General features: G+C 41.6%; 3 protein-coding genes across 3 annotated transcripts in view; all 3 read right to left on the bottom strand.

Annotated features, from left to right (window-relative positions):
* Positions 1 to 1,413: 1,413 nt before the first annotated feature.
* Positions 1,414 to 7,026, bottom strand: LOC106595399 (N-acetyllactosaminide beta-1,3-N-acetylglucosaminyltransferase 2-like). Its single transcript, XM_082956042.1, has one exon. The coding sequence runs from the start codon at positions 6,637 to 6,639 to the stop codon at positions 5,149 to 5,151; it is 1,491 nt and encodes a 496-aa protein (XP_082812168.1). The 5' UTR covers positions 6,640 to 7,026; the 3' UTR covers positions 1,414 to 5,148.
* Positions 7,027 to 21,883: 14,857 nt separating this feature from the next.
* LOC123744666 (N-acetyllactosaminide beta-1,3-N-acetylglucosaminyltransferase 2-like) lies at positions 21,884 to 27,492 on the bottom strand. Its single transcript, XM_082956041.1, has one exon. It carries the CDS (start codon positions 27,103 to 27,105, stop codon positions 25,615 to 25,617), a length of 1,491 nt encoding a protein of 496 aa, XP_082812167.1. The 5' UTR covers positions 27,106 to 27,492; the 3' UTR covers positions 21,884 to 25,614.
* A 26,139-nt stretch (positions 27,493 to 53,631) lies between these two features.
* The window catches only part of LOC106612118 (pro-neuregulin-2, membrane-bound isoform), a 91,444-nt gene continuing 84,127 nt past the window's right edge, over positions 53,632 to 60,948 (bottom strand). The window contains exon 12 of the mRNA XM_045724121.2: positions 53,632 to 56,273. Coding sequence (XP_045580077.1) covers positions 55,800 to 56,273 — 474 coding nt within the window. The 3' untranslated portion in view covers positions 53,632 to 55,799. The remainder of the gene's footprint in view (positions 56,274 to 60,948) is intronic.

Here is a 60,948-nt window from a genome sequence, read left to right as displayed (position 1 = left end):
CCCCCCTAAGGGATGTGATTTGACTTCTGACACACACACAGACACACACACACTGAGGAAGGCACGAGCTGAAAGCAGTGTGTGCAGGACATGTTGCCTGGAAAGGGGGACTCAGAGGATGACGAGAGCGATCTCGTCGTCAACACCAACCGCTGTAACATCCACTACAGTGAAAGTGGGGAAGACACTGAGGATGAGAAGAAGGAAGAGGAGGACAGAGTGTAGAGCAGCTTGTATTGTTGAGATGTTTATGACAATCCTTTGGACAGATGTTTACACCAATGTCCCCCTCAGAATACGCTGCTGCTGAAGAATATATTGTGGATTGTACTCTCCCACCCCATGAATCCAATCAAACATCCTGCTGTTTTAACACGTATTTGGGGGTTGGACTTAGCATCCCATGGACATAATGTAGGTTAGGTATATCATACAGTACTTATACCACCTGTCCTAGAGAGGAACATGTGCATGCTTTGCTAAGCTATGTTGAAAAAGAGGTGAATGGTGGAAATATTGAACTGGTCCATGACACCCTGACTGAGGGTGTGTCATAATATATGTACATAATGATTGTGAATTAAAATCATTATTGTGGTCTTTCATCAGAAAAATACTTACAATATAATTAACCCAATGAGCCCCATTGCAACACTGGACTTCTAACCCCTTTTAAACATGGTGTTTTTGAGCTACATTCTGGGTTGTATCGTTGGATTCGTCTATTTCTTTTGCATCCATAGATACCAACTGTGTAAATTATGGGGGCTGACCTAGAGCGGTGTTTGTCAGACAAGGGCGGATCCTGAATGGTTTGAGGTACAAACTATTGAAAGGTATCTATGAAAAGCTGAGAATTTCACTCTGATGTCCACAAGCCACACAAGTCGGAAGAAGGTAGGGGGTTCTTCTACATAGACGATCAGAGGAAATCCCAGGACATAGTGTCTATAATACTGTAATAAACTCACATACTTGCTGTCACAAACTCCAAACTCCACATAGTTATCACTGACTAGTTGGATATTCATTTCTCACTGAGCAAACCATTTCTATCCTTACAGCATTCATATACATTCCTTTTTATAAGGTTTTTGCTTTGGCAGACATTTTTTTATTGACATTTGTCAATAAAACTCATGTTTGTCAAATTGTTTTGTGTTCTTTTTGTAGCCCTGGTTATCCTGAAAAGAAAATGGTAAAACATATCACTGTGAGGTTAAATATAAGGGCTGGACATGCAGATAAATATGTGTCAGATAAATTAAAAGCAGATTTTTTGGGGGGTGTTCTCAGGACTGATAGGTTTAAGATTTTTTTGTCCAGATGTCTGATTCAAAATGAAATAATCAAATATTAAAATGGTTAATGTTCAGAGAAACACTGAAAAGTGCACAACATTTGTCAGAGAGGTTCATTTACACATTTATTTACTTACTCATCTTTTGGTTTCGGATAACCAAACCTCAGATCTAACTCTGCCATTATGCAGTGGCAGTGGTTAAATCTGCAAAATGTATTCATATAAACATGTTTGTTGCACCTCATGAGTCTGACTTTGCTCATAATTATCCTCCGAGCTCAAAAACTGAGCATGAGAATTCCTGCCCACAGCATGGGACCCAAACCGGTTCAACAGGAGGCAGTTGAGCAATGTAATGGCCTTCACAGTGACAGTCATCAAAGTTGACTGTGTACCAAGTAGGTCATTCTGTTTAATACTTCATCAAATACTTACATGCTGTCACAAACAAACATTTCTTCAACATCAGTAAAAACAAACAACATCCAGTATTTCTGTCAAACGTAGGTTCACGTTTATCACACTATGGGGCCTTATTACAGGGCAGTTGTCAGCTGAAAGCATACCTTTCTCCATCACCATCTATCATTTGAGTCAGTTTTAAAACAACCAGTCTTGTATTTCCTCAGGTTCCTCAAATCGTTGTGTTTTACAGGTTTACAGTAATAATAGGTTTACATGAATAAATCGGTACTGTTCCCCATTCTCATGTTCCTCTCCATTGTCAAGTGGCAGCACACCTTCTCTATAGACAATCACCATCATGTCAGTTTTACATAATAGGATAGCCAGTCAGTGAATACCTCACTATGAAGGCCTTGACTCTTCCCCATTTTCAAGTGGCAGCATAGCCGTCGGGTGCTAAGAGTGCTGCAGCACCTCCTGATAAATCATAATAAAAAAATTATTACTATAAACATTTCCTCAGAATTTCCAACATGCTTTCAATGAGAATGACAGCTCTACAGTGTATTCGGAAAGTATTCAGACCCTTTGACGTTTTCCACATTTTGTTACGTTACAGCCTTATTCTAAAATTGATTAAATTGTATTTTCCCGTCATCAATCTACACAAAATACCCCATAATCACAAAGCAAAAACAAAAATGATATCACATGTACAGGTTTCTCCCATTCTTCTCTGCAGATCCTCTCAAGCTCTGTCAGGTTGGACAGCTATTTTCAGGTCTCTCCAGAGATGTTTGATCGGGTTCAAGTCCGGGCACTGGTTGGGCTACTCAAGAACATTCAGAGACTTGTCCTGAAGCCACTCCAGCGTTGTCTTGGCTGTGTGCCAAGGTCATTGTCCTGTTGGAAGGTGAACCTTCGCCCCTGTCTGAGGTCCTGAGCGCTCTGGAGCAGGTTTTCATCAAGGATCTCTCTGTTCTTTGCTCTGTTCATCTTTGCCTCGATCCTGACTAGTCTCCCAGTCCCTGCCACTGAAAAAGATCCCCACAGCATGATGCTGCCAGCACCATGCTTCACCGTAGGGATGGTGCCAGTTTTCCTCCAGATGTGACGCTTGGCATTCAGGCCAAAGAGTTCAATCTTGGTTTCATCAGACCAGGGAATCTTGTTTCTCATGGTCTGAGGGTCCTTTAGGTGCCTTTTGGCAAACTCCAAGCGGGCTGTCATGTGCCTTTTACTGAGGACTGGCTTCCGTCTAGCCACTCTACCATAAAGGCCTGATTGGTGGAGTGCTGCAGAGATGGTTGTCCTTCTGGAAGGTTCTCCCCCCAAAAATAAAATCTTTAAAAAAAATACAAATATTTCACCTTTATTTAACCAGGTAGGCCAGTTGAGAACAAGTTCTCATTTACGACTGCAACCTGGACAAGATAAAGGAAAGCAGTGTGACACAAACAACAACACAGAGTTAAACATGGAATTAACAAACGTACAGTCAATAACACAATAGAAGAAAAAAATAATAATAATAATTATTGGTCACATATTTAGCAGATGTTATTGCGGGTGTAGCGAAATGCTTGTGTTCCTAGCTCCAACAGTGCAGTAGTATCTAACAATTCACAACAATACACAGAAATCTAAAAGTAAAAGAATGGAATTAAGGAATATATAAATATTAGGATGAGCAATGTCGGAATGGCATTGACTAAAATACAGTAGAATACAGTATATACATATGAAATGAGTAAAGAAGTATGTAAACATTATTAAAGTGACCAGTGATTCCATGTCTATGTATATAGGGCAGCAGCCTCTAAAGGTGCAGGGCTGAGTAACCGGGTGGTAGCCGGCTAGTCAGAAGCTGTTTTTCAGTCTCTCGGTCCCAGCCAGGGCACCTCACATCTCCACAGACGAACTCTGGAACTCTGTCAGAGTGACCAGGAGGTGGGGCCACAGTGTTTCCTGACCCCTCCTGTCTCAGCCTCCAGTATTTATGCTGCAGTAGTTTATGTGTCGCGGGGCTAGGGTCAGTCTGTCACATGTGGAGTATTTCTCTTGTCTATTCCGGTGTCCTGTGTGAATTTAAATATGCTCTCTCTAATTCTCTCTTTCTCTCTTTCTTTCTTTCTCTCTCTCGGAGGACCTGAGCCCTAGGACCATGCCTCAGGACTACCTGGCTTGATGACTCCTTGCTGTCCCCAGTTCACCTGGCCGTGCTGCTGCTCCAGTTCCAACTGTTCTGCCTGCAGCTATGGAACCCTGACCTGTTCACTGGACGTGCTACCTGTCCCAGACCTGCTGTCCCAGACCTGCTAGAACCCTGACCTATTCACCGGACGTGCTACCTGTCCCAGACCTGCTGTTTTCAACTCTCTAGACAGCAGGAGCGGTAGAGATACTCTCAAAGATCGGCTATGAAAAAGCCAACTGACACTTACTCTTGTGTTACTGACTTGTTGCACCCTCGACAACTACTATGATTATTATTATTTGACCATGCTGGTCATTTATGAACATTTGAACATCTAGGCCATGTGCTGTTATAATCTCCACCCGGCACAGCAAGAAGAGGACTGGCCACCCCTCATAGCCTGGTTCCTCTCTAGGTTTCTTCCTAGGTTTTGGCCTTTCTAGGGAGTTTTTCCTATCCACCGTGCTTCTACACCTGCATTGCTTGCTGTTTGGGGTTTTAGGCTGGGTTTCTGTACAGCACTTTGAGATATCAGCTGATGTAAGAAAGGCTATATAAATAAATTTGATTTGATTCTTGGTCACCTCCCTGACCTAGACCCTTCTCCCACCTGGCCAGCTCTAGGAAGAGTCTTGGTGGTTCCAAACTTCTTCCATTTTAAGAATGATGGAGGCCACTGTGTTCTTGGGGACCTTCAATGCTGCAGACATTTTTTGGTACCCTTCCCCAGATCTGTGCCTCGACACAATCCTGTATCGGAGCTCTACGGACAATTCCTTCGACCTCATGGCTTGGTTTTTGCTCTGACATGCACTGTCAACTGTGGGACCTTATATAGACAGGTGTGTGCCTTTCCAACTCATGTCCAATCAATTGAATTTACCACAGGTGGACTCCAATCAAGTTGTAGAAACATCTCAAGGATGATCAATGGAAACAGGATGCACCTGAGCTCAATTTCGAGTCTCATAGCAAAGGGTCTGAATACTTGCCAAAATGTCTAAAAACCTATTTTCACTTTGTCATTATTAGGTATTGTGTGTAGATTGATGAGGATTTTTTATTTATTTAATCCATTTTAGAATAAGGCTGTAACATAACAAAATGTGGAAAAAGGGAAGGGGTCTGAATACTTTCCAAAGGCACTGTATAGCTAACATTTCTATGTAAATTTGGTCGGGTTGCCCACAAAGTTGCATATTGCAGCTTTAAGTCAGTTTCATACCAGTCAGTGATTACCTCACTATAGAGCTGAATTTTCAGAACTACCCCATGGATCCGTCAGAAGTTCCTGTCCCTCGTTGTCTTTCACACTAAATGGATCTATCAGAAGTGTATTCTTGTTCTCCTTCTCAGTTCTCAGGATGGTGCTGTTACACTCTGTCTGGTTCCTCATTATCTCCGACCACAGCTTCATCACCTGAGCAGGGCTGCGTTTGTGTACCAGTAAGATAGTGTGGTACGCACACCGCTCTTCCCCCTCTTTCTTGGGGAAGTCGAAGGTGAGGAAGGCGGGGTGGTGGATGGGGTGGACCCCGAGCCTGTGGAGGCACATGCCCACGTAGACATCATCAATGGGGTACAGGTGAACTCTCCGGGAGATACGGTTGAGCCTCAGGGCCAGCTCCCCTGAGTACACCACCCCTCCCCCACCCCCGTACGGAGGGTACAGACCATTATAGAAACTAGCAGGAATAAAGTACTTGGTAGAGTTGACTCTGTTGGGGCTGGCTGCTTCTATCACATCCCCTACCATGAATCCCTTCATAACCTCTGACCCAGGCCCTCCTGATAGGATCGTCTGCTCCCGGAGGTAGTCTAAGAGAGCAGGGGTCCGCAACAGGACGTCGTCATCCCCTTTAAAGACAAAGCGTGCCATGGAGCAGCGGGTGGAGAGCCAATCCCACAGCAGCACATCCTTCAGGGTGAGGTTAAAGAAGGAGTCGTGGAAGTCCCACTGGAGGATGTCCCTGTACTGGCGGCTCTCCAGCTGCAGCAGCTTGCTGACCTCCACCCGGGGCTCTGCGTGGTTCTTCCCCAGGAGGAAGACCCTTCGCACCACACCACCGTTCCCTGTCGCCCCTGCCACCCACCCCGCCCGGCCCCAGGTCTGCCGGATGGCTTGACGGTTCTCAAAGTTCAGATCCTTGGTCTTGATGGCCAGCACTAGGAGAGGCCCCTGTCCCTTCCTTAGCCCACGCCCACACAGTTTAGCAGGCTCAATGAGGACAGGGTAGTCCCTGAAGTGCATGGAGCGCACAAACATCTGCATCTGCAGGGGCAGCTCCAGGAAATCCTCCATTTGAGACGTCAAGTTCCCAATCTCAGAGAACCCTGCACTCAAGGTGGGGAAGGAAAACCGCAAATAGTTTTTATTATTGGTATTATTGGTATCAAGATGGTAATTGTACTCTCTGCTGGGCATCAGGATGGGGTTGTATTGGCGGTCAATGTGTAGCTGGAGCAGGTTCCAGAGGGCTCCTCCGTGGGGCTTGGGGTCCCAGAAGGAGCTGGTGGGGTGGGGGGCCACGGTGCCATTACTGGTTAACCCAAGTGCAATGAAGCGCTCTGGTAGAGTTTGTGGGATAGGGGCAGCACCGCCTGGGCCTGTGGTGGTGGTAGTACCATAGCACACAGCCAGGGTGACGTACACACAGAGAGAGGCCACCAGGACACATGGAGTACAGCCCAGGCATAGGAGAACACGCCGCCACCGCCAATGGTAGCGTGCCATTTAACTACAGAAAGAGAAGGAGCGAGGGAGAGAAAGCAGGCAGTGGAGAGGTGGCAAGATACATTTGGAGAAGAGCGGGGAAGAAATGGGGAAGATATGTAAGGAGAGAGAGGGAGGAATGATAAGGGGAGTGAGAGAGGAGGGGAGGAGATTTTATTATTGCAATCTTTTGTCACTTAAATCAATACAGCTACATGACTAACTAAGAATAATGACTAGGGCCCTGTGTTTTGGACAATCATGTGATATGCCTGGATGTTTACCTTAATTTAAAGCTTTTTCATCAACTGTCCCCATTTGGTTTTATGCCAGATGGTCCAGCACCATCCTCAGACAATTGCTTTAATGTAAAATACCGGAAAATATTTAATTTAAAATATCGGATAAGATTACATCTTATTTTTTGTCATTTATTAGTGCTTGACTTGGTCAGATCGCCGAACAGGTGTTGTGCCGAAAATCTCCCCCCTGACGAAAATCTCCCCCTTGCCAGAATCCCCCCCCCCCCCCCCCCCCTAATTTGCTTAATTTTGTGACTAGAGTCAAATACTTTCTGTGACACACATCAGAGTCAAATACTTTCTATAGAACAAACTTCATGTCAGGATAGGCAACCGAAATTAATAATTAATGTACAGTTGAAGTCGGAAGTTTACATACACTTAGGTTGGAGTCATTAAAACTAGTTTTTCAACCACTCCACAAATTTCTTGTTAACAAACTATAGTTTTGGCAAGTCGGTTAGGACATCTACATTGTGCATGACACAAGTAATTCTTCCAACAATTGTTTACAGGCAGATTATTTCCCTTATAATTCACTGTATCACAATTCCAGTGGGTCAGAAGTTAACATACAATAAGATGACTGTGCCTTTAAACAGCTTGGAAAATTCCAGAAATTGATGTCATGGCTTTAGAAGCTTCTGATAGGCTAATTGACATAATTTAAGTCAATTGGAGGTGTACCTGTGCATGTATTTCAAGGCCTACCTTCAAACTCAGTGCCTCTTTGCTTGACATCATGGGAAAATCAAAAGAAATAAGCCAAGACCGCTGAAAAAAATATGGAGACCTCCACAAGTCTGCTTCATCCTTGGGAGCAATTTCCAAACGCCTGAAGGTACCACGTTAATCTGTACAAACAATAGTACGCAAGTATAAACACCATGGGACCAAGCAGCCGTCATTCCGCTCAGGAAGGACACGCGTTCTGTCTCCTAGACTTTGGTGCGAAAAGTACAAATAAATCCCAGAACAACAGCAAAGGACCCTGTGAAGATTCTGGAGGAAACAGGTACAAAAGTATCTATATCCACAGTAAAATCAGTCCTATATCGACAGAACCTGAAAGGCCACTCAGCAAGGAAGAAGCCACTGCTCCAAAACATCCATAAAAAAGCCAAACTACGGTTTGCAACTGCACATGGGGACAACAATCGTACTTTTTGGAGAAATGTCCTCTGGTCTGATGAAACAAATATAGAACTGTTTGGCCATAATGACCATCGTTAGGTTGGAGGAAAAAGGGGGAAGCTTGCAAGCCGAAGAACACCATCCCAACCGTGAAGCACGGGGGTGGCAGAATCATGTTGTGTGGGTGCTTTGCTGCAGGAGGGACTGGTGCACTTCACAAAATAGATGGCATCATGAGGTAGGAAAATGATGTGGATATATTGAAGCAACATCTCAAGACATCAGTCAGGAAGTTAAAGCTTGGTCACAAATGGGTCTTCCAAATGGACAATGACCCCAAGCATACTTCCAAAGTTGTGGCAAAATGGCCTAAGGACAACCAAGTCAAGGTATTGGCGTGGCCATCACAAAGCCCTGACCACAAAGCCCTGGCAGAACTGAAAAAGCATGTGCGAGCAAGGAGGCCTACAAACCTGACTCAGTTACACCAGCCCTGTCAGGAGGAATGGGCCAAAATTCACCCAACTTATTGTGGGAAGCTTGTGGAAGGCTACCCGAAACATTTGACCCAAGTTAAACAATGCAAAGGCAACGCTACCAAATACTAATTGAGTGTATGTAAACTTCTGACCCACTGGGAATGTGATGAAAGTAATAAAAGCTGAAATAAATAATTCTCTCAACTATTATTCTGACATTTTAGATTCTTAAAATAGTGGTGATCCTAACTGACCTAAGACAGGGATTAAATGTTAGGAATTGTGAAAAACTGAGTTTAAATGTATTTGGCTAAGATGTATGTAAACTTCCAACTTCAACTGTATGTGTGTTATATTAAACATAGAGGGGGGAGTAAAATGTAGGCAAGCAATAAACATTTCAGAACAACTATGGTTGAATTATTATCCTTACACTTTAAAAATTACTAGTCGAATAAGACATGGGAGAGATGACAAATTATGGCAAAGAGATTTATTTATAGACTAATGCAAAATCAGAAGCGGATTTAGTTATGGGCCACATGGGCAGCCGCCCAGTGCTGCATCTTGCCGGTGTTGTGCCGAAAAGCTCCCCTCTGCAAGAATCCCCCCCCCCCCCCCTTTGCGTGAATGCGCACGCACTCAATTCTTCATTGCTGCGACTTGCTTGAACGCGCATACACTCAAATATTTATTGCTGCGACTTGCTTGCAAGTTGATATTTCTGATCATGTTAGGCTGTGTTTCATTTATTTTTTATGTCGGTTTGATCACGGGGAGGCACTAATGTCTGCAGTTTTCGGTTTGGCTATTTGTTTCAAGTGTATTAGATATAAATACATCTCTTTGCCAAAATTCGTCACCTCTCCCATGTCTTATCCGACTAGTAGTTGTTCTGAAATGTTTATTGCTTGCCTACATTCTACTCCCTCCTCTATGTTTAATATAACACACATACATTCATTATTCATTTCAGTTGCCTATCCTGACATGAAGTTTGTTCTAAAGGAAGTATTTGACTCTGATGTGTGCCTCAGAAAGTATTTGACTCTAGCCACAAAATTAAGGAAATTACCTCCTCCCCCCCTTCTAATTTCCCGAATTTTGGCAAAGATATGTATTTATAGACTAATACACTTGAAACAAATAGCCAAACCGAAAACTGCAGACATTACTAGTGCCTCCCCCGCGATCAAACCGACATAAAAAATAAATGAAACGCAGCCGAACATGATCAGAAATGTCAATTTGCAAGCAAGTCGCAGCAATGAAGAATTGAGTGCGTGCGAGTTCACGCGAGACGGGGGGGATTCTGACAGGGGGGAGATTTTCGGCACAACACCGGCTCTAATCATTTTGGGGGAAATTGCGTACTGACTCCTCTATAAAATAAAGTAGTTTATCGCCGGCCCAAATTCACAAAGTTGATCCAAGCGGAATGAAGGTGGGATCTGCATTGAAGAGAAATGGAGAGTGGGCATTCATTTCCTGATTCCGTTTTGTTCAAGTTTATTTGGCGCTAGTCTGTGAATCTGCGTGACAGTAGACTGTTCGAGATTGCGCAGATTGAAAATCCGTTAGTTTGAATGCACATGATGTGCCGTTCCAAATTGTAAAATGAGGGTTTGTAAACTCATGAAAAGTAATAATGTTAGTTTCTTATTTTTTGTTAATGTAATTCATGAAGGCACACTTTTAAATATGATCAATCACTTAAAAATATACATATCAGCCATGATCAGAATGACACTTCTGTGAGTGTATGTTTGTGCTGCGTGTGTGTCACTGCGAGTGAGGAGAGTGACATTTCAGCAGGTATAAAATATTAAGAGACAACTGACTAACTAGATAGCCAATTTAAAACAATACATGTAGCAGTTATCTCGCTAGCTGCCTATATCTAAGAATTAATGTCGTCGTCGCCTTTCCACCGGCACTGCACCGTTGGAAAGCTGTGATTCACCTCTATTAAACAGTAGCCTTGTAGTTGTAACAACGTTAAAATATTTGAATAATATCCTAATTGACAAATAATTTGCTGTGCATAGTTACTTGTAATACATTGATAGCCCCTGAAACATTAATATATTTGCTTTATATACACTGAATATACCAAACATTAGGAACAAGTGTTTGGAACAAGTTGAGTCCAATACTTCCCACAGTTGAGACCAGTTGGCTGGATGTCCTTTGGGTGGTGGACCATTCTTTGATACACACAGCAAACTGTTGAGCGTGAAAAGCCCAGCAGAGTTGCAGTTCTCGACACAAACCGGGGCGCCTGGCACCTACTACCATATCCTGTTCAAAGGCACTTCATTTTTTGTCTAGCCCATTCACCCTCTGAATGGCACACATTACACAATCCATGTCTCAATTGTCTTAAGGCTTAAAAATCCTTCTTTAACCTGTCTCCTCCCCTTCATCTACACTGATTGAAGGGGATTTAACAAGTGGCATCAATACGGGATCATAGCTTTCACCTTGTTAGTCTGTGTCATGGAAAGAGCATGTTGTTAATGTTTTGTTTTCTCAGTCTAGTTAGATACCTTGCTTTGAAGTAGCCTACCTTATCCATTTGATCCCTGATTCATTGAATGAGGGAATCATTTTATAAAGACAAAGCTATTTGGTTGTAATATTACAATACTGTATATCAAGGGTGGCAATCATCCTCCAGGATAGCTACTGGGTGTGCAGGCTTTTGTTCAAGCCCTGGTCTAACCACATTGTAGCCTAAACATCAGCTGCTCAACAGGACCTTGATAAGCAGACTTGGGTGTTTCAGGGCTGGATTAAAAGCCAAGCCTGTACAAACAGGATCTCTCCAGATGGAGGGTTGACCACATGTTGATAACGTGTGACTAACAGTACAGTTCTACTTCCTGGGGGTTTAAGTTCCTTGATAAAGGGCACAATGGCAGGAGATGGTAGGCCTACATGGGATCAGACACAGCTTCCTTCCAGGGTCAATAATGATTACTTTTTCGTGTAGGCTATAATAATAGTCATGAAAATTTGGTTAAGTCATGGAAAATGTGTATGTACCCATAAGTGAATAATCAGAGGTTTCTATAGCATAATGTAATTTGTGAATTTTGGTGAACAGTCTAATGGACCGACTTGGAAAAAGACAGCCCCTGCACTTATTTAATCCCAAATCAAGCACTGCCATTTATGAGTATGTAACAAACGTGGCACAAAAATTGTGATGTGTATTGGGATATACAGTGGAAAATAAAGTAGGGCCATAGATTCCTTATCAATAAAGAAATATCTAAAAATGCTATGATATTCGAAATTCTAAAATGCATTGATAGTCTATTAGGCATATCTGAGTACTTCAAAATTAGTACATTTGACCACATCCTACCTTGATTTTCCCTTTTGAAACTGTTTTTCCATATGACTATTATAGGCTAATATAAGCGTTGACTTTCATTTGTATCCATCGTGTGTGCCAATTGACATAAAAATTAGGTCGCCAAAACGCAAATGATATAATCACATAATAGCCTATAAAACAAAGGTATGATCTTTTCTTTGGTCTTCTCAGACGATCCGGAGACCAAATGATCCCCTGAAGTGTTCTCCACCGTTACAAACTTCTGTGAAACAGCATAGCGGTAGAGCAAGAATTTACCTACAGTATACAGCAAAACCATTTGCAGGTATATACATGAAGGACACGCCCCTCTATTGTCAAAAATGAGAACAGAGATACCTTACCTGATCGATCACTCAGTTTCAATCAATCAACACCATACATTTGTTACTGTTGTTTAATTACTTTTAAGTCCCACTCCATTTTTGCGCATTTCCCGTTGAAAAACGATAATTCAAGTATACACACAGTAAAGTACAGTGAGCAACACCGTGTATTTCACAATTGCGAAATTCAAGGGTTTGGCTTTCTGATGGTGCACTTGCGGGAACAATAGAGTACCACAGTACGAGTCATAATACCCATAAAACCTAGCAACTTAACAGGCTCAAAACAAGGTAGCCATGACTAAATGCAGCTAAACAAACGCCCTTGTCAATTTAATGAGTAAGTTTCATGAAAACGTTTTTAATTGAAAACCAGCCCAGCCAACATTTCCATGTGGGGCCCATAAGGGTTAATGAAGGGCTGTTCCATGGGCCACATTAGGTAAACCCAAAAGGGACCTACACAGTTTTGTCCTCAGTATCCAAGCTGACCCCAAGTGTGGTTGCCATGTTGGGCATATTAAGGGACCCCAGCGGGCAACTGTGTGATAACCCACATGGGCTCCAGGTTTTATCCCAGGTGGGTTAAAGAATGGTTACCACTTGGACCCCCATCTAGGATAACCAGAAGGTTCTCATAAAGTTGTCCTCAGTATCCATGTTGGCCCCACATGTGGTTGCCATGTTGGGCTTTATGTGGGTTCATACCTTTTGAAGTCCAAGATGGCAACCACACCCATGTTGACAGTGAAGATGAGCAATGCTGCAGCAGCATCAGTTTCTACTTCTACTATTTCATCCTTTTCCAGATATGAAAGTAGACATCCCTCAGTTACACAAGATGGTTGTTATATTTGGTCAATCTGAGAGTTCTGTTGTGCCATTTGAGGAGAGCACTTTCACCTTGTCGTCATGACAAAAGTGCCCCCTTAAACCATATATAAAATGGTTATTTGGAATGCGTAAAATACTATTGTTTATGATACTGTAAACATACTGTACTTTAATGTTGTTGTATGGGTGAAATGAAAAGTATTGTGTCATCTCTGCTTTGCCTAGCCCCATTGAATAAAAAGTATTTCTTATAGCCTAACTTTTCTTTCTTTACAATTTAAACACATTTAGCATAGACAATGTAATTGTTGTGGTAGTCTTAGGCAAACCATCTTCATTATCACAGTGACACCTCCAAATGCCACTCAGACCTTCTTGGAGAAAAGTATCATGAACTTGGTGGTAGTAGTTGTGTGTATGATTTAAGATAAGGATCCCATCATCTCCTGATTCCACCTAGATTACAAGAGTTGGATTTGCTAATCATTTCATGTCAGCACAAGGCAGGTACAAAATTTACTATAATGACTAGCCTTATATCCTCTCTGGGCTAGGCGGGACGAAATCGTCCCACCTACGCAACAGCCAGTGTAATCCCGTGGCGCGATTTTCAAATACCTTAGAAATGCTATTAGTTCAATTTCTCAAACATATGACTATTTTACACCCTTTTAAAGACAAGACTCTCGTTAATCTAACCACACTGTCCGATTTCAAAAATGCTTTACAACGAAAGCAAAACATTAGATTATGTCAGCAGAGTACCCAGCCAGAAATAATCAGACACCCATTTTTCAAGCTAGCATATAATGTCACAAAAACACAGAAGACAGCTAAATGCAGCACTAACCTTTGATGATCTTCATCAGATGACACACCTAGGACATTATGTTATACAATACATGCATGTTTTGTTCAATCAAGTTCATATTTATATCAAAAACCAGCTTTTTACATTAGCATGTGACGTTCAGAACTAGCATACCCACCGAAAACTTCCGGTGAATTTACTAAATTACTCACGATAAACGTTGACAAAAAACATAATTATTTTAAGAATTATAGATACAGATCTCCTTTATGCAATCGCGGTGTCCGATTTTAAAATGGCTTTTAGGTGAAGGCACATTTTGCAATATTCTGAGTAGATAGCTAGCCGTGATGGCCAGGCTAATTTGACACCCACCAAGTTCGGCACTCACCAAACTCAGATTTACTATAAGAAAAATTGGATTACCTTTGCTGTTCTTCGTCAGAATGCACTCCCAGAACTTCTACTTCAACACCCAATGTTGTTTTGGTTCCAAATAATCCATAGTTATATCCAAATAGCTCCGTTTTGTTCGTGCGTTCAAGTCACTATCTGAAAGGAGACGCGCCGGCGCATTTCGTGACAAAAAAATTCGAAATATTCCATTACCATACTTCGAAGCATGTCAAACGCTGTTTAAAATCAATTTTTATGCGATTTTTCTCGTAAAATAGCGATAATATTCCAACCGGGAGACAAGGTATCCATTCAAACACTGAAAGAAGAAAATGGAGTCGTCACATGCATGCGCACGCCAGTGTCATTGTTCTCAGAAGTACCACTCTCCAAAACCCCTACTGTTTTTCGCCCAGAGACTGCAGAGTTATCATTCAACGTTCTGGCGCCTTCTGAGAGCCAATGAAAGCCTTAGAAAATGTCATGTTACAGCAGAGATCCTGTATTTTCGATAAAGAGGCTACAGAAGGCCAAGAAATGGTCAGACAGGGCACTTCCCATATAGAATCTTCTCAGGTTTTGGCCTGCCATATGTGTTCTGTTATACTCACAGACACCATTCAAACAGTTTTATAAACTTTAGGGTGTTTTCTATCCAAATCTACTAATTATATGCATATTCTTGTTTCTGGGCAGGAGTAATAACCAGATTAAATCGGGTACGTTTTTTATCCGGCCGTGAAAATACTGCCCCCTATCCCTAACAGATTATAAATATATTTGCTAGCTTCAACTCTTTGCTACAGGTCCCGTGTGGCTCAGTTGATAGAGCATGGTGTTTGCAACGCCAGGGTTGTGGGTTCGATTCCCACGGGGGACCAGTACAGAGAAAAACAATGTATGAAATGTATGCATTCACTACTGTAAGTCGCTCTGCATAAGAGCGTCTGCTAAATGACTAAAATGTAAAAATGGGTAAGAGCTGCCGAAAAGGAAAGAAAGCGCATACGTTTTTTTGTTTCTTAGCCGCTTTAAACACATTCAAGAAAAAAATATATTCTTCATAGTTCACATGCCATTCGACAATCAAGAATCTTTGACCTACAGTAAAGATACACATTTTTGCAGTTCAGATTTACAAGGTATGTGGGTGCTAACTTAATTTTGCTAAAGTTACCAAGGAATATCTTGAAATACATTGTTATATAATATCATATGGTCTAATCTTCTATAATTTCATAACATAAGAGCTAGAACAATTCTAACCATTTAGCTAGCTGTTTGTGTATGATACGGGCTTTTTTTGTTTACTTAGCCAACCAGCCAGCTAGTGTGGACAGCTTGCCACTTGGCCCAAAACAAACCTTGTTCATTTTATGGCATCACGTTGCTCAGGCTGATCTTTTTAATTTTTTTATTACTAGTTAGCCTGTTATTGGATATGTATGCCGCCTACAATGTTCTTATTATATTTTTGCTATCTGTTAACTCGGAGTACCACAGCATGAGTCATAATACCCAGTGGCGATTTTATCGTGTAAATCTTGGTGGGGCAAACTCAAATGTTTTTAGATGCATGCTGGCAAAGCAACAACGCAACACTTAACCCTACGTTAATTGCACTATAACATGCTGACCAAACCGGACGCGAGCGCGTTGATTTTGTTCACCCACACTAGAAGCAATCAGGACACGCAGGTTGAAATATCAAAACATACTCTGAACCAATTATATTAATTTGGGCAGATCGAAAACTATTAAACATTTATTGCAATTTAGCTAGCTAGCTTGCTGTTGTTAGCTAATTTGTCCTGGGATATAAACACTGGGTTGTTATTTTACTTGAAATGCACAAGGTCCTCTACACCGACAATTAATCCACAGATAGAATTGTAAACCAAATTAGTTTCACCTCATCTCTCCTCCTTCCTACAGGAGTCTTTTTCTTCTTTGGACTTTATATGGCGGTAGGCAACAAACTTTACGGTGCATTACTACATCAGACTGGAGTGTGGTCGGGACACTTGAGCGGTGTGGTCAGCATGTGATGGTGACTACAAACTGTTACATGCTGACCAGACCGCACTCGCACCATTGCGCACAAGTTGATTCTGTCCATCCACACCAGACGCGATCAGGACACGCACGTTAAAATATCAAAACAAACTGATGTCATGATTTTACCTATTCCCCCCCCCCCCCCCACACACACCGGATTATCAGACACAATCACTGTCACCATGCAATCCTTAGGCTATACATTTCTGTGGATATGTATTATGGTTAAAAGAAGGGTTTAAATTGAGGGGGTATGTGAGGATATAGGCCTAACCCTTGTTATTGCGACAAGCAAAAAGCATATGCTACCACTTGTTTGCTTAGCCATAAGAAAAACAAAGGTCCAGATTATATGAAGCGATCTAGGCTATAACATTGATTAACTCCACGATTATTTCTGCAGTCTACTAGCCTATCGGAGGTCTTGCTCAGCCTCAACATCACAGGAAAATGTGGTTGGTTTATTAAATGCTCTGCAATTTAGAGCTATGCCTAGCTCAAAATACCAAAATGTTAGAATCGCTATGGGTCTATACATAGACCAAACAGCTTAACAGATAAAAAACATTTATTATTCAGGAGAATCTCATTGGATCAGGCTATTCATTTCAGTGCAGTTGCGTTCTTACGCATAACCTTAGACTAAATGGAACCGAAAACACCCCAGCCTGTTTTGATCACAGATCATGATGAAGCCTGACCATTTCAGCTGTTTGTCATTGATTTAGCCCACAATAGCCTACAGATTTGATCCACATGAAGACCTAAACTCAACAAAAAAAGAAACGTCCTCACTGTCAACTGCGTTTATTTTCAGCAAACTTAACATGTAAATATGTGTATGAACATAAGATTCAACAACCTGAGACAGAAACTGAACAAGTTCCACAGACATGTGACTAACAGAAATGGAATAATGTGTCCCTGAACAAAGGGGGGGGGGGTCAAAATCAAAAGTAACAGTCAGTATCTGGTGTGGCCACCAGCTACATTAAGTACTGCAGTGCATCTCCTCCTCATGGACTGCAAGGATTTGCCAGTTCTTGCTGTGAGATGTTACCCCACTCTTCCACCAAGGCACCTGCTAGTTCCCAGACATTTCTGGGGGGAATGGCCCTAGCTCTCACCCTCCGATCCAACAGGTCCCAGACGTACTCAATGGGATTGAGATCCGGGCTCTTCGCTGGCCATGGCAGAACACTGACATTCCTGTCTTGCAGGAAATCACGCACAGAACGAGCAGTATGGCTGGTGGCATTGTCATGCTGGAGGGTCATGTCAGGATGAGCCTGCAGGAAGGGTACCATATAAGGGAGGAGGATGTCTTCCCTGTAACGCACAGCATTGAGATTGCCTGCAATGACAACAAGCTCAGTCCGATGACGCTGTGACACACCGTGACAAAACTGCGACTCGTCAGTGAAGAGCACTTTTTGCCAGTCCTGTCTGGTGTAGCGACGGTGGGTTTGTGCCCATAGGCGACGTTGTTGCCGGTGATGTCTGGTGAGGGCCTGTCTTACAACAGGCCTACAAGCCCTCAGTCCTGCCTCTCTCAGCCTATTGCGGACAGTCTGAGCACTGATGGAGGGATTGTGCGTTCCTGGTGTAACTCGGGCAGTTGTTGTTGCCATCCTGTACCTGTCTCGCAGGCGTGATGTTCGGATGTACCGAACCTGTGCAGGTGTTGTTACACGTGGTCTGCCACTGTGAGGATGATCAGCTGTCCGTCCTGTCTACCTGTAGCGCTGTCTTATATCCGTCTCACAGTATGGACATTGCAATTTATTGCCCTGGCCACATCTGCAGTCCTCATGCCTCCTTACAGCATGCCTAAGGCACGTTCACGCAGATGAGCAGGGACCATGGGCATCTTTCTTTTGGTGTTGTTCAGAGTCAGTAGAGAGGCCTCTTTAGTGTCCTAAGTTTTCATAACTGTGACCTTAATTGCCTACCGTCTGTAAGCTGTTAGTGTCTTAACGACCGTTCCACAGGTGCATGTTCATTAATTGTTTATGGTTCATTGAACAAGCATGGGAAACAGTGTTTAAACCCTTCACAATGAAGATCTGTGAAGTTATTTGGATTTATACAAATTATCTTTAAAAGAGGGTCCTGAAAAAGTAATGTTTCTTTTGTTGCTGAGTTTATATTTAATCTGGATTTGACAAACTAAAGCCTGACTAGGATCCTGACTTTCCCCCACGTCATATTTATTATCAATTAGGCTAAACGTATTCCTATTCATTTGCATAGGCTAATCATTGCGATTAATGTTATTTACCATCTTCTGCTTTTTATGAAAAAACTGGGTAAAAATATAATTGAAATGCCCCCCCCCCCCCCCCCCCCCCCCACACACACACACATTAATGTTATTTATTATAACATTTTATTTAACCTTTATTTAACTAGGCAAGTCAGTTAAGAACAAATTGTTATTTACAATGACGGCCTACCAAAAGGCAAAAGGTAAAATACAAATAAATTAAATAAAAATGTTACTTACCGTACAGATCACAAAGTCAGCTAATTTCCACTCCATTCATATGCAAATACCTTTGATTCATACACTGACTTGTCTGGCTGGCATGTTTTCATTTTAAACAGGCCTTCCTTTATCTACACTGAAATAATATTATTTCAGTAGTCCTCTATTATGATTTATTTTAATTTTTTATCATAGCTCATTAGTACATCCTTGTGGTTGAATATATCTATTGCATGTCTTATGATACAACAATTAGTCATGTTGAACTAACAAATACCATCAAGGGATGCGTTACAATTTACAATAATTAACAATTTATGAAACAGTTATGAAAACCAATATGCCAATATTTTGGGTTTAAATACATAAACATTGATATCATAACTTAAATATAGCCTACGTACTCCTCAATTGGATCAAGGACATCTTGGGAATTATTTTCATCGTCTCTAAGGAAACTATCTGGGGCAGACACTCGGAAATCCTTTCTGCCGCTTGTAAAATAACAAACAAATGAATGTCTGTGTCACCGCTGAGCTCTCAAATACCGTGCCCGTCTCTCATTCTATGAACAGTCACTGCTATCCGGATTCCTTGGGATGTCCTTACCCTGAACCCTAAACTAAGACTAAACTTAACCATTTTATATTTATACTTGATAGAGGTAGGGACATCCCAAGGATCCAAAATAGATCTAAATTGCAGTCAAAAAAATGAACACCATACCTGTTAGCAAAGGTGTCAGCTAGAGATGACGTTCTTCCCCAAAACGTTGCCACAAAGTTGGAAGTACAGAATCATCTTGAATGTCATTGTATGCTGTAGCATTAAGATTTCCCTTCACTGGAACTAAGGGGCCTTGCCCAAACCATGAAAAACACCCCCAGACCATTATTCCTCCACCAAACTTTACAGTTGACACTATTCATTCGGGCAGGTAGCGTTCTCCTGGCATCCGCCAAACCCAGATTTGTCCGTTGGACTGCCAGATGGTGAAATGTGATTCATCACTCCAGAGAACGTGTTTCCACTGCTCCAGAGTCCAATGACGGCGAACTTTACACCACACCAGCCGATGCTTTGCATTGCGCATGGTGATCTTAGGCTTGTGTGCCGCTGCTTGCCCATTTTTACGCACTTCAGCACTCGGAAGTCCCGTTCTGTGAGCTTGTGTGGCCTACCTCTTTGCGGCTGAGCTGTTGTTGCTCCTAGACATTTTCACTTCACAATAGCAGCACTTACAGTTGACCAGGGCAGCTCTAGCAGGGCAGAAATTTAACAAACTGACTCATTGGAAAGGTGGCATCCTATGACAGTACCACGTTGAGAGTCACTGAGCTCTTCAGTAAGGACATTCTACTGCCAATGTTTGTCTATGAAGATTGCATGGCTGTGTGCTCTATTTTATACACCTATCAGCAACGGGTGTGGCTGAAATAGCCGAATCCACTAACTGAAAGGGGTGTCCACATACTTTTGTACATATAGTGTAGCTTCACCTATAGAAGTAACATACCAGTAAACCCCATTTTTTCAGCACTTCCATTACCATGGTAACTGCAAGGCCACCACACTTGATAAATGATTGTTTGTCCTGCTGTTATTCAAATATAAAAACAATTGTTTCAAGTAATCCTAACCCCCCTAAGGGATGTGATTTGACTTCTGACACACACACAGACACACACACACTGAGGAAGGCACGAGCTGAAAGCAGTGTGTGCAGGACATGTTGCCTGGAAAGGGGGACTCAGAGGATGACGAGAGCGATCTCGTCGTCAACACCAACCGCTGTAACATCCACTACAGTGAAAGTGGGGAAGACACTGAGGATGAGAAGAAGGAAGAGGAGGACAGAGTGTAGAGCAGCTTGTATTGTTGAGATGTTTATGACAATCCTTTGGACAGATGTTTACACCAATGTCCCCCTCAGAATACGCTGCTGCTGAAGAATATATTGTGGATTGTACTCTCCCACCCCATGAATCCAATCAAACATCCTGCTGTTTTAACACGTATTTGGGGGTTGGACTTAGCATCCCATGGACATAATGTAGGTTAGGTATATCATACAGTACTTATACCACCTGTCCTAGAGAGGAACATGTGCATGCTTTGCTAAGCTATGTTGAAAAAGAGGTGAATGGTGGAAATATTGAACTGGTCCATGACACCCTGACTGAGGGTGTGTCATAATATATGTACATAATGATTGTGAATTAAAATCATTATTGTGGTCTTTCATCAGAAAAATACTTACAATATAATTAACCCAATGAGCCCCATTGCAACACTGGACTTCTAACCCCTTTTAAACATGGTGTTTTTGAGCTACATTCTGGGTTGTATCGTTGGATTCGTCTATTTCTTTTGCATCCATAGATACCAACTGTGTAAATTATGGGGGCTGACCTAGAGCGGTGTTTGTCAGACAAGGGCGGATCCTGAATGGTTTGAGGTACAAACTATTGAAAGGTATCTATGAAAAGCTGAGAATTTCACTCTGATGTCCACAAGCCACACAAGTCGGAAGAAGGTAGGGGGTTCTTCTACATAGACGATCAGAGGAAATCCCAGGACATAGTGTCTATAATACTGTAATAAACTCACATACTTGCTGTCACAAACTCCAAACTCCACATAGTTATCACTGACTAGTTGGATATTCATTTCTCACTGAGCAAACCATTTCTATCCTTACAGCATTCATATACATTCCTTTTTATAAGGTTTTTGCTTTGGCAGACATTTTTTTATTGACATTTGTCAATAAAACTCATGTTTGTCAAATTGTTTTGTGTTCTTTTTGTAGCCCTGGTTATCCTGAAAAGAAAATGGTAAAACATATCACTGTGAGGTTAAATATAAGGGCTGGACATGCAGATAAATATGTGTCAGATAAATTAAAAGCAGATTTTTTGGGGGGTGTTCTCAGGACTGATAGGTTTAAGATTTTTTTGTCCAGATGTCTGATTCAAAATGAAATAATCAAATATTAAAATGGTTAATGTTCAGAGAAACACTGAAAAGTGCACAACATTTGTCAGAGAGGTTCATTTACACATTTATTTACTTACTCATCTTTTGGTTTCGGATAACCAAACCTCAGATCTAACTCTGCCATTATGCAGTGGCAGTGGTTAAATCAGCAAAATGTATTCATATAAACATGTTTGTTGCACCTCATGAGTCTGACTTTGCTCATAATTATCCTCCGAGCTCAAAAACTGAGCATGAGAATTCCTGCCCACAGCATGGGACCCAAACCGGTTCAACAGGAGGCAGTTGAGCAATGTAATGGCCTTCACAGTGACAGTCATCAAAGTTGACTGTGTACCAAGTAGGTCATTCTGTTTAATACTTCATCAAATACTTACATGCTGTCACAAACAAACATTTCTTCAACATCAGTAAAAACAAACAACATCCAGTATTTCTGTCAAACGTAGGTTCACGTTTATCACACTATGGGGCCTTATTACAGGGCAGTTGTCAGCTGAAAGCATACCTTTCTCCATCACCATCTATCATTTGAGTCAGTTTTAAAACAACCAGTCTTGTATTTCCTCAGGTTCCTCAAATCGTTGTGTTTTACAGGTTTACAGTAATAATAGGTTTACATGAATAAATCGGTACTGTTCCCCATTCTCATGTTCCTCTCCATTGTCAAGTGGCAGCACACCTTCTCTATAGACAATCACCATCATGTCAGTTTTACATAATAGGATAGCCAGTCAGTGAATACCTCACTATGAAGGCCTTGACTCTTCCCCATTTTCAAGTGGCAGCATAGCCGTCGGGTGCTAAGAGTGCTGCAGCACCTCCTGATAAATCATAATAAAAAAATTATTACTATAAACATTTCCTCAGAATTTCCAACATGCTTTCAATGAGAATGACAGCTCTACAGTGTATTCGGAAAGTATTCAGACCCTTTGACGTTTTCCACATTTTGTTACGTTACAGCCTTATTCTAAAATTGATTAAATTGTATTTTCCCGTCATCAATCTACACAAAATACCCCATAATCACAAAGCAAAAACAAAAATGATATCACATGTACAGGTTTCTCCCATTCTTCTCTGCAGATCCTCTCAAGCTCTGTCAGGTTGGACAGCTATTTTCAGGTCTCTCCAGAGATGTTTGATCGGGTTCAAGTCCGGGCACTGGTTGGGCTACTCAAGAACATTCAGAGACTTGTCCTGAAGCCACTCCAGCGTTGTCTTGGCTGTGTGCCAAGGTCATTGTCCTGTTGGAAGGTGAACCTTCGCCCCTGTCTGAGGTCCTGAGCGCTCTGGAGCAGGTTTTCATCAAGGATCTCTCTGTTCTTTGCTCTGTTCATCTTTGCCTCGATCCTGACTAGTCTCCCAGTCCCTGCCACTGAAAAAGATCCCCACAGCATGATGCTGCCAGCACCATGCTTCACCGTAGGGATGGTGCCAGTTTTCCTCCAGATGTGACGCTTGGCATTCAGGCCAAAGAGTTCAATCTTGGTTTCATCAGACCAGGGAATCTTGTTTCTCATGGTCTGAGGGTCCTTTAGGTGCCTTTTGGCAAACTCCAAGCGGGCTGTCATGTGCCTTTTACTGAGGAGTGACTTCCGTCTAGCCACTCTACCATAAAGGCCTGATTGGTGGAGTGCTGCAGAGATGGTTGTCCTTCTGGAAGGTTCTCCCCCCAAAAATAAAATCTTTAAAAAAAATACAAATATTTCACCTTTATTTAACCAGGTAGGCCAGTTGAGAACAAGTTCTCATTTACGACTGCAACCTGGACAAGATAAAGCAAAGCAGTGTGACACAAACAACAACACAGAGTTAAACATGGAATTAACAAACATACAGTCAATAACACAATAGAAGAAAAAAAAAAAAATAATAATTATTGGTCACATATTTAGCAGATGTTATTGCGGGTGTAGCGAAATGCTTGTGTTCCTAGCTCCAACAGTGCAGTAGTATCTAACAATTCACAACAATACACAGAAATCTAAAAGTAAAAGAATGGAATTAAGGAATATATAAATATTAGGATGAGCAATGTTGGAATGGCATTGACTAAAATACAGTAGAATACAGTATATACATATGAAATGAGTAAAGAAGTATGTAAACATTATTAAAGTGACCAGTGATTCCATGTCTATGTATATAGGGCAGCAGCCTCTAAAGGTGCAGGGCTGAGTAACCGGGTGGTAGCCGGCTAGTCAGAAGCTGTTTTTCAGTCTCTCGGTCCCAGCCAGGGCACCTCACATCTCCACAGACGAACTCTGGAACTCTGTCAGAGTGACCAGGAGGTGGGGCCACAGTGTTTCCTGACCCCTCCTGTCTCAGCCTCCAGTATTTATGCTGCAGTAGTTTATGTGTCGCGGGGCTAGGGTCAGTCTGTCACATGTGGAGTATTTCTCTTGTCTATTCCGGTGTCCTGTGTGAATTTAAATATGCTCTCTCTAATTCTCTCTTTCTCTCTTTCTTTCTCTCTCTCGGAGGACCTGAGCCCTAGGACCATGCCTCAGGACTACCTGGCTTGATGACTCCTTGCTGTCCCCAGTTCACCTGGCCGTGCTGCTGCTCCAGTTCCAACTGTTCTGCCTGCAGCTATGGAACCCTGACCTGTTCACTGGACGTGCTACCTGTCCCAGACCTGCTGTCCCAGACCTGCTAGAACCCTGACCTATTCACCGGACGTGCTACCTGTCCCAGACCTGCTGTTTTCAACTCTCTAGACAGCAGGAGCGGTAGAGATACTCTCAAAGATCGGCTATGAAAAAGCCAACTGACACTTACTCTTGTGTTACTGACTTGTTGCACCCTCGACAACTACTATGATTCTTATTATTTGACCATGCTGGTCATTTATGAACATTTGAACATCTAGGCCATGTGCTGTTATAATCTCCACCCGGCACAGCAAGAAGAGGACTGGCCACCCCTCATAGCCTGGTTCCTCTCTAGGTTTCTTCCTAGGTTTTGGCCTTTCTAGGGAGTTTTTCCTATCCACCGTGCTTCTACACCTGCATTGCTTGCTGTTTGGGGTTTTAGGCTGGGTTTCTGTACAGCACTTTGAGATATCAGCTGATGTAAGAAAGGCTATATAAATAAATTTGATTTGATTCTTGGTCACCTCCCTGACCTAGACCCTTCTCCCACCTGGCCAGCTCTAGGAAGAGTCTTGGTGGTTCCAAACTTCTTCCATTTTAAGAATGATGGAGGCCACTGTGTTCTTGGGGACCTTCAATGCTGCAGACATTTTTTGGTACCCTTCCCCAGATCTGTGCCTCGACACAATCCTGTATCGGAGCTCTACGGACAATTCCTTCGACCTCATGGCTTGGTTTTTGCTCTGACATGCACTGTCAACTGTGGGACCTTATATAGACAGGTGTGTGCCTTTCCAACTCATGTCCAATCAATTGAATTTACCACAGGTGGACTCCAATCAAGTTGTAGAAACATCTCAAGGATGATCAATGGAAACAGGATGCACCTGAGCTCAATTTCGAGTCTCATAGCAAAGGGTCTGAATACTTGCCAAAATGTCTAAAAACCTATTTTCACTTTGTCATTATTAGGTATTGTGTGTAGATTGATGAGGATTTTTTATTTATTTAATCCATTTTAGAATAAGGCTGTAACATAACAAAATGTGGAAAAAGGGAAGGGGTCTGAATACTTTCCAAAGGCACTGTATAGCTAACATTTCTATGTAAATTTGGTCGGGTTGCCCACAAAGTTGCATATTGCAGCTTTAAGTCAGTTTCATACCAGTCAGTGATTACCTCACTATAGAGCTGAATTTTCAGAACTACCCCATGGATCCGTCAGAAGTTCCTGTCCCTCGTTGTCTTTCACACTAAATGGATCTATCAGAAGTGTATTCTTGTTCTCCTTCTCAGTTCTCAGGATGGTGCTGTTACACTCTGTCTGGTTCCTCATTATCTCCGACCACAGCTTCATCACCTGAGCAGGGCTGCGTTTGTGTACCAGTAAGATAGTGTGGTACGCACACCGCTCTTCCCCCTCTTTCTTGGGGAAGTCGAAGGTGAGGAAGGCGGGGTGGTGGATGGGGTGGACCCCGAGCCTGTGGAGGCACATGCCCACGTAGACATCATCAATGGGGTACAGGTGAACTCTCCGGGAGATACGGTTGAGCCTCAGGGCCAGCTCCCCTGAGTACACCACCCCTCCCCCACCCCCGTACGGAGGGTACAGACCATTATAGAAACTAGCAGGAATAAAGTACTTGGTAGAGTTGACTCTGTTGGGGCTGGCTGCTTCTATCACATCCCCTACCATGAATCCCTTCATAACCTCTGACCCAGGCCCTCCTGATAGGATCGTCTGCTCCCGGAGGTAGTCTAAGAGAGCAGGGGTCCGCAACAGGACGTCGTCATCCCCTTTAAAGACAAAGCGTGCCATGGAGCAGCGGGTGGAGAGCCAATCCCACAGCAGCACATCCTTCAGGGTGAGGTTAAAGAAGGAGTCGTGGAAGTCCCACTGGAGGATGTCCCTGTACTGGCGGCTCTCCAGCTGCAGCAGCTTGCTGACCTCCACCCGGGGCTCTGCGTGGTTCTTCCCCAGGAGGAAGACCCTTCGCACCACACCACCGTTCCCTGTCGCCCCTGCCACCCACCCCGCCCGGCCCCAGGTCTGCCGGATGGCTTGACGGTTCTCAAAGTTCAGATCCTTGGTCTTGATGGCCAGCACTAGGAGAGGCCCCTGTCCCTTCCTTAGCCCACGCCCACACAGTTTAGCAGGCTCAATGAGGACAGGGTAGTCCCTGAAGTGCATGGAGCGCACAAACATCTGCATCTGCAGGGGCAGCTCCAGGAAATCCTCCATTTGAGACATCAAGTTCCCAATCTCAGAGAACCCTGCACTCAAGGTGGGGAAGGAAAACCGCAAATAGTTTTTATTATTGGTATTATTGGTATCAAGATGGTAATTGTACTCTCTGCTGGGCATCAGGATGGGGTTGTATTGGCGGTCAATGTGTAGCTGGAGCAGGTTCCAGAGGGCTCCTCCGTGGGGCTTGGGGTCCCAGAAGGAGCTGGTGGGGTGGGGGGCCACGGTGCCATTACTGGTTAACCCAAGTGCAATGAAGCGCTCTGGTAGAGTTTGTGGGATAGGGGCAGCACCGCCTGGGCCTGTGGTGGTGGTAGTACCATAGCACACAGCCAGGGTGACGTACACACAGAGAGAGGCCACCAGGACACATGGAGTACAGCCCAGGCATAGGAGAACACGCCGCCACCGCCAATGGTAGCGTGCCATTTAACTACAGAAAGAGAAGGAGCGAGGGAGAGAAAGCAGGCAGTGGAGAGGTGGCAAGATACATTTGGAGAAGAGCGGGGAAGAAATGGGGAAGAGATGTAAGGAGAGAGAGGGAGGAATGATAAGGGGAGTGAGAGAGGAGGGGAGGAGATTTTATTATTGCAATCTTTTGTCACTTAAATCAATACAGCTACATGACTAACTAAGAATAATGACTAGGGCCCTGTGTTTTGGACAATCATGTGATATGCCTGGATGTTTACCTTAATTTAAAGCTTTTTCATCAACTGTCCCCATTTGGTTTTATGCCAGATGGTCCAGCACCATCCTCAGACAATTGCTTTAATGTAAAATACCGGAAAATATTTAATTTAAAATATCGGATAAGATTACATCTTATTTTTTGTCATTTATTAGTGCTTGACTTGGTCAGATCGCCGAACAGGTGTTGTGCCGAAAATCTCCCCCCTGACGAAAATCTCCCCCTTGCCAGAATCCCCCCCCCCCCCCCCCCCCTAATTTGCTTAATTTTGTGACTAGAGTCAAATACTTTCTGTGACACACATCAGAGTCAAATACTTTCTATAGAACAAACTTCATGTCAGGATAGGCAACCGAAATTAATAATTAATGTACAGTTGAAGTCGGAAGTTTACATACACTTAGGTTGGAGTCATTAAAACTAGTTTTTCAACCACTCCACAAATTTCTTGTTAACAAACTATAGTTTTGGCAAGTCGGTTAGGACATCTACATTGTGCATGACACAAGTAATTCTTCCAACAATTGTTTACAGGCAGATTATTTCCCTTATAATTCACTGTATCACAATTCCAGTGGGTCAGAAGTTAACATACAATAAGATGACTGTGCCTTTAAACAGCTTGGAAAATTCCAGAAATTGATGTCATGGCTTTAGAAGCTTCTGATAGGCTAATTGACATAATTTAAGTCAATTGGAGGTGTACCTGTGCATGTATTTCAAGGCCTACCTTCAAACTCAGTGCCTCTTTGCTTGACATCATGGGAAAATCAAAAGAAATAAGCCAAGACCGCTGAAAAAAATATGGAGACCTCCACAAGTCTGCTTCATCCTTGGGAGCAATTTCCAAACGCCTGAAGGTACCACGTTAATCTGTACAAACAATAGTACGCAAGTATAAACACCATGGGACCAAGCAGCCGTCATTCCGCTCAGGAAGGACACGCGTTCTGTCTCCTAGACTTTGGTGCGAAAAGTACAAATAAATCCCAGAACAACAGCAAAGGACCCTGTGAAGATTCTGGAGGAAACAGGTACAAAAGTATCTATATCCACAGTAAAATCAGTCCTATATCGACAGAACCTGAAAGGCCACTCAGCAAGGAAGAAGCCACTGCTCCAAAACATCCATAAAAAAGCCAAACTACGGTTTGCAACTGCACATGGGGACAACAATCGTACTTTTTGGAGAAATGTCCTCTGGTCTGATGAAACAAATATAGAACTGTTTGGCCATAATGACCATCGTTAGGTTGGAGGAAAAAGGGGGAAGCTTGCAAGCCGAAGAACACCATCCCAACCGTGAAGCACGGGGGTGGCAGAATCATGTTGTGTGGGTGCTTTGCTGCAGGAGGGACTGGTGCACTTCACAAAATAGATGGCATCATGAGGTAGGAAAATGATGTGGATATATTGAAGCAACATCTCAAGACATCAGTCAGGAAGTTAAAGCTTGGTCACAAATGGGTCTTCCAAATGGACAATGACCCCAAGCATACTTCCAAAGTTGTGGCAAAATGGCCTAAGGACAACCAAGTCAAGGTATTGGCGTGGCCATCACAAAGCCCTGACCACAAAGCCCTGGCAGAACTGAAAAAGCATGTGCGAGCAAGGAGGCCTACAAACCTGACTCAGTTACACCAGCCCTGTCAGGAGGAATGGGCCAAAATTCACCCAACTTATTGTGGGAAGCTTGTGGAAGGCTACCCGAAACATTTGACCCAAGTTAAACAATGCAAAGGCAACGCTACCAAATACTAATTGAGTGTATGTAAACTTCTGACCCACTGGGAATGTGATGAAAGTAATAAAAGCTGAAATAAATAATTCTCTCAACTATTATTCTGACATTTTAGATTCTTAAAATAGTGGTGATCCTAACTGACCTAAGACAGGGATTAAATGTTAGGAATTGTGAAAAACTGAGTTTAAATGTATTTGGCTAAGATGTATGTAAACTTCCAACTTCAACTGTATGTGTGTTATATTAAACATAGAGGGGGGAGTAAAATGTAGGCAAGCAATAAACATTTCAGAACAACTATGGTTGAATTATTATCCTTACACTTTAAAAATTACTAGTCGAATAAGACATGGGAGAGATGACAAATTATGGCAAAGAGATTTATTTATAGACTAATGCAAAATCAGAAGCGGATTTAGTTATGGGCCACATGGGCAGCCGCCCAGTGCTGCATCTTGCCGGTGTTGTGCCGAAAAGCTCCCCTCTGCAAGAATCCCCCCCCCCCCCCCTTTGCGTGAATGCGCACGCACTCAATTCTTCATTGCTGCGACTTGCTTGAACGCGCATACACTCAAATATTTATTGCTGCGACTTGCTTGCAAGTTGATATTTCTGATCATGTTAGGCTGTGTTTCATTTATTTTTTATGTCGGTTTGATCACGGGGAGGCACTAATGTCTGCAGTTTTCGGTTTGGCTATTTGTTTCAAGTGTATTAGATATAAATACATCTCTTTGCCAAAATTCGTCACCTCTCCCATGTCTTATCCGACTAGTAGTTGTTCTGAAATGTTTATTGCTTGCCTACATTCTACTCCCTCCTCTATGTTTAATATAACACACATACATTCATTATTCATTTCAGTTGCCTATCCTGACATGAAGTTTGTTCTAAAGGAAGTATTTGACTCTGATGTGTGCCTCAGAAAGTATTTGACTCTAGCCACAAAATTAAGGAAATTACCTCCTCCCCCCCTTCTAATTTCCCGAATTTTGGCAAAGATATGTATTTATAGACTAATACACTTGAAACAAATAGCCAAACCGAAAACTGCAGACATTACTAGTGCCTCCCCCGCGATCAAACCGACATAAAAAATAAATGAAACGCAGCCGAACATGATCAGAAATGTCAATTTGCAAGCAAGTCGCAGCAATGAAGAATTGAGTGCGTGCGAGTTCACGCGAGACGGGGGGGATTCTGACAGGGGGGAGATTTTCGGCACAACACCGGCTCTAATCATTTTGGGGGAAATTGCGTACTGACTCCTCTATAAAATAAAGTAGTTTATCGCCGGCCCAAATTCACAAAGTTGATCCAAGCGGAATGAAGGTGGGATCTGCATTGAAGAGAAATGGAGAGTGGGCATTCATTTCCTGATTCCGTTTTGTTCAAGTTTATTTGGCGCTAGTCTGTGAATCTGCGTGACAGTAGACTGTTCGAGATTGCGCAGATTGAAAATCCGTTAGTTTGAATGCACATGATGTGCCGTTCCAAATTGTAAAATGAGGGTTTGTAAACTCATGAAAAGTAATAATGTTAGTTTCTTATTTTTTGTTAATGTAATTCATGAAGGCACACTTTTAAATATGATCAATCACTTAAAAATATACATATCAGCCATGATCAGAATGACACTTCTGTGAGTGTATGTTTGTGCTGCGTGTGTGTCACTGCGAGTGAGGAGAGTGACATTTCAGCAGGTATAAAATATTAAGAGACAACTGACTAACTAGATAGCCAATTTAAAACAATACATGTAGCAGTTATCTCGCTAGCTGCCTATATCTAAGAATTAATGTCGTCGTCGCCTTTCCACCGGCACTGCACCGTTGGAAAGCTGTGATTCACCTCTATTAAACAGTAGCCTTGTAGTTGTAACAACGTTAAAATATTTGAATAATATCCTAATTGACAAATAATTTGCTGTGCATAGTTACTTGTAATACATTGATAGCCCCTGAAACATTAATATATTTGCTTTATATACACTGAATATACCAAACATTAGGAACAAGTGTTTGGAACAAGTTGAGTCCAATACTTCCCACAGTTGAGACCAGTTGGCTGGATGTCCTTTGGGTGGTGGACCATTCTTTGATACACACAGCAAACTGTTGAGCGTGAAAAGCCCAGCAGAGTTGCAGTTCTCGACACAAACCGGGGCGCCTGGCACCTACTACCATATCCTGTTCAAAGGCACTTCATTTTTTGTCTAGCCCATTCACCCTCTGAATGGCACACATTACACAATCCATGTCTCAATTGTCTTAAGGCTTAAAAATCCTTCTTTAACCTGTCTCCTCCCCTTCATCTACACTGATTGAAGGGGATTTAACAAGTGGCATCAATACGGGATCATAGCTTTCACCTTGTTAGTCTGTGTCATGGAAAGAGCATGTTGTTAATGTTTTGTTTTCTCAGTCTAGTTAGATACCTTGCTTTGAAGTAGCCTACCTTATCCATTTGATCCCTGATTCATTGAATGAGGGAATCATTTTATAAAGACAAAGCTATTTGGTTGTAATATTACAATACTGTATATCAAGGGTGGCAATCATCCTCCAGGATAGCTACTGGGTGTGCAGGCTTTTGTTCAAGCCCTGGTCTAACCACATTGTAGCCTAAACATCAGCTGCTCAACAGGACCTTGATAAGCAGACTTGGGTGTTTCAGGGCTGGATTAAAAGCCAAGCCTGTACAAACAGGATCTCTCCAGATGGAGGGTTGACCACATGTTGATAACGTGTGACTAACAGTACAGTTCTACTTCCTGGGGGTTTAAGTTCCTTGATAAAGGGCACAATGGCAGGAGATGGTAGGCCTACATGGGATCAGACACAGCTTCCTTCCAGGGTCAATAATGATTACTTTTTCGTGTAGGCTATAATAATAGTCATGAAAATTTGGTTAAGTCATGGAAAATGTGTATGTACCCATAAGTGAATAATCAGAGGTTTCTATAGCATAATGTAATTTGTGAATTTTGGTGAACAGTCTAATGGACCGACTTGGAAAAAGACAGCCCCTGCACTTATTTAATCCCAAATCAAGCACTGCCATTTATGAGTATGTAACAAACGTGGCACAAAAATTGTGATGTGTATTGGGATATACAGTGGAAAATAAAGTAGGGCCATAGATTCCTTATCAATAAAGAAATATCTAAAAATGCTATGATATTCGAAATTCTAAAATGCATTGATAGTCTATTAGGCATATCTGAGTACTTCAAAATTAGTACATTTGACCACATCCTACCTTGATTTTCCCTTTTGAAACTGTTTTTCCATATGACTATTATAGGCTAATATAAGCGTTGACTTTCATTTGTATCCATCGTGTGTGCCAATTGACATAAAAATTAGGTCGCCAAAACGCAAATGATATAATCACATAATAGCCTATAAAACAAAGGTATGATCTTTTCTTTGGTCTTCTCAGACGATCCGGAGACCAAATGATCCCCTGAAGTGTTCTCCACCGTTACAAACTTCTGTGAAACAGCATAGCGGTAGAGCAAGAATTTACCTACAGTATACAGCAAAACCATTTGCAGGTATATACATGAAGGACACGCCCCTCTATTGTCAAAAATGAGAACAGAGATACCTTACCTGATCGATCACTCAGTTTCAATCAATCAACACCATACATTTGTTACTGTTGTTTAATTACTTTTAAGTCCCACTCCATTTTTGCGCATTTCCCGTTGAAAAACGATAATTCAAGTATACACACAGTAAAGTACAGTGAGCAACACCGTGTATTTCACAATTGCGAAATTCAAGGGTTTGGCTTTCTGATGGTGCACTTGCGGGAACAATAGAGTACCACAGTACGAGTCATAATACCCATAAAACCTAGCAACTTAACAGGCTCAAAACAAGGTAGCCATGACTAAATGCAGCTAAACAAACGCCCTTGTCAATTTAATGAGTAAGTTTCATGAAAACGTTTTTAATTGAAAACCAGCCCAGCCAACATTTCCATGTGGGGCCCATAAGGGTTAATGAAGGGCTGTTCCATGGGCCACATTAGGTAAACCCAAAAGGGACCTACACAGTTTTGTCCTCAGTATCCAAGCTGACCCCAAGTGTGGTTGCCATGTTGGGCATATTAAGGGACCCCAGCGGGCAACTGTGTGATAACCCACATGGGCTCCAGGTTTTATCCCAGGTGGGTTAAAGAATGGTTACCACTTGGACCCCCATCTAGGATAACCAGAAGGTTCTCATAAAGTTGTCCTCAGTATCCATGTTGGCCCCACATGTGGTTGCCATGTTGGGCTTTATGTGGGTTCATACCTTTTGAAGTCCAAGATGGCAACCACACCCATGTTGACAGTGAAGATGAGCAATGCTGCAGCAGCATCAGTTTCTACTTCTACTATTTCATCCTTTTCCAGATATGAAAGTAGACATCCCTCAGTTACACAAGATGGTTGTTATATTTGGTCAATCTGAGAGTTCTGTTGTGCCATTTGAGGAGAGCACTTTCACCTTGTCGTCATGACAAAAGTGCCCCCTTAAACCATATATAAAATGGTTATTTGGAATGCGTAAAATACTATTGTTTATGATACTGTAAACATACTGTACTTTAATGTTGTTGTATGGGTGAAATGAAAAGTATTGTGTCATCTCTGCTTTGCCTAGCCCCATTGAATAAAAAGTATTTCTTATAGCCTAACTTTTCTTTCTTTACAATTTAAACACATTTAGCATAGACAATGTAATTGTTGTGGTAGTCTTAGGCAAACCATCTTCATTATCACAGTGACACCTCCAAATGCCACTCAGACCTTCTTGGAGAAAAGTATCATGAACTTGGTGGTAGTAGTTGTGTGTATGATTTAAGATAAGGATCCCATCATCTCCTGATTCCACCTAGATTACAAGAGTTGGATTTGCTAATCATTTCATGTCAGCACAAGGCAGGTACAAAATTTACTATAATGACTAGCCTTATATCCTCTCTGGGCTAGGCGGGACGAAATCGTCCCACCTACGCAACAGCCAGTGTAATCCCGTGGCGCGATTTTCAAATACCTTAGAAATGCTATTAGTTCAATTTCTCAAACATATGACTATTTTACACCCTTTTAAAGACAAGACTCTCGTTAATCTAACCACACTGTCCGATTTCAAAAATGCTTTACAACGAAAGCAAAACATTAGATTATGTCAGCAGAGTACCCAGCCAGAAATAATCAGACACCCATTTTTCAAGCTAGCATATAATGTCACAAAAACACAGAAGACAGCTAAATGCAGCACTAACCTTTGATGATCTTCATCAGATGACACACCTAGGACATTATGTTATACAATACATGCATGTTTTGTTCAATCAAGTTCATATTTATATCAAAAACCAGCTTTTTACATTAGCATGTGACGTTCAGAACTAGCATACCCCCGCAAACCTCCGGTGAATTTACTAAATTACTCACGATAAACGTTCACAAAAAACATAACAATTATTTTAAGAATTATAGATACAGAACTCCTCTATGCACTCGATATGTCCGATTTTAAAATAGCTTTTCGGTGAAAGCACATTTTGCAATATTCTGAGTAGATAGCCCAGCCATCACGGCTAGCCATTTAGACACCCACCAAGTTTAGCCCTGACCAAACTCCGATTTACTATTACAAAAGTTTGATTACCTTTGATGTTCTTCGTCAGAATGCACTCCCAGGACTGCTACTTCAATAACAAATGTTGGTTTGGTCCAAAATAATCCATCGTTATATCCAAATAGCAGCGTTTTGTTTGTGCGTTCAAGACACTATCCCAAGTGTAAATAAGGGTCACGAGCATGGCGCAATTCGTGACAAAAAATTCTAAATATTCCATTACCGTACTTCGAAGCATGTCAACCGCTGTTTAAAATCCATTTTTATGCCATTTTTCTCATAAAAAAGCGATAATATTCCGACCGGGAATCTGCGTTTAGGTAAACAGAGGAAAGAAAACAAAGCATTCGGTCGACGCGGGCACGCGCCTGAGTCTCACAGTACTGTAACCAGCCACTATCCAAACGCGCTACTTTTTTTCAACCAGAGCCTGCAAAGCCACGATTCAGCTTTTTCCCGGGCTCTGAGAGCCTATGGGAGCCGTAGGAAGTGTCACGTTACAGCTAAGATCCTCACTCTTCAATAAACAGAGACAAGAAGAATGACACCTTGTCAGACAGGCCACTTCCTGCATGAAATCTTCTCAGGTTTTTGCCTGCCATATGAGTTCTGTTATACTCACAGACACCATTCAAACAGTTTTAGAAACTTTAGGGTGTTTTCTATCCAAAGCCAATAATTATATGCATATTCTAGTTACTGGGCAGGAGTAGTAACCAGCCGTGTCAATACTGCCCCCTAGCCCTAACAGGATATGCATTGTCTACTGGTATCGTTTTTCAATTGAGAACATATAGCTGAACAGTATGTAAACAGTGTGGGAGTTAAACTATTCTCTGCTTCAGATGCACAGTGTCAAGGAGTACATTGCAAATGCCCATAAGGCTAATGCCATCATACTGTAGGCCAGTGGTTCCCAACTCCGGTCCTCGAATACCCCCAAAGGTACAGTTTTATTGTAGCCCCGGACAAACACACCTGATTCAACTTGTCAACTAATCATCAGGCCCTAAATAAGTTAAATCAGGTGTCATGACGTTGGCCTCTTTGAGTACAGGGAGGACAGTTGACCCCTCCCCCCCTTGCACCATCCCCAACCTACCTTCCCCCACCCAGTCCCTGTGTGAAAGGGTTGTAAAAACTCTAAGAGGAGAATCTCTTGCCACATGGCCCATAGAGAGACACAGGAAATTCTTCCAACTCACAGAATTGGGGAGCCAAGCGACATTTGTGTTCTGGAGAAGGTATGAAAGATTGGTGAAGAATCCAGCTACGAACTGGTCCGCTTGGTACAATTTTGTGATACTCAGAAGAGACAATATAGCCATATTACCATAAAACGGTTTATATAATAGCCTCAGCCTTGAGACTTGCATTCACATGGTTGTATAGAATGTATTAATAAGGATAAAGCTATTTGTAATACATTGAGATGCTATGTACTGATGTTAATGTGATAGAATTATATTGCTGTACCAAGCTTAACTCAGTCATCGGCACGCCCCCAGGGACACAGACAGGACCAGGCGTCATGTGACATGTTCACTATGAAACTATACCCTGATTTACATTTCTCGAGACCCGGCCTCCACTCCATTGCGAGTTGGCCAATAGGTTTGACCATCCAAGTACTCTACTGAAAGTGAACTATACCATGTGGTTAACTTGTAGACTATCGATACCGACAGAATAAGAACAAGTCTTTGATATTAATTATTAGTCTGCAGCTAAGTAAATTATATCATTGAACGCGAAGACCAACGAAACATCCATTCTATGACGAAATTAATGAATGTCGCTTTGAAAGATCCATTCTAACCGAGAAAGAGAGAGAGAGAGAGAACTCTCCAACCGAACGACGCTTCAACAAGGATCCCGACGACACACTGAGCGTAAATATATATTGATTGCAATTGTTCCCGAATGAGTGAGCGTTCAATTGTCAATTGTTAATATTAATGAACTCTGTGTACCTCCTCAGCTGAACATTTTATGACCCATTGTTCTACAAGACACCATCCATGCCTGTTTTAGACCACTAGGGCACATTACTCTACCAATTCTTTGTGACGATAATTACTGTTTGTATACTTTATGTGAATTACTTAGTTTAGTAAATAAATGATTTTAAGACAATTGATGTATGGATGATTTTAGTAAAGACTGGGTTCGTGCAGATACAACAATTTACGACGTTTGGAATGAGACTGGACGCGAGGTAAAATACACCATTTAAACCAGAAGATAATCGGCCTATACTATAATAGAATATAATATATAATGTTATAATATAGGAAAGTTATATTAGGAAAATTATAACTTTGTAATCGGAATATTTTCCTTGGTGCCCCGATCTCATAGTTAATTACAATTAAACGATTAATCAGTTTAATCGCGTGATAATAATTACAAGGAGTTAATTGATAAACACGTCTTCAGTTTAATGGTACCCCAAAGACACGACACAGGTATGCTTGTCCGGGGCTACAACCAAAATGTGTGATGTTGTGGGTACTGGAGGACTGGAGTTGGGAACACTGCTGTAGGCCTACGTCTGCTGTAGGTCATTATCAGCTGCAAAATGGGTTCACATGGCTGTTATCCTGAAAAAAATAGTGACAATCAAATAAAACAACACAGAAATAGACTAAATAGACTAGCGTTTCAATCAGTGACGTCACTCGCTCTGAGACTTGAAGTATGCTTCGTGGGTGTCAGTTGTTGATGTGTGCAAGGGTCCCTGGTTCGAGCCTGGGTTGGGGTGAAGAGAGGGACGGAACCTGCACAGTAACAAATGCACTAAATATTGTTTCTCTAAATGCCAGGGGTTTACGAAACATAACTAAAAGAAAAGCACTTTTTTTGTTGTTGTAAACACTAATGCAGATTTCATTGTACTCCAGGAGACTCACTCCTGCGATTCAGATTCTAGTTTTTGGAAATCACAACGGGGAAATACTGTTTATTATAGTCACGGGTCTAACCACTCAGCTGGTACTATGATATTGCTTCATAAGTTTCGAGGTGATATTTCAGAGTCTTGTGTGTCAAAAGATGGGAGATGGGTTATATTGTTCTCCAAACTAGATAATGCTTGTTTTATTACATGCAATGTGTATGGATACAATTCTGTCACGTCCTGACCAGCAGAGGGCGTAATTGTGTTAGTCTTGGTCAGGATGTGGCAGGTGGTTTGTGTTTGTTAAATGTTGGGATGGTGATTGGGACTTCCAATTGAAGGCAGGTGTGTTGAGTTGCCTTTGATTGGAAGTCCTATATAGGTGTGTGTGTTTTTCTTTGGGGTTGTGGGTGGTTGTCCTTGCACTGCATTGTATGTGCCTGCAAGACTGTTGCAAGTACTGTTTATTGTTGTTTTCAAGTGGATGCTTTACGTGTTTTATTTAATAAACATGAGTGTCCACAATCCCGCTGCGCCTTGGTCCTCTTCTCTCCATGACAACTATTGTGACAAATTCTCACACTTCAAATAATACTTTATTTTTGGATATTGCTGATAAGCTTACTGAGCTACAAAACAAATATACAAATTCATGGCTTATAATAGCCGGAGACATTAATGAAACACCTAATAACTCTTTAGTTAGATTTACGCCTAGAATAGCTCAAAGAACTAGGTAGCGAGGCAGGTAGCCTAGTGGTTAGAGCGTTGGGCCAGTAACCAAAAAGGTACAAATCTGTAGTTCTGCCCCTGAACAAACCCACTGTTCCATGGTAGGCCATCATTGTAAATAAGAATTTGTTCTTAACTGACTTGCCTAGTAAAAAAAAAAAGGATTAAAAAAATGGAGCTGATGGTGGGCTTCAAGTTGATATGAACAATACCTTTAAAGTAAACTGGATAAAAAAGATGTATGCTTAGCTCGGAATATATATGGTACTTCATTCCCTGTCATATTTCTGTGGAAATGCAACTATTAGCCAACAAAATTACCCATCAAACGGTTCAAATTTCATAAACAAGCCCTTTTAGCATGGACAATATGTTATGTCCACAACTACTCCCCACACAAGGCCCTGCTGTGGAACAACAAAGATATTGTTGTTAAAAACAAGTCTCTGTTCTTCCCTAAGTGGTTTGAAAGAAATATATTTGTGCTTGATTTATTTGATATCTAATTTGTGTTTTGGAGAACATGTTAAGATAGATGCACAATTTATGTTAGAAGGGTGCCCCCTGCTGGGTAAGAAATGTAATAGTACATTATTTTACCCCAATTTTGTGAAATCAAATTGGCAGACAGTCTTGTCGCTAGAGCGCGATGGGACAGCCAGACCCTCCCCTAACCCGGATGACGCTGGGGCGATTGTGCGCCACCTCATGGGTCTCCCGGTCACGACCCAGAAGAAAGGACTTTGTTTATGGACAATTTGAGCCTGTAATCGAACCCACAAATGCTGATGCTCCAGATACTCAACTAGTCTAAAGAAGGCCAGTTTTATTGCTTCTTTAATCAGAACAACCATTTTCAGCTGTGCTAACATAATTGCAAAAGGTTTTTCTAATGATCAATTAGCCTTTTAAAATGATAAACTTGGATTAGCTAACACAACGTGCCATTGGAGCACAGGAGTGATGGTTGCTGATAATGGGCATCTGTACGCCTATGTAGTTATTCCATAAAAACAATCTGCCGTTTCCAGCTACAATAGTCATTTACAACATTAACAATGTCTACCCTCTATGTCTGATCAATTTGATGTTATTTTAATGGACAAAAAATTTGCTTTTCTTTCAAAAACAATTACATTTCTAAGTGACCCCAAACCTTTTAACGGTAGTGTATGTGTAGTGATATGTTTTTTTGCTACTGTATTGTAATTTGAAATGTAATAAAATAAAAAAATAAAAAAACAACATTCCATGACATGCAGTAAGGCATTGTTGGTAGATTATTAGATAAACCCTCTCAAAGTATAGGGAAAGATAGCCTACCTTTTTATGGTTGTTTGATCAATAGGACTGTAAAGTTCCCAAATGTAAGAGGACTCCTGTGACATTTACATATTTGTAGAAATCCATTCAGCTGTATTATGTGGCTTTTGCCAAATGCGTTCTAATTATCTAAAGTCGCACTGTTGCAACTGCCTGTAAACACACAGTCCAGTTCAAAAGTAAATGATGGCAGACCCTTGTGGCAAATGGCTTGTTTGCATAAAGGCCTATTGTACAGTAGCTCTGATTGGCTATGGCGCACTGGTCTGCGTAGGCTCCAGTCCAGGAGGAGACAGATTTTTTTATTTGGTTCTATTTACTGTAGTGTCTATTAATTGTCCAAACACACGGGCGCTTTCCCACTCTATATTGCTATAGAATTTTCACAAATGCCTTAGTATACTTAACTCACAAACATTCTAAGAATTTATGAAAACGTGAAAATGACCATATCCATATTTCGCTTGTCAGAAGATGTAAAATATAAAGTGTGATATTCTTCGTGGGGGTGTATATGAACAGATTTGAATAAGATTTCATTTTGTTAAATAGCTGTCAGTTCCCCTTTAAAGGGCTGTAGTTAACAAACAGTAACCTTATTTTCAATTGGAGGACTAATCTTAATATTTTTGACCATTCAGAATCAATTCAAGACTTTTCTGGTCAGTCTATTCTAACAGATTGATTTAGCTCAATTGTTTTGGGTTTGTGTCAGTTTATTTTTACGAAAGTAACAACAATTATAAAAAATATATACAAAATCCCTCCCCCCAAAATACTTAAATCCTTAAAAATAGTCAATTCCCAACATATTACAGCACGTGAATCGCAAATCATTTCCAAAGCGATTCCTGAACAACTCATCAGCATTCTGGCCAAAATAGCAGCCGTCATTCTGTTTCATTGTATTTGCTTGGTAGCTACAAGCATGGCTTGAAACTCGGACCGAGTAGGCAAGCAGGGGCCGTATACAAGGGCCGTATACAATGGCTTACGAAAGTATTCACCCCCCTCTGCATTTTTCCTATTTTGTTTCCTTACAACCTGGAATTAAAATAGTTTTTTTTGGGGGGGGGGGGGGGGGTGTATCATTCGATTTAGACAACATGCCTATCACTTTGAAGATGGAAACTAGTGCATGCATAACTATTCACCCCCCCAAAGTCAATACTTTGTAGAGCCACCTTTTGCAGCAATTACAGCTGAAAGTCTCTTGGGGTATGTCTCTATAAGCTTAGCACATCTAGCCACTGGGATTTTTGCTCATTCTTCAAGGCAAAACTGCTCCAGCTCCTTCAAGTTGCATGGGTTCTGCTGGTGTACAGCAATCTTTAAGTCATACCACAGATTCTCAATTGGATTGAGGTCTGGGCTTTGACTAAGCCCTTCCAAGACATTTAGATGTTTCCCCTTAAACCACTCAAGTGTTACTTTAGCAGTATGCTTAGGGCCATTGTCCTGCTGGAAGGTGAATCTCCGTCCCAGTCTCAAATCTCTGGAAGACTGAAACAGATTTCCCTCAAGAATTTCCCTGTATTTAGCGCCATCCATCATTCCTTCAATTCTGACCAGTTTCCCAGTCTCTGCCGATGAAAAACATCCCCACAGCATGATGCTGCCACCACCATGCTTCACTGTGGGATGGTATTCTCGGGTGATGAGAGGTGTTGGGTTTGCGCCAGACATAGCATTTTCCTTGATGGCCAAAAACCTCAATTTTAGTCTCATCTGACCAGAGTACCTTCTTCCATATGTTTGGTGAGTCTCCCACATGCCTTTTGCCGAACACCAAACGTTTGCACTTATTCTTTTCTTTAAGCAATGGCTTTTTTTCTGGCCACGCTTCCGTAAATCCCAGCTTTGTGGAGTGTACGGATTAAAGTGGTCCTATGGACAGATACTCCAAACTCCGCTGTGGAGCTTTGCAGCTCCTTCAGGGTTATCTTTGGTCTCTTTGTTGCCTCTCTGATTAATTCCCTCCTTGCCTGGTCCGTGAGTTTTGGTGGGATGCCCTGTCTTGGCAGGTTTGTTGTGGTGCCATATTCTTTCCATTTTTTTATAATGGATTTAATGGTGCTCCGTGGGATGTTCAAAGTTTTTGATATTTTTTTATAACCCAACCTTGATCTGTACTTCTCCACAACTTTGTCCCTGACCTGAGAGCAACTTTGTCCCTAACCGGACCAAGGACCTGAGAGCTCCTTAATCTTCATGCTGCCACTTACTTGGTGGTGCCCCTTGCTTAGTGGTGTTGCAGACTCTGGGGCCTTTCAGAACAGGTGTATATATACTGAGATCGTGTGACAGATCATGTGACACTTAGATTCCACACAGGTGGACTTTATTTAACTAATTATGTGACTTCTGAAGGTAATTGGTTGCACCAGATCTTATTTAGGGGCTTCATAGCAAAGGGGATGAATACATATGCACGCACCACTTTTCAATTTTTTAAATATATATATATATTTTTTAATTAGTTATTTTTTTCATTTGACTTCACCAATTTGTACTATTTGTGTATGTCCATTACATGAAATACAAATACAAATCTATTTAAATTACAGGTTGTAATGCAACAAAATAGGAACAATGTCAAGGGGGATGAATACTTTGCAAGACACTGTAATTAGCTACTGAGAAATGTACACTCACAAAGCACTACATAGTCAACTCAGTGTTTCAAACATGAGTGTTTTCTTTACTACTAATGCAAGCTTGTTCAGCAAGCATACATTTTGATAAAGTTAGCTCCCATGCAAAACAAGCTAGCTAACATTAACTAGCCAACATTAGCTAGCTCAACAATAGTTTGTGCGAACTGACGCAGCTAGCTCACTCGACAACACACATCCTATCGCACAACAATAAGCCAAGGCCTAGTTTGTTAGTGACACGGCTAGCTAGCTAATTCGTAGCTAAGTAGCAAGCGAGCCATGAAATGTTGCTAATTTAACAAGAAGTTTACCCACAGTATCAGGGCATTGGAGTAAAATAATTAAGGCCCCCAATTGTCTGGAAAATAAAATGTTGTATTATATTCCAAAGACTATAAGGTTTTTTGAGATACCTCTTAATCCAGTTCACTTTTGTAGTCTGATTAAACAGTGGAAAATCTAAAACATTATGACCACCTTAACAGATCTTGTTGGTAATGACATCCGTCCTGATCTTGTGTGGCATATTTTTCCAAATGAAATGAAATCATTGGTGGAGAGTGGTACACGTAGACTTGGGAATCTCTAAAGATGTAAAAAGATAAAAGCCAGAGATAAACCCTCTGCCTTTGACAGGACAATACTACCCTGAAGAGATTGCCAACCATGAATTACATTTATTTTTTTATAGATTCAATTAAGGGACTGACAGTCATTTATTTCATTTTGGTAATATTGACAGCTAAGTAGGTTACAACATATTTGACGGAAATGTCACATATTCTAGGACTCACTGTATCTTTAAGTGCAAAACTTTCACATTTTGCAATATTCTGTCACACCCTGATCTGTTTCACCTGTCCTTGTGATTGTCTCCACCCCGCTCCAGGTGTCGTCCATCTTCCCCATTAGCCCCTGTGTATTTATATCTTCGTTTTCTGTCTGTCTGTGCTAGTTCGTCTTGTTTGTTCAAGCCAACCAGCTTTTTGTGTCTCAGCGCCTGCTTTTTCCGGTCTCTCTTTTCTCACCCTCCCGGTTTTGACCCTTGCCTGTCCTGACTCTGAGCTCGCCTACCTGCCGACCGGGACCGCTCTGGGTCTGCATCTGGGTCTTCCCTTCATACCTGATATATTCAATGCCACACTTGAGAGAATTGCTCTACTTTATGTAAGGCTGCTGGACCCTGATTTTAATTTCTCAAACAGGGTTGTATCGTCAGCTAACTGGGAAATCTTCACCTCTTTATCATGTACAATTCCTTCAATTTGAGTCTTGGTGACCATTGAACAAATAATTTGTGATACTAACAGGAATACAAATGGTGATGCTACAGAGCCCATGACAAAGCGAAAAACAGGTTTTATACATTTTTACAAATGTATTTAAAATAAAACATACCTTATAAGGAAAAGGGGGTTACCTAGTCAGTTGTGCAACTGAAATGTGTATTCTGCATTTAACCCAACCCCTCTGAATCAGAGTATTCAGACCCTTTGCTATGAGACTCAATTGAGCTCCGGTGCATCATGTTTCCATTGATCATCCTTGACGTTTCTACAACTTGATTGGAGTCCACCTGTGGTAAATTTTAATTGATTGGACATAATTTGAAAATGCGTACACACACCTGTCTATAAAAGGTCCCACAGTTGACGGTGCATGTCAGAGCAAAAACCAAGCCATGAGGTCGAAGGAGTTCTCCGCACAGATCTGGGGAGGGGCACCAAAAAATTTCCGCAGCGTTGAAGGTCCCCAAGAACACGGTGACCTCCATCATTCTTAAATGGAAGAAGTTTGGAACAACCAAGACATTTCCTAGCCCCGGACAAGCATACCTGATTTAACTTATTTAGGGCCTGATGATTAGTTGACAAGTTGAATCAGGTGTGTTTGTCCGGGGCTACAATAAAACTGTACCTTTGGGGGTATTCGAGGACCGGAGTTGGGAACCACTGGCCTACAGTATGATGGCATTAGCCTTATGGGCATTTGCAATGCACTCCTTGACACTGTGCATCTGAAGTAGAGAATAGTTTAACTCCCACACTGTTTACATACTGTTCAGCTATATGTTCTCAATTTAAAAATGATACCACTAGACAATGTATATGAGGCTAAACATTATACTAGGTGTTGTACATGCCTTGTGCTGGCAGGAGATCATCAAAATCAAATCAAATGTATTTAGAAAGCCCTTCTTACATCAGCTGATGTCACACAGTGCTGTACAGAAACCCAGCCTAAAACCCCAAACAGCAAGCAATGCATGTGTAGAAGCATGGTGGCTAGGAAAAACTCCCTGGAAAGGCCAGAACCTAGGAAGAAACCTAGAGAGGAACCAGGCTATGAGGGGTAGCCAGTCCTCTTCTGGCTGTGCCGGGTGGAGATTATAACAGAACATGGCCAAGATGTTCAAATGTTCATAGATGACCAGCAGGGTCAAATAATAATAATCACAGTGGTTGTAGAGGGTGCAACAGGTCAGCACCTCACGAGTAAATGTCAGTTGGCTTTTCATAGCCGATCATTTAGATTATCTCTACCGCTCCTGCTGTCTTTAGAGAGTTGAAAACAGCAGGTCTGGGACAAGGTAGCACGTCCGGTGAACAGGTCAGGGTTCCATACCCGCAGGCAGAACAGTTGAAACTGGAGCAGCAGCACAACCAGTTGGACTGGGGACAGCAAGGAGTCATCAGGCCAGGTAGTCCTGAGGCATGTTCCTAGGGCTCAGGTCCTCCGAGAGAAAGAAAGAAAGAAAGAAAGAAAGAAAGAAAGAAAGAAAGAAAGAAAGAAAGAAAGAAAGAAAGAAAGAAAGAAAGAAAGAAAGAAAGAAAAAGGGAGAGAGAGAATTAGAGAGAGAATACTTAAATTCACACTGGACACCAGATAAGGCAGGAGAAATACTCCACATATAACAGACTGACCCTAGCCCCCAGACACATAAACTATTGCAGCATAAATACTGGAGGCTGAGACAGGAGGGGTCGGGAGACACTGTGGCCCCGTCCAACGATACCCCTGGACAGGGTCAAACAGGCAGGATATAACCCCACCCACTTTGCCAAAGCACAGCCCCCACACCACTAGAGGGATATCTTCAACCACCAATTTACTTACCTGAGACAAGGCCGAGTATAGCCCACGAAGATCTCCCCCACGGCACAAACCCAAGGGGGGGGCGCCAACCCGGACAGGAAAATCACGTCAGTGACTCAACCCACTCAAGTGACGCACCCCTCCTAGGGACGGCATGGAAGAGCACCAGTAAGCCAGTGACTCAGCCCCTGTAATAGGGTTAGAGGCAGAGAATCCCAGTGGAGAGAGGGGAACCGGCAAGGCAGAGACAGCAAGGGCAGTACGTTGCTCCAGTGCCTTTCCGTTCACCTTCACACCCCTGGGCCAGACTACACTCAATCATAGGACCTACTGAAGAGATGAGTCTTCAATAAAGCCTTAAAGGTCGAGACTGAGTCTGCGTCTCTCACATGGATAGGCAGACCATTCCATAAAAATTGAGCTCTATAGGAGAAAGCCCTGCCTCCAGCTGTTTGCTTAGAAATTCTAGGGACAGTAAGGAGGCCTGCGTCGTGACCGTAGCGTACATGTAGGTATGTACGTGTAGGTATGCACGGCAGGACCAAATCGGAAAGATAGGTAGGAGCAAGCCCATATAATGCTTTATAGGTTAGCAGTAAAACCTTGAAATCAGCCATTGCCTTATCAGGAAACCATTGTAGAGAGGCTAGCACTGGAGTAATATGATCACATTTTTTGGTTCTAGTCAAGATTCTAGCAGCCGTGTTTAGCACTAACTGAAGTTTATTTTGTGCTTTATCCGGGTAGCCGGAAAGTAGGGGATTGCAGTAGTCTAACCTAGAAGTGACAAAATCATGGATTCATTTTTCTGCATCATTTTTGGACAGAAAGCTTCTGATTTTTGCAATGTTACGTTGATGGAAAAAAGCTGTCCTTGAAACAGTCGTGATATGTTCGTCAAAAGAGAGATCAGGGTCCAGAGTAATGCAGAGGTCCTTCACAGTTTTATTTGAGACGACTGCACAACCATTACGATTAATTGTTAGATTCAACAGAAGATCTCTTTGTTTCTTGGGACCTAGAACTAGCATCTCTGTTTTGTCCGAGTTTAAAAGTAGAACATTTGCCGCCATCCACTTCCTTATGTCTGAAACACAGGCTTCCAGGGAGGGCAATTTTGGGGCTTCACCATGTTTCATCGAAATGTACAGCTGTGTGTCGTCCGCATAGCCGTGAAAGTTAACATTATGTTTCCGAATGACATTACCAAGAGGTAAAATATATAGAGATGGTGGGATCCTTATCTTAAATCATACACACAACTACTACCACCAAGTTCATGATACTTTTCTCCAAGAAGGTCTGAGTGACACTTGGAGGTGTCACTGTGATAATGAAGATGGTTTGCCAAAGACTACCAGAACAATTACATTGTCTACGCTAAATGTGTTTAAATTGCAAAGAAAGAAAAGTTAGGCTATAAGAAATACTTTTTATTCAATGGGGCTAGGCAAAGCAGAGATGACACAATACTTTCATTTCACCCATACAACAACATTAAAGTACAGTATGTTTACAGTATCATAAACAAGTATTTTATACGTTCCAAAGGACATTTTATATATTCATACAGTTTAAGGGGGCACTTTTGTCATGACTCAAATGGCACAACAGAACTCTCAGATTGACCAAAGCACACCATATAACAACCATCTTGTGTAACTGAGGGATGTCTACTTTCAAATCTGGAAAAGGATGAAATAGTAGAAGTAGAAACTGATGCTGCTGCAGCATTGCTCATCACAGTGGGAATCCAGTCCACATGGGTGTCTTGATAGAGGTCAGCTGGTGAACCTACAGTAGTACGTAAACAAATGAAATCACCTCTGTTGTTAGAATATCACTTCTTCAGGTCACCTATACGACCAGGGGTCTTAATTGTGTTTAATTCACTCAGGTTTTTTCATTTTTTTCTTTACCTTTTACCCTTTTCTGATATCCAATTGGTAGTTACAGTCTGTCCCATCGCTGAAACTCCCGTACTGACTCAGGAGAGGCAAAGGTCGAGAGCCACGCGTCCTCCAAAACACGACCCTGCCAAGCCGCACTGCTTCGTGACACAATGCTTTAAACCCGGAAGCCAGCCGCACCAATGTGTCGGAGGAAACACCGTACAACTGCCAATCGTGTCAGCGTGCATGCACCCGGCCCGCCACAGGAGTCGCTAGAGCGCGATGGGACAAGGACATCCCGGCCGGCCAAACCCTCCCATAACCCGGATGACGCTGGGCTAATTGTGCGCCTCCTCATGGGTCTCCCGGTCGCGGCCGGCTGCAACACAGCCCAGGATCGAACCCGGATCTGTAGTGATGCTTCAAGCACTGCAGTGCCTTAGACTGCTGCGCCGCTCGGGAGGCCCTCATTCAGGTGATTTAGGGTCATATAATGTTTCTATTGTTGGGCTATCCCATTGAGGCCTTTGTCCTATGCTGTAACATCCATACATTTGCCCTCTTATGAATAAAGTTATCAACAAATTACCATTTACCCTTAGGTTATCGCATGAATATATGAATATGATAACCACTGAAGTTTTTTGGGGACAATAATCTCCTCCAGCCTATATGGACGTCATATTGTACAATTTGCGTCTTCCCGTTTCCTAGCAGATTAGGATCATTTAGGCAGCATGTTAGGAGAATTAGGTTAAGGTTAGGAAAAGGGTTAGGGTTAGCTAAAATGCAAAAAAATATACTTTTGACAATTTAACAAAAGCTGAATCTCTTTTAGCCAGGACCCCTTTTTCATAGGCTAGATTACATGGTTGCATTCAAGGCAAGGTCATTTTTATAGATCTGTTGTCAGTGTCAGTAGAGTAGGTTTAGGCTACCATCGTGTTAAAAAAGATTCTACTAATTTCCCCAGTCATATAAAGTGTAGTAGAATTGCATGATATGTTTATCAAAGGCCACATTTTCCCTTACAAAGGAAATGTCTCTGATATAGCCTATAAACCTATGCCACTACACGCTTATTAATAGCCTAAATTATCACTATCCAATCCACTCATCACAATAGGAATAGTAGGCTTACATTTGTCTGCAAATGCAATGATAGAGGCATGCAATCCTTTTGTTATAAAGACACATTTTTTATGGTAATAAATAGCTTCCCTCAAAAACTGTACTCTCGCAACAGATGCTAATTGCTAAACTACAAGCTATTTAGCTAGCAAATTTTGGCTAACATAGTGTTGTTGTTAACAACTGATTAGCATAACAGCTAAACTAAACTCGAAATCAATCGGACTTGATTTACCAGTGATGAAATGACCATAGCAGACCCGTTACTGACAGCTGTCTGGGTACAGGTGTTAATGGGCAAAAAGGTTTCTTTGCTTTTCTGACAGTTCTATAGTCTTATCTTGGTGTCACTAATTGTGTTTCATGATTGCGGGAAATCTGTAAAATATTTTTTTCCTGTTGTCTTTCCTGCCTTGTGAGTGCTGCCAAATACTTCTTACATATTCTGTGTTTGAGCTGCTTTAGAAAGCAAAAGTCAAATTAAAAACATTATTGGCATTGTTGAATTCGATTTTCATTATATCAAGCTACTGTAGGAGAACTGATGGATGGGTTAGCTATGTTAGCAATTCTGTTAGTTTGTTTAACAAGGCAACTACTGTCACCATTGGCCTCATGGGCCAAAAGGACACCTGTATGTTTGACAGAGCTTGAAGAATTTTTGAAAGAATAATGGTCAAATGTTGCACCCAGAAAGACTCACCAATATAATCACTGCCAAAGGTGCTTCTACAAAGTATTGACTCAGGGGTGCTAATTTCCTGTCACTGTGAAGTGTGTGCGTGTGTGAGACCACCACCATATTGTCTCCTAATTATCCCCTTCATTGATCTATTTGATGCTTGTCATAAAATAAAGATTAGCGTCTTAGTGTTGGCGCTTAGCCCAGTAGAATGGCAGATCAAATGAATCATGCCAGCAAAATGTCAGGCAATAAAAATCCTACCTATCCGAAATGTTGTCCCATTTCCAAACCACAAAAAGGAAGGAAATAATTTAGGGGGAAAATCTGTTAGATCTATAAAAAGTAAATCAAATTTTATTTGTCACATGCCCCGAATACAACAGGTTATTGTGAAATGCTTACTTATAAGCTTAACCAACAATGCAGTTCAAGAAATAGAGTTAAGAAAATAAAGAAAAGTACAACATTTTATAAAAAGTAACAATAAAATAACAATAACGAGGCTATATACGGGGGTACCGGTACCGAGTCAATGTGCGGGGGTACAGGTTAGTTGAGGTAATTTGTACATGTAAGTAGGGGTAAAGTGTCTATGCATAGATAATAGTGTAAAAACTAAGGGGGGAGAGGGGGTCAATGTAAATAATCTGGGTGGCCATTTGATTTATTGTCCAGCAGTCTTATGGCTTGGGGCAGAAGCTGTTAAGGACTCTTTTGGACCTAGTCTTGGTGCTCCGGTACCGCTTGCCGTGCGGTAGCAGATAGAAAAGTCTATGACTAGGGTGACTGGAGTCTGACAATTTTTTGAGCTTTCCTCTGACACCGCCTGGTATATAGGTCCTGGATGGCAGGAAGCTTGGCCCCAGTGATGTACTACTACCGTCTGTAGTGCCGTACGGTCGGATACCAAGCAGTTGCCATACCAGGCAGTGATGCAACTGGTCAGGATGCTCTCGATGGTGCAGCTGTAGAACGTTTTGAGGATCTGGGGTCCCATGCCAATTCTTTTCAGTCTCCTGAGGGGGAAAAGGTGTTGTCGTGACCTCTTCACAACTGTCTCGGTGTGTTTGGACAATATTAGTTTGTTGGTGATGTGAACACCAAGGAACATGAAACACTTGACCCGCTCCACTACAGCCCCATCGATGTGAATGGTGGCATGTTTGGCCCTCCTTTTCCTGTAGTCCACGATCAGCTCCTTTGCCTTGCTCACATTGAGGGAGAGTTTGTTGTCCTGGCACCACACTGCCAGGTCTCTGACCTTCACCCTATAAGCTGTCTCATCGTTGTCGGTAATCAGGCCTACCACTGTTTTGTCGTCAGCAAACATAATGATTGTGTTGGAGTCGTGCTTGGCCATGCAGTTGCTGGTGAACAAGGAGTATACAAGGGGACTAAGCATGCACCTCTTGTTGAGGATCAGCGTGGCAGATGTGTTGTTGCCTACCCTTACCACCTGGGGAGGGCCCATCAGGAAATCCAGGATCCAGTTGCAGAGGGAGGTGTTTAGTCCCAGGTTCCTTAGCTTAGTGATGAGATTTGTGGGCACTCTTGTGTTGAATGTTGAGCTGTAGTCAATAAACAGCATTCTCACATACGTGGTCCTTTTGTCCAGGTGGGAAAGGGCAGTGTGGAGTGCGATTGAGATTGTATAATCTGTGGATCTGTTGGGGCGGTATGCGAATTGGAGTGGGTCTAGGGTTTCCGGGATGATGGTGTTGATGTCAGTCATGACCAGCCTTTCAAAACGCTTCATGGCTACCGACGTGAGTGCTATGGGGCGGTAGTCATTTAGGTAGGTTACCTTCACTTTCTTGGGCACAGGGACTATGGCGGTCTGCTTTAAACATGTAGGTAATATAGACTCGGTCAGGGAGAGGTTGAAAATGACAATGAGGTACTTGCCAGTTGGTCCTAGTATGCTCTGAGTACACGTCCTGGTAATCTGTCTGGCCTTGTGAATGTTGACCTGTTTAAAGATCTTGCTCACATCGGCTACGGAGAGTGTGATTACACAGTCGTCTGGAACAGCTGGTGCTCTCATGCATGCTTCAGCATAAAAGGCATTTAGCTATCTGGTAGGCTCGCATCACTGGGCAGCTCGTGGCTGGGTTTCCCTTTGTTGTCCATAATAGTTTGCAAGCCCTGCCACATCCGACGAGCGTCAGAGCCGGTGTAGTAGTTTTCAATCTTAGTCCTGCATTGATGCTTTGCCTGTTTGATGGTTCGTCTGAGGGCATAGCGGGATATCTTTTAAGCATCCAGATTAGCGTCCCGCTCCTTGAAAGCATTAGCTCTAGCCTTTAGCTCGGTGCGGATGTTGCCTGTAATCCATGGCTTCTGGTTGGGATATGTATGTACGGACAGCGTGGGGACGACGTTGTAAATGCACTTGTTAAATGAAGCCGGTGACTGAGGTGGTATACTCCTCAATGCCATTGGATGAATCCCGGAACATATTCCAGTCTGTGTTAGCGAAACAGTCCTGTAGCGTAGGATCTGCATCATCTGACCACTTCCGTATTGAGCAAGTCACTGGTTCTTCCTGCTTTAGTTTTAGCTTGTATGTAAACAGGAATCAGGAGGATAGAATTATGGTCAGATTTGCCAAATGGAGGGTGAGGGAGAGCTTTGAATGCGCTTCTGTGTGTGGAGTAAAGGTGATCTATAGTTTTTTCCCCTCTGGTTGCACATGTGACATCCTGGTAGAAATGAGGTAAACAAATTTAAGTTTGCCTGCATTAAAGTCCCCGGCCACTAGGAGTGACACTTCTGGATAAGCATTTTCTTGTTTGCTTATGGCCTTATACATCTCCTTGAGTGCGGTCCTAGTGCCAGCATCGGTTTGTGGTTTTGAATAGACGCCTACGAAAAATATAGAAAAAATATTGCACCAGCTGTTATTGACAAAAAGACACGTCTTACCAGACGTAGCTATTCTGTCCTGCCGATGCATGGAAAACCCAGCCAACTGTATATTATCTGTGTCGTCTTTCAGCCACGACTCGGTGAAACATAAGATGTACGTTTTTAATGTCCCGTTGGTAGGATAGTTTCAAACAGAGATCATCCAGTTTATTCTCCAGAGATTGCACGTTGGCCAATAGAATGAATGGTAGAGGTGGGTTACCCACTCGCTGACGAATTCCCACAAGGCACCCCGATCTCTGCCCCCTGTATTTCCGTCTTTTCTTCATGCAAATGACGGGGATTTGGGCCTGGTCTTGGAAAAGCAGTATATCCTTCGCGTCGGACTCATTAAAGAAACATCTTTGTCCAGTTCGATGTGAGTAATTGCTGTTCTGATATCCAGAAGCTCTATTCAATCATAAGAGATGGTAGCAAAATAAGTTACAAACAATGCAAAAAAACACAAAATAGCACAGTTGGTTAGGAACCTGTAAAACGGCAGCCATCCCTTCTGGCGCTGTTATCAATCACTGGTTACGTGTGAAGACACAGCATACTTTGGTGGAGTAGAAAGTATGAGTCTAAAAAGGATGTGATGGTAAAAGTGAGGCATTCTGAACTGAACGTTTTCAGATGAGGTCATGAAGTAAGAATTGGGGAATTCAGCAGCTAACACGATTGCCTCATTCTCTTTCTACACATTCCTTAGGGAATCTTCTGCATTCCTTTTGTAGGGTCACTAAGGCCTTATGTAGGAAGGCAGATGTACTAATAATGGGTAGAATGAGAATATCTTGCGCTTGCTGTCACTTGCTTTTTTAGATGCATGTGCTTTTTACCTCAACAAAGTCTGTTGTCGTTAAAGCTCAAGTGAAAGATGTGATGTTCATCAATGATAAAGTATGTGTTATATTGTTGGAACAAATAAGACAGGAAAATATTGCCACCCAGTGGCCAGAAGTTTTCAAAGCCTGTTTTGCTTGTACAGTATAGTAGTATTAGGCAGAATAATTATTATCGGTTTGATAGACAGTCATCAATAGGCAGGTGAAAACAGCTTCTGACGTAAGCTTGAGAATCACCCTTACACCTTGAGACTCATGAAGGAGAAGGCCTCTTCTTTGTGACAGAGAATGACAACACTTTCAAAATGGTAGGAATAAAGATTTATTTTCATATGAAGAGGTGGTTTGGATTTTTCTTTTTCTTTTTTACAAGTATGTTTTGATAAAACTTGCAAAAGACTTCTAGCATATCCCAAGAATGGAGACATGAGAAAAGGGGATTTATTGCTGAATGTTAAAATGAAGACACTTCACTGAGTGGAAAATGACTTCCTTGCTGCTTTTTCCATGCACCCAACTACCTGGACCGCTAGGACATGCAGGGGGGTGGGGTGAGAGGATTGGGGGAGGAGGGGGAGGGAGGGGGCGTCAAGGAGTCGAGGACAACTGCTGGACAAACACAAACAATGCGTGTGTGTGTGTGTGGTGTGTGGTGTGTGTGTGTGTGTGTGTGTGTGTGTGTGGTGTGTGTGTGTGTGTGTGGTGTGTGTGTGTGTGTGTGTGTGGGGGAGTAAATATGCAAGGTAGGAAAGATTGGTTGCAAGGGAAGGAAGTAAGGGGGATTTTACATTTCAACTACCACTATAAGCACACTACCCTCACTGGCAGTATCCCACATTGCAAATCTCAGATTGAATACAGTGTTACTAAGACAAACTAGCCAGAACTTTGGGCCATGAAAAAAACATGTATTTCTCTGTGATAAGTGGTATTCCACAATAATCCTCTGAATTCATCTAAGGAGTTGGTAGTCATTTTTTTTAAGGTACTTATGTGTATTTTTTTTGTGATGCATGCATCTCCTGTGAGACTCGATTGGTAAAGGGGCACATTTATATTTTCATTTAAAACCAACTCCTTTTTCCATTAGGTAGAGGAGCAGGACACTCTCGGGACTCCCTGCCCATTAAATCTGATAATATTTCTGAGGTGAACCCTTTCTGAGGAATGTCTGTAACCCATAGCGGAGTGGGCAAGCTGTTGTCCTGTGTAGGTGTAACCTGTCCCATGATAATAGGTTATGTTATACTCTATGATGTCATTGTCAAGATGGGGGAGGTCGGACAGAGACAGACACATATCAGATCATTCAGTCAATGTGGCCAAGCAAGGTATACGTATGCTAATGATAAAGGTATAGGAATGCAACAAAGGATGCAATAATCGATACTACCAAACCGTCTGTTGGCTATGATGAAAAAAAGACAAACCGAACAGACTCAAACACACTGCAGTCCATCAGTCAACGTAGGAGAGACTTCGCAAAAATGAACCTTTGTGACTTGCCACAGCACTCAGCAATCCAGTGCCATCATCACTACGAGCCAATGCCGTCGTCAACATCATCACAGAACAAACCCGTGTCATTACACTGTCATAGAACAATCATCTAAGAGACTCAACATCAACTACATATCAGCATGTTTTAGCATTTTTAAAACTCCACTTTTTTTTTCAAGTTTTCAAGAGTTTCCAAAACTCCCTACTACATCAGACATGAAAACAGACAAGGATGAGGGACATAATGGATCTGGCCTATGGACCATGGTGGTTCTTGGGAAATTGAGTTTTTTTCTTCATGGGTTGTGAAAGTCCTGAGACACAGTGCGGCTTTAGTTAAGCTGCTGGCATAAAAACGGGGGTGGGCAGTCCATGTAGGCCAGAATCAGGCTGGATTGACAGGATTGGTTGGATTGGCAGCTCCCTGGCCAATGAACGCTCATGGAAGGAGGTTTTACAGTGCAATGGAGCTTCTGGCAGCATGAGGATTGGCCGGTTAAGTATGTCAGTTTAACAGTGAACACACCCTCATAGCTGAATGGACACACTCAGGGCTCCCCTGCTGTGCCTGTGACCAGACTACAACTCATCATTGAGCATGCGTATGCATGCACACACACACACACACACACACACACACACACACACACACACACACACACTTAAAAACCCTGAACACCTGTGCAGGTACCTTGGATCACCTGCATTCCTCTAAAACAATACACAGACAATGACAGGCGGCGGATGATGACATGAATGACTGACGTAAGTTTGTTTGAGCGACTCATCAAAAACTACCTCATCACTTCCTGTACCAGGACAGGACACCACATCCAGTTGCGTCTGTGATAAATGTCCCCCGTGAAAAAAACTACTGCGTGTGGATCATTCTCATGTAAACATAAACCTTTACACAGGGGTGATTCATATTGCATGATGACAGAATCATATCACAGTTCAAACAGGGAGATCGTAAATCAGAGGAAGTCAAAGTAAAGAGGTCTATAAAATGAGGAATCTGTATTAGAAAGGCTACAAAAACTCAACAGGACCTCTGGCTTCAGCACACAGCAAAAGGCACCACAATATTATTCTATTGTCTAACTCGTGAAAAAATTGGCACGGAATAATTTTTTTCTCTCTCTCATAATGCTGTAAATCAAAAACTTTACATATAAATATTTTTCCCCTATAAAAAAAGTATTTGCTGTTAGCTAGTAGACAATTTTTGCTAAAATGAAAATAAATATTTCATTTGTTTAGAATATCTGTCTGTTATACAAAATAAAAATATGTCTCTACTCCATTGTTGTCTTTAGGTGGGTCAAAGGTTTTGGGGTCAGGGGTTAGAGGTCAGTGGTCAAGGTGGGCGGGTCTTAAAGGGGTATGTTGTCATGTTTCGAGGAGCGTGACTGGGGAGTTTTACTGTGTCCATTGCTGCGGGTGCTTGGTCGCCCCTGTGCCCGGTGAGTCCGTATGTCAGTGGTGGCGCCAGGGGCGGTAGATGATCGGCACCCACGTTCGCACGGCTCCATGTTCATGTTCTGCATACTGAGAAAGGGCGTGCTCTCCCCGTGCCCTTCCTCTTCCTCCTCCTCCTCCTCTGATTGGCTGAAGCTCTGAGAGCTGTAGTCCCGTAGGCCCATTGCACGCTGGGAGAAGTGTCCGTTGAGGCGGTTCCGACGCGGGCGCCGGCGGCTCCTGATTGGCTCGCGGGAGGAGGCGTACTCCTGCGTGGTCTCGTACGCCTCGTCGTCAGGGAGACGGTAGGGGCTGGACGGAAGGCTGCCCGTGCTCTCCGTCAGGTAGGGTTGGCGCGGGCGACGGGGCTGCCGGTACAACAGTCCATCCTTCAGGGACAGAAACAGAGAGATGAGACCGTCTCAGAAACACAACGTCACACACGAGATACTGCAGTCTACAACTAACAACATTGTATACTACACATTCTAATCTACGACTAACATTATACACTACCCACTCTAATCTACGACTAACATTATACACTACCCACTCTAATCTACGACTAACATCATACACTACCCACTCTAATCTAAGACTAACATCATACACTACCCACTCTAATCTACAACTAACATTATACACTAACCACTCTAATCTACGACTAACATCATACACTACCCACTCTAATCTACGACTAACATCATACACTACCCACTCTAATCTACAACTAACATTATACACTACCCACTCTAATCTACAACTAACATTATACACTACCCACTCTAATCTACAACTAACATTATACACTACCCACTCTAATCTACAACTAACATTATACACTACCCACTCTAATCTACAACTAACATTATACACTACCCACTCTAATCTACAACTAACATTATACACTACCCTCTCTAATCTACAACTAACATTATACACTACCCACTTTAATCTACAACTAACATTATACACTACCCACTCTAATCTAGAAGTAACATCGTACACTACCAACTTTAATCTACAACAAACATTACACACCACCCCCACTAATCTACAACTAGCATCGTACACTACCCACTTTAAAGTAAATTAGCATTATACACTACCCTGTCATGATCGTCGTAAGAACTGGACCAAGGCACAGCGTACGTAGAGTTCCACATGTATAATCAATGAAACTCGAACAAAAAAACAATAAAGAATGACCGAAACGTGAAGTCATGGAGTGCTCACAGGCAACTACACAGAAACAAGATCCCACAAAACACAGCGGGGAAATGGCTGCCTAAATACGATCCACAATCAGAGACAACGATAAACAGCTGCCTCTGATTGGGAACCATACCAGGCCAACATAGAAATAAATAACCGAGACTAGAACACCCCCCCCTAGTCACACCCCGACCTAACCAAAATAGAGAATAAAAAGGCTCTCCATGGTCAGGGCGTGACACTAACCACTCTAATCTACAACTAACATTATACACTACCCACTCTAATCTACAACTGACATTATACACTACCCACTTTAATCTACAACTGACATTATACACTACCCACTTTAATCTACAACTAACATTATACACTACCCACTCTAATCTACAACTAACATTATACACTACCCACTTTAATCTACAACTAACATTATACACTAGCCACTTTAATCTACAACTAACATTATACACTACCCACTCTAATCTACAACTAACATTATACACTACCCACTTTAATCTACAACTAACATTATACACTACCCACTTTAATCTACAACTAACATTATACACTACCCACTCTAATCTACAACTAACATCGCACACTACCCACTTTAATCTACAACTAACATTATTCGCTTCCCACTCTAATCAACAACTAACATCGTACACTTCCCACTTTAATCTACAAATAACATTATACACTACCACTCTAATCTACAACTAACATTGTACACTACCCACTTCAATCTACAACTAACATCGTACACTACCCACTCTAATCTATAACTAGCATTATACGCTACCCAATTGAATCTACAACTAACATTATACACTACCCAATTTAATCTACAACTAACATTGTACACTACTCACTTTAATCTACAACAATATTATACACTACCCACTCTAATCTATAACTAGCATTATACGCTACCCAATTTAATCTACAACTAACATTATACACTACCCAATTTAATCTACAACTAACATCGTACACTACCCACTTCAATCTACAACTAACATTATACACTACCCAATTTAATCTACAACTAACATTGTACACTACTCACTTTAATCTACAACAATATTATACACTACCCACTTTAATATACAACTAACATTATACACCTCACACATCAATCAATAACTAACATTATACACTACGCACTTTAATCTACAACTAACATTATACACTACGCACTTTAATCATCAACTAAAATTATACACCACCCACTCTAATCTACAACTAACATTATTCACTACCCACTCTAATCTACAACTAACATCCTACACTACCCACTTTAATCTACAACTAACATTATACACTACCCACTTTAATCTACAGCTAACATTATACACTACCCACTCTAATCTATAACTAGCATTATACGCTACCCAATTTAATCTACAACTAACATTATACACCTCACACCTCAATCAATAACTAACATTATACACTACGCACTTTAATCTACAACTAACATTATACACTACGCACTTTAATCATCAACTAAAATTATACACCACCCACTCTAATCTACAACTAACATTATTCACTACCCACTCTAATCTACAACTAACATCCTACACTACCCACTTTAATCTACAACTAACATTATTCTCTTCCCACTTTAATCTACAACTAACATTATACACTTAGCACTTTAATCTACAAATAACATTATACACTACCCACTCTAATCTACAACTAACATTATACACTACCCACTCTAATATAGAACTAACATCGTACACTACCCACTTTAATCTACAACTAACATTATACACTTCCCACTTTAATCTACAAATACAATTATACACTACCCACTCTAATCTACAACTAACATTATACACTACCCACTTTAATCTACAACTAACATTATACACTACCCACTTTAATCTACAACTAACATTATACACTACCCACTCTAATCTATAACTAGCATTATACGCTACCCAATTTAATCTACAAATAACATTATACACTACCCACTCTAATCTACAACTAACATTATACACTACCCACTTTAATCTACAACTAACATTATACACTACCCACTTTAATCTACAACTAACATTATACACTACCCACTCTAATCTATAACTAGCATTATACGCTACCCAATTTAATCTACAACTAACATTATACACTACCCACTTCAATCTACAACTAACATTATACACTACCCACTTTAATGTACAACTAACATCGAACAGTACCCACTTTAATATACAACTATTATTATACACCTCCCACTTTAATCTACTACTAACATTATACACTAACCACTTTAATCTACATCTAACATCGTACACTTCCCACTCTAATCTAGAACAAACACCGTACACTACCCACTCTAATCTACAACTAACATTATACAAAACCAACTTTAATCTACAACAAACATTACACACCACCCACACTAATCTACAACTAAAATTGTACACTACCCACGTTAATGTACAACTAACATCGCACACTACCCACTTTAATCTACAACTAACATTATTCGCTTCCCACTCTAATCAACAACTAACATCGTACACTTCCCACTTTAATCTACAAATAACATTATACACTACCACTCTAATCTACAACTAACATTGTACACTACCCACTTCAATCTACAACTAACATCGTACACTACCCACTCTAATCTATAACTAGCATTATACGCTACCCAATTTAATCTACAACTAACATTATACACTACCCAATTTAATCTACAACTAACATTGTACACTACTCACTTTAATCTACAACAATATTATACACTACCCACTCTAATCTATAACTAGCATTATACGCTACCCAATTTAATCTACAACTAACATTATACACCTCACACCTCAATCAATAACTAACATTATACACTACGCACTTTAATCTACAACTAACATTATACACTACGCACTTTAATCATCAACTAAAATTATACACCACCCACTCTAATCTACAAATAACATTATTCACTACCCACTCTAATCAACAACTAACATCCTACACTACCCACTTTAATCTACAACTAACATTATTCACTTCCCACTTTAATCTACAACTAACATTATACACTTCGCACTTTAATCTACAAATAACATTATACACTACCCACTCTAATCTACAACTAACATTATACACTACCCACTCTAATATAGAACTAACATCGTACACTACCCACTTTAATCTACAACTAACATTATACACTTCCCACTTTAATCTACAAATAAAATTATACACTATCCACTCTAATCTACAACTAACATTATACACTACCCACTTTAATCTACAACTTACATTATACACTACCCACTTTAATCTACAACTAACATTATACACTACCCACTCTAATCTATAACTAGCATTATACGCTACCCAATTTAATCTACAACTAACATTATACACTACCCACTTCAATCTACAACTAACATTATACACTACCCACTCTAATCTATAACTAGCATTATACGCTACCCAATTTAATCTACAAATAACATTATACACTACCCACTCTAATCTATAACTAGCATAATACGCTACCCAATTTAATCTACAACTAACATTATACACTACCCAATTTAATCTACAACAATATTATACACTACGCACTTTAATCTACAACTAACATTATACACTACGTTAATCATCAACTAAAATTATACACCACCCACTCTAATCTACAACTAACATTATTCACTACCCACTCTAATCTACAACTAACATCCTACACTACCCACTTTAATCTACAACTAACATTATACACTACCCACTTTAATCTACAGCTAACATTATACACTACCCACTCTAATCTATAACTAGCATTATACGCTACCCAATTTAATCTACAAC

This window comes from Salmo salar, chromosome 09 (genome assembly GCF_965601325.2).
Source record: "Salmo salar chromosome 09, fSalSal1, whole genome shotgun sequence".
NCBI classification, from domain to species: Eukaryota; Metazoa; Chordata; class Actinopteri; order Salmoniformes; family Salmonidae; genus Salmo; species Salmo salar.
This window is presented reverse-complemented; position numbering and strand designations above follow the sequence as displayed.

Excerpts from the sequence above, each read along its gene's own strand:
- LOC106595399 (XM_082956042.1), bottom strand. The coding sequence starts at position 6,639 with ATGGCACGCTACCATTGGCGGTGGCGGCGTGTTCTCCTATGCCTGGGC.
- LOC123744666 (XM_082956041.1), bottom strand. The coding sequence starts at position 27,105 with ATGGCACGCTACCATTGGCGGTGGCGGCGTGTTCTCCTATGCCTGGGC.